Below are 72,089 nucleotides of genomic sequence, written 5' to 3' on the forward strand. Positions count from 1 at the left end.
CTGGTCACTCGCTCACTTGCCCAGTCCCTCTGTCCTTCTCTCCCTCCTCCTCCAGATGAAGTTCGCACTGGCACCTACCGCCAGCTCTTCCACCCTGAACAGCTCATCACAGGCAAGGAAGATGCTGCCAATAACTATGCCCGAGGGCACTACACCATCGGCAAGGAGATCATTGACCTTGTGTTGGACCGAATTCGTAAACTGGTATGTTTCTTTTCAAGAATAAAGTAAATTAATCTGCCTTAAAAGGACATTTGAAATAATGCTGGTTTTTTTTTTTTTTTTGAGACAGAGTTTTGCTCTTGTTACCCAAGCTGGAGTGCAATGGTGTGATCTCGGCTCACCGCAATCTCCGCCTCCTGGGTTCAGGCAATTCTCCTGCCTCAGCCTCCTGAGTAGCTGGGATTATAGGCACGCGCCACCGTGCCCAGATAATTTTTTGTATTTTTAGTAGAGACGGGGTTTCACCATGTTGACCAGGATGGTCTTGATCTCTTGACCTCGTGATCTACTCGCCTCGGCCTCACAAAGTGCTGGGATTACAGGCTTGAGCCACCCCGCCCGGCCGTAATGCTGCTTTTTTTTTTTTAAACACAGAATTGAACTGTTATTTTAGTAAAGAGGGGAATGAGTTATTCCTTTGGGGTTTTAAAAATTCAGTTAAAATGAACTATTTTGTGTCATTTTGTAAATATTAATGAGAATTTTCTAAAAAGCATTTGTTAAAATAAGATTTAAGTCCTGGGAGATATGTGAAAAATGAAAATATATTTACTATGACTGTACTACGAAGAACAAAAACTTAATCTTTCTCTGTTCCTCTCTTTTGTAATAGGCTGACCAGTGCACCGGTCTCCAGGGCTTCTTGGTTTTCCACAGCTTTGGTGGGGGAACTGGTTCTGGGTTCACCTCCCTGCTCATGGAACGGCTCTCAGTTGATTATGGCAAGAAGTCCAAGCTGGAGTTCTCCATCTACCCGGCGCCCCAGGTTTCCACAGCTGTAGTTGAGCCCTACAACTCCATCCTCACCACCCACACCACCCTGGAGCACTCTGATTGTGCCTTCATGGTAGACAATGAGGCCATCTATGACATCTGTCGTAGAAACCTCGATATTGAGCGCCCAACCTACACTAACCTGAATAGATTAATAGGTCAAATTGTGTCCTCCATCACTGCTTCCCTGAGATTTGATGGAGCCCTGAATGTTGACCTGACAGAATTCCAGACCAACCTGGTGCCCTATCCTCGCATCCACTTCCCTCTGGCCACATATGCCCCTGTCATCTCTGCTGAGAAAGCCTACCATGAACAGCTTTCTGTAGCAGAGATCACCAATGCTTGCTTTGAGCCAGCCAACCAGATGGTGAAATGTGACCCTCGCCATGGTAAATACATGGCTTGCTGCCTGTTGTACCGTGGTGATGTGGTTCCCAAAGATGTCAATGCTGCCATCGCCACCATCAAGACCAAGCGTACCATCCAGTTTGTGGATTGGTGCCCCACTGGCTTCAAGGTTGGCATCAACTACCAGCCTCCCACTGTGGTGCCTGGTGGAGACCTGGCCAAGGTACAGAGAGCTGTGTGCATGCTGAGCAACACCACAGCCATTGCTGAGGCCTGGGCTCGCCTGGACCACAAGTTTGACCTGATGTATGCCAAGCGTGCCTTTGTTCACTGGTACGTGGGTGAGGGGATGGAGGAAGGAGAGTTTTCAGAGGCCCGTGAGGATATGGCTGCCCTTGAGAAGGATTATGAGGAGGTTGGTGTGGATTCTGTTGAAGGAGAAGGCGAGGAAGAAGGTGAGGAATACTAAAATTAAAATGTCACAAAGGTGCTGCTTTTACAGGGAAGCTTATTCTGTTTTAAACATGAAAAGTTGTGGTCTGATCAGTTAATTTGTATGTAGCAGTGTATGCTCTTATATACAATTACTGACCTATGCTCTAAAACATGAATGCTTTGTTACAGACCCAAGCTGTCCATTTCTGTGATGGGTTTCGAATAAAGTATTCCCTGTCTTAAATGAATTCAGTCCTGTGTTTTCTATCTGGGTGTCTGAAATTTGTCATGTATTCCGTGCATTGAGAATAAAGAATAAGTATTGCCTGTGGTTTATATATATCCTATGAAGTGATGTTTCTATTTTAAAGTATCTTAGTAATTTAAAACTTTTATTTATAAAATATAAAATACATATCTAAAGATTACCATTATAGAGCATCACATACCTTTTTTTTGTGTGTGTGAGATGGTGTCTTGCTTTGTTGCCCAGGCTGGAGTGCTGTGGCGCCATCTTGGCTTACTGCCACCTCGGCCTCCTGGGTTCAAGAGATTCTCCTGCTTCAGCCTCTGGAGTAGTTGGGATTACAGCTACCCGCCACCTGACTAATTTGTGTATTTTTAGTAGAGATGAGATTTCACCATGTTGGCTGGGCTGGTGTCAAACTCTTGACTTCCCGTGATCTGCTGGCCTCAGCCTCCCAAAGTGCTGGGACAATAGGCATGAGCCACCTTGCCTCTTTAATACTATTCTTAAAGTTTTAACCTCATTATTATTATAAAGTTACTTAACTTGCCAGTACTTTTTAGAGTTGAAAGTTGGTAATGCACAGCCAGAATCTGGTTGGCTGCTGAATCTCATGTAACTAACATAAAATGGTGAAGGTTGCAAATGCATCACCTTTTCATGTACCTTCAGCTCCTTGGCATGTGTCTAATGCCATTATGCTTCCTTTGCCCAGGATTCCGAAAATAAATCTGCTCTCCATGCAAGTGGCCTTATGCTAGAGTTAGTTCTTTACCTTCTTCCCAAATCTATTTTAAGCTAAATGTCATGTTGGAAAAGCCTAGTACATTATTCACTTTAATGTGTTAATTACATACCTGAATGTTAACTCCAAGTTAATATGGGCCGATAACTTCAGAGGAAACCCTAATAGTGCAATTGTATGCATCAGCACCAACACAGAAAATGTTTTAGAATTAGGATTTGTCCAACAATAGAGTTGTGCCCCAGTCCAACTGACCAAAAGTCTGTTCCCAAGCACAGTAAATTGTCTTCCTACTCTCACATTTTCTGGTTCTGGGATACATATTAGTTCAGTGCTATGAAGAAGTAACCGAGACTGGGTAATTCATAATGGAAAGAAGTTTGACTCACAGTCCACATGGCTGGGGAGGCCTCAGGAACCTTACAATCATGGCGGAAAGGGAAGCAAATATCCTTCACATGGTGGCAGAAGAGAGAATAAGCGCTAAGCCAAGTAGAAAGTACCTTATGAAACCATCAGATCTATAAGAATTTACTATCATGAAGATAACTTGGTGGAAACTGCCCCCATGATTCAATTGCCTCCCACTGGGTTCCTCTTACCACACGTGGGGACTATGGGAACTACAAATCAAGATGAGATTTGAGTGGGGACACCGCTAAACATATCAGGGTAATACCCAATGGCAATGAAAGGCCTTTTTTGGTATTAATGACCTATTTAATCTGTTTTTCCCTTGACACTGGCAACTATGGGGTATAATAGTATTGTAATTACTGAAATCTGTGGTTCATGTAAGTTAATGGAAACAATGTTATATAAGAAATACATTGGGGCCAGGCGCCGTGGCTCACGCCTGTAATCCCAACACTTTGGGAAACTGAGGCAGGCGGCTCACGAGGTCAGCAGATTGAGACCATCCTGGCCAACATGGTGAAACTCCATCTCTACTAAAATACAAAAAAAATTAGCGGGGCGTAGTGGCAGGCACCTGTAGTCCCAGCTACTCAGGAGGCTGAGACAGGAGAATTGCTTGAACCTGGGAGGTGGCGGAGGTTGCAGTGAGCCGAGATTGTGCCACTGCACTCCAGCCTGGCGATAGGCTGAGACTCCATCTCAACAAAAAAAGGAAAGAAAAAGAAATACATCAAGATGGGCCTGGCACTGTGGCTCACGCCTGTAATCCCAGCACTTTGGTAGGTCGAGGTGGGCAGATCACTTGAGGTCAGGAGTTTGAGACCAGCCTGGCCAACATGGCGAAATCCCATCTCTAAAAAATACAAAATTAGCTAGGCGTGATGGCGGACACCTGTACTTCCAGCTACTCAAGAGGTTGAAGCGGGGAGAATTGCTTGAGCCTGGGAGGTGGAGGTTGCAGTGAGCTGAGATTTTGCCACTGCACTCCAGCTTGGGCAATAGAGTGAGACTCTGTCTCAAAAAAAAAAAAAAGAAAAAGAAAAAAAAAGAAATACATCAAGATAAACTAACCTCAAAGCCAAGCCAATCCAATATTATGCTCGTCGGCTTTAACTACAAGCCAACACAAAAAGTAAAAAGCCTCACTAATTCACATAAAAAACAATATGGAAACTAGATGAAATGTAAATTTTGATGTGCATTCCCAGCACCTAGCAAAGTATAAGGAATATGGTGGGTGTACAGTGATTGTTGGTTACATGAGCCAAATGTAGGATAAAAGAGATACAGGTATACAACCAAATAAGTTAAATAGAAGGCCTATGATCCTTTGATTCTAGGAAAAAAATGGGAAAAAAAAACAGATTTTCTAACTTTGTCCACTAAAAAGGCCTAGGACCAATGTAGTAATGAATACTCCCTAGCCCCCAGATAGTGGTGTCTCTATGCCAGTTCCCACTTAAAGGAACCGGAATATTTTAGAGAAATTAGTGGTTTCAAGCTTGATGCAGGAAATATACAAGTTCTGCCTCAAATATTTTGTCATTCCAGAAAGAAAGGAAGATATCAGACTATTACAGTCATATCAGAAGGATACAGGAGCCAACATGAAGGGGCTCTCACTAATGACACAACACGAGCACTGAAAACAATGATGACTGCAATGGATTGAAAACATAAAATACTCACCAGGCAAGGTGGCTCACACCTGTAATCCCAGCACTTTGGGAGGCTGAGGCAGGCAGATCCCTTGAGCTCAGGAGTTCAAGACCAGCCTGGGCAACATAGGGAAGCTCCACCTCAATTAAAAAATAAATTTTTTAAAAAAGAAAATGTAAAATATGCGAGTATGGTGGCATGTTGCTGTGGTCCTAGCTACTTATGTGGCTGAGGTGGGAGGATCAAGAGTTCAAAGCCCAGCCCGGGCAAAATATTGAGACTTTATCTTCCCCTTCAAAGAAAAGCACTGTGGCAGTTCCTCAAAAAATAAAACATAGAATGACCACGTGATCCAGCAATTCTCTATGTATGTATCCCAAAGAACTGAAAGCAGAGACTCAAACAGATATTTGTATGCCCATGTTCATAGTAGCATTATTCACAATAGCTAAAAAGTGGAAGGCCAGGCACGGTGGCTCACACCTGTAATCCCAGCATTTTGGAAGGTCGAGGCGGGTAGATCAGGAGGTCACGAGATCGAGACCATCCTGGCCAACATGGTGAAACCCCATCTCTAAAAAAAAAAGAAAGAAAGAAGAAAAAAAAGTGGAAACAGCCCTATCAATGGACAAATGAATAACCCAAATGTGGTGTATATATACAATGAAATGTTATTCAGCTTTAAAAAATAAATCCTGACACATGTACAACATAAATGAACCTTGAAAACATTACACTATGTGAAATGAGCCAGAAATGAAAGGATAAATATTGTGTGATTCCACTTATATGAGGTGCCTAGAGTCAAATTCATAGACAAAAAGTAGAATAATGATTACCAGAGGCTAGAAGGAAGGAGGTAATAGAGAGTTAGTTGTTGTTTGAGACGGAATCTCGCTTTGTCACCCAGGCTGGAGTGCCATAGCATGATCTCGGCTCACTGCAATCTCCACCTCTCGGGTTCAAGCAATTCTCCTGCCTCAGCCTCCCGAGTAGCTGGGACTACAGGCATGCATCACCAAGCCCAACTAATTTTTGTATTTTTAGTACAGACGGGGTTTCACCATGTTGGCCAGGATGGTCTCAATCTCCTGACCTCATGATCCGCCCACCTCAGCCTCCCAAAGTGCTGGGATTACAGGGGTGAGTCACCATGCCCGGCCTAATTTTTGTATTTTTCACTAGAGATGAGGTTTCACCATCTTGGACAGGCTGGTCTCAAACTCCTGACCTCAGGTGATCTGCCAACCTTGCCTTCCAAAGTGCTGGGATTACAGGCGTGAGCCACAATACCCAGCAGATAGCTATTGTTTAATGGATACAGAGTTTAAGTTTGGGATAATGAAAAAGTTCTGGAGATAGCTAATAGTGATGCTTGCACAATACAAATGTACTTAATATTACTACTGAATTGTACACTTATAAATTGCTGGCTGGGCATGGTGGCTCATGCTTGTAATTCCAGCACTTTGGGAGGCTGAGACGGGTGGATCGCCTGGTCAGGAGTTTGAGGCCAGCCTGACCAACATGGTGAAATCCCATCTCAAAAAAAAAAAATTGCTAAAATGGGACAGGCATGATGGTGCCAGACTGTAATATCAGCTACTCCAGCAGGAAGATTTCATGAGTCTCACTTAAGACTAGGATTTTTGCGGTTGTAATGTGCTTTAATTGTGCCTTAAATAGCCACTGCACTCCAGCCTGGGCAACATAGTGAGATTCTGACCACCGACTCTAAAAAAAACTTATGTAAGCCAGGCGAGGTGGCTCATGCCTGTAATCCCAACACTTTGGGAGGCTGAGGCGGGTGCAGAACACAAGGTCAGGAGTTCAAGACCAGCCTGGCTAATATAGTGAAACCCCCGTCTCTACTAAAAAAAAATACAAAAATTAGCTGGGCATGGTGGTGGGCACCTGTAGTCCCAGCTAGTCACGAGGCTGAGGCAGGAGAATCACTTGAACACAGGAGGCAGAGGTTGCAGAGAGCTGAGATCATGCCACCGCACTCCAGCCTGGGAAACAGAGTGAGACTCCTTCTCAAAGAAAAATTATGTTAAAATTGGAAATTTTATACACACACACACACACACACACACACACACATATATTTTGAGACAAGAGTCTCACTCTGTTATCCAGGTTGGAGTGCAGTGGTGAGATCGCAGCTCACTGCAACCTCAGGCTCAAGCAATCCACCTCAGCCTCCCAAGTAGCTGGGACTATGCCATCAGATACTAATTTTTTTGTATATTTTGTAGACGCAGGGCCTCACTATGTTGCCCAGGCTCATCTCCAACTCGTGGACTCAAGAGATTCTACTACCTTAACCTTAAAAGTGCTGGGATTATAGGTGTGAGCCACCACGCCCAGCCTGTTTTATGCATCTTACCACAATTTTAGAAACAAACAAACAATGGAAGAGTAAGTCAAGAACTACAAAAAAATGTTTGCCGATGGGGAGAGCACATGATCTAACTGCACTTCTGACCCATTTGTTGTGTCATTTGACTACAGAAACATGTAACCATGTTATTAAAGAGAGAATTAAGGTGAAAAAAATTCCTTAAAAATGGAAAACAAAATGAAAAAATCTAACCAAATATCATGTTGGTGTCTTAACTGCAGAAAGGGAATTCTTTCTTTTCCTTTTCTTTTTCCCTTCTCTTCCCTGCCATCTCCTCTCTTCCCCTCCCTTCCTTTCTTTTTGACAGGGCCTTACTCTGTTGTTGCCCAGGCTGGAGTGCAGTGGTATGGTCTGGCTCGTTGCAACTTCTACCTCCTAGATTCAAGCAATCCTCCTGCCTCAGCCTCCAGAGTAGCTGGGGACCACAGGTCTAAGAGCAATCATACCTGGCTAATTTTTGTATTTTTTTGTAGAGACAGAGTTTTGCCAGGTTGCCCAGGCTGGTCTCCATTTCGTGAGCTCAAGTGATTCTCTTGCCTCAGCCTCCCAAAATGCTGGATTACAGGGGTGAGCGACCGCACCAGCCATCTTAACCATTCTTGAAGTGTGCAGTTCAATATTGCTAAATATTTTCACTTCTTGTGCAACCAATCTCCAGAATTCTTCCACCTTACAAAACTTCTTTTTAAGAAATGAAGTCTTACTCTGTTACCCAGGCTGGAGTGCTGTGGTGGGATCATAGCTCACTGCAACATGTAACTCCAGGGCTCAAGTGATGCTCCTGCCTCAGCCTCTTTAGTAGCTAGGACTACAAGCATGCCACCATACCAGGCTAATTTTTGCATTTTTTGTAGTGACAGGTCTCACTATGTTCCCCAGGTTTACTTTCTGTTTTTTGTTTGTTTGTTTTAATAGAAGCCATTCTAATATGAAGTGGTTGTAGTTTTAATTTGCATTTCCCTGATGATTAGTAATGTTGAGCAGCTTTCATTTGCCTATTACCCATTAGTATATCTTCTTTAGAGAAATGCCTATTCAAGTCCTCTGCCCATTTTAAATTGGGTTGTTAATGTTAAAACACTTTATTTATTTATTTTGAGGCAGAGTTTTGCTTTTATCACCCAGTCTGGAGGGTAATGGTGGGATCTCGGTTCACTGCAACCTCCGCCTCCCGGGTTCAAGTGATTCTCCTGCCTCAGCCTCCTGAGTAGCTGAGATTACAGGTGCCCACTACCATGCCCATCTAAGTTTTGTATTTTTAGTAGAGACAGGTTTCGCCATGTTGGCCAGGCTGGTCTCGAACTCCTGACTTCAGGTAATCCATCCGCCTCAGCCTTCCAAAATTCTGGGATTACAGATGTGGGCTGCTGCACCGGGCCAAAACACTTTATTTTTATATATAGTTTTTGAAACAGAGTCTCATTCCGTTGCTTAGGCTAGAGGGCAGTGATGCTATCTCAGCTTACTGCAGACTTCCCAGGCTCAGGTGATCTTCCCACTTCAGCCTCCCAAGTAGCTGGAACTACAGGATCAAGCCACCATTCCCAGTTAATTTGTTGTTTTTGTTGTTTCTAGGGGAAACAGAGTCTTACCATGTTTACCAAGCTGTTCTCGAACTCCTGGGTTCAAACGATTTGCCCATCTTAGCCTCCAAAAGTGCTAGGATTACAGGTGTGAGCCACCATGACCTGGCAATGTTAGAACACTTTTAACCCACCATTTAATCCATGAGGATATAAGAATACTGGAAGGCCGGACACGGTAGCTCACGCAGGTAATCCCAGCACTTTGGGAGGCAGAGTCGGGTGGATCACTTCGGGTCAGAAGTTCGAGACTAGCCGGGCCAACACGGTGAAACCCTGTCTCTAAAAAAAGAAAAGAAAAAAGAATACTGGAATTGGCCAGGTGTGGTGGCTCACACCTGTAATCCCAACACTTTGGGAGGCCAAGGCGGGCAGATCACCGGAGGTCAGGAGTTTGAGATCAGCCTGGCGAATATCGTAAAACTCCATCTCTACTAAAAATACAGAAAAAAATAACCAGGCTTGGTGGCAGGGGCCTGTAATCTCAGCTACTTGAGCGGCTGAGGCAGGAGAATTGCTTGAACCTGGGAGGCGGAGGTTGCAGTGAGCCGAGATCACACTACTGCACTCCAGCCTGGGCAATAAGGGGGAAACTCCATCTCAAACAAACAAACAAAGAATTAACTAATAATTTCTGAAATAAACTCCAGAAATTCTGAAGTGGTGTCTCCCGTGCCTGTCATCCCAGCATTTTGGGAGGCCAAAGTGGGAGGATTACTTGAGCCCAGGAGTTTGAGACCAGCCTGGTCAATATATTGAGATCCACTATCTACAAAAATTTTAAAATTTAACTGAGAGTGGTGGCATGAGCCTGTAGTCCCAGCTACTCTGAAGGCTGAATGGGGGAATCTCTTGAGCCTGGGAGGACACTGAGCCGTGACTGCACCACTGCACTCCAGCCTGGGTGACAAAGTGAGACCCTGTCTCAAAAAGCATACTGCTAGATAGATTAAAAATATATATTGATATCTGGAGATAGCATCAAAAAAGAAAAATAGATATATATTGTTAGGACTTCGTCTCAAAGATAGATAGCTGGATACAAAAATATACAAAAGTAACTGCATTTTTATAAACCAAAGATGGTTAGAAAATTTAACTTTAAAATGGATATGCCGGGCACGGTGGCTCACTCCTGTAATCCCAGCACTTTGGGAGGCTGAGGCAGGCAGATCACCTGAGGTCAGGAGTTTGAGACCAGCCTGGCCAACATGGTGAAACCCTATCTCTACTAAAAATACAAAAAGTCGTCGGATGTCTTGGTGTACACCTCTAGTCCCAGCTACTCTGGAGGCTGAGGCAGGAGAATCACTTGAACCTGGGAGAAAGAGGTTGCAGTGAGCTGAGATTGCACCACTGCACTCCAGCCGGGCAACAGAGCAAGACTCTGTCTCAAAAATAAAGAAATAAATAAAATAAAATGGATATCATTCATAATAGTAAAAAAATAGGTATATAAAGTGCCTCAGGAAAAACCTAAAAATGTACAAGATATATTTTGATAATTCTTCATTATAAAAACATGAAAGCACACTAAAATAAATATTATGTACTTAGTCCATAGGTTGTAACAGTCACCTCATAAAAATGCATTTCTTCTCAAATTGATCTATAGATTCAATGCAATTCCAACCAAAGACTGTGTGTGTATGTATATATGTGTGTGCACATGCCATCTAATCATGTACTTGACACTGAGCATGTATCATACATGGCACCATACTAGAAGATCTTTTTTTCTTTTAGAGTCAGGATCTCACTGTGTCATCTAGGCTGGAGTGTAGTAGCATGATCATAGCTCACTACATTATCAAACTTCTGGGTTCAAGCCATCCTCCCACCTCAGCCTCTGAAGTAGCTGGGACTACAAGTGTGAGCCACCATGCCTAGCTCTTTTCTTTTCTTTAGAGGCAGGATCTGGCTATGTTGCTCAGGCTGGTCTCAAATTCCAGCCTTAAGCGATCCTCCCACCTCACCTCTGAAAATTCTGGGATTACAGGCCTTCACCCAGTATCGGGGATGTTTTTGGTTGGATTTGATTTGGTTTGATGTTTGTCTGTTTATTTTTGAGATGAAGTCTTGCTCTGTCGCCCAGGCTGGAGTGCAATGGAGTGATCTTGGCTCACTGAAACCTCTGCCTCAACCTCCTGAGTAGCTGAGATTATAGAAGCATACCACCATGCCTGGCTATGTTTTGTATTTTTAGTAGAGATGGAGTTTTTTTACCATGTTGGCTAGACTGGTCTCAAACTTCTGACCTTAGGTGATCTGCCTGCCTTGGCCTACCAAAGTGCTGGGATTACAGGCATAAGCCACTGTGCCTGGCTGGATGTTTTTTTACACACAGCAAACAAAAGTCCCTGTGGACCATTTTATTTATTTAGAGACAAGGTCTCACTCTGTTGCCCAGCCTGGAGTGCAGTGGTGCAATCACGGCTCACTGCAGCCTTGAGTGATCCTTCTGTGCTCAAGTGATCCTTCCCTTCAGCCTCCTGAGTAGCCTAGAGCACAGGTGTGCATCCGCATGCCTGGCTAATTTTTTTATTTTTTGTAGAGAAAGTCTCACTATGTTGTCCAGGCTGGTCTTGAACTTCTGGCCTCAAGCAACACACCCACCTCAGCCTCCCAAAATGCTGGGATTACATTATGTAAAGCACAACACCAGATAGGCCATTTTACACAACATAGGGAATAATGGCATCATGGAACAAGCAAAATGCTTGCATGTTTGCTCACCTACCTAAAGCAAGCCTCATTACTCTAAGACTTGAGTACATATCATATGTGTAAGCACTTTATTTATTTAGGCATTATGCTATAAATTGCCTTTCTCTGTCCTGCTAAGAAAGCTGAAAGATGAGAATATTTACAACCCAGGGAGCTAAATAAGGATTCTTTTTATCTGACTAATCAGGCTAAGGCAAAGGATTTAAGTAAGATTAAATTTGACTGTTATTCTCTCTATGACAAGTTTCAGGTCTTCTCCATTGTATTTTCTTAGCAGATCATGTAAAAATAAGGTTTGCATGGGTGTGTGAAACTATTTTACTACTCAGTCTGTCTTTAGTATTCTGGAATGTAGTCCCTTAACTCCAAGACTTGGGTTACCTACAAAGCATTTATAATATGATTTGGAGAGTTAAAGGGAGTAATACATATGTCTATTCAGGGATTTTTGTTAATTCGTAAATTGTACCTGCATTCCTCAAATTAGCTATTAAGATGAACTCACTAGCTTTGTATTAATTTAACCAATAATTGGCTAGCGCAGTGGCTCAGGCCGGTGATCCCAGCACTTTGGGAAGCCAAGGCAGGCAGATCACGAGGTCAGGAGTTCGAGACCAGCCTGGCCAACATGACAAAACCCTGTCTCTACTAAAAATACAAAAATTAACCAGACGCAGTGGTGCACATTTGTAATTCCAGCTACTTGGGAGGCTGAGGCAAGAGAATCTCTTGAACCTGGGAGGCAGAGGTTGCAGTGAGCCAAGACCCTGCCACTGCATTCTAGCCCAGGTGACAGAGCGAGACTCCATCTCAAATAATAATAATAATAATTTAACCAATACTTATATATGATAATATAGATTCTCTAATTCTTAGAAAAATCACAGATCCTGGATCTAGTTTTCTCTTGTCAAGCTTGCAAATTATAAATAAATAAAAGAAATACCTCTAAGAGATTCATAACCAAACATAATACCAAATCTTGTTTTTCTACAATATATAGTATAAATCTACTTACATAAAATTACATATGTGTATATGCCTGGAGAGATGTCTAATAGGATCTTTATCAAATGTTAATAGTATTGACCAGGTTTGGTGGCTCATGCCTGAATTCTAGCACTTTAGGATGCCAAAGCAGGTAGATCACTTGAGGCCAGAAGTTTGAGACCAGCAACATAGCAAAACTCTGTCACTATAAAAAATACAAAAATTAGCCAGGTGTAGTGGCATATGCCTGTAGTCCCAGCTACTAAGAAGGCTGAGGTGGGAGGATCTGTTGAGCCAGGAGGGAGAGGCTGCAGTGAGCTGTGATAGTGCCACTATACTCCAGCTTAGGCAACAGAGAAAGATTAAAAAAAAAAAAAATGGAGCTGATTGTTCAAGATGTTATTTTTCCCTGAAGTATTGGTACTTAAACAGGGAATTTTTAGAAACTAAAGATTTGACTTTTAAAGAAATCTCCAGGAAGAAAATTTCAAGCACCAAAGATGCGATTTTGGGTAGCTATTTTAAGTATCCTGAGCCATTAAAATCAGTGCACAGTGATAGGCTGATAGTCACTCTTCCTACCCAAATGCTAACTCAGTCCCTCACAATTTATCACTTGTTTTGTCTTTTCCTAACATGACAACTTTGTTGAAATATAATTCACATACTGTCCAAAAATTCACCCATTTAAAGTATACAATTCAATGGCTTTTAGTATATTTGGAGGTGTGTGATCATCACCACAATTTTAGAACATTTTCATCACCCCAAAAAGAAACTGTGTAACCTAGGCAACCACTATCTCTAGGCAACCACTAATCTAGTTTCTGTCTCTATATATTTCCCTATTCTGGACATTTCATATAGAAGGAAGCATAGAATATACAGGCATTCACAACTAGCTTCTTTCTTTTTTTTCTTATTTTCTTAATCCATTCAAGTAGATATATTTTGGAAATATTTCCATTTCAGTGATTCAAATTGTTATGAGAAACACCACCATGGCATGAAATTTTAGAATATAATGATCTGTTTGTATTATTAATTGATAGATAATATACACACCATAAAATTCACCCTTTAGTGTACAATTTTAAAGTTTTTAGCATATTCGCCATCTTGTGCAATATCTGTCCCTTTAAAATTTTATATTTGTCTTTCCATTATCTAATTCCAGAATTTAATTTTGTCATTCATCAAAAGCTCAAACTCTGCCCTCATTAGCAGTCACTCCCCATTGTCTCCTCACACTAGCTCATGGCAAACACAAATCTATTTTCTGTCCCTATGAATTTGCCTATTCTGGACATTTTATACAAATAGAATCATGTAATATAGGGCTTCTTTCTCTTAGCACAAAGGTGTTTTTTTTTTTTGAGACTGAGTCTCGCTCTTTCACCCAGGCTGGAGTGCAGTGTCGTGATCTCAGCTCACTGCAACCTCTGCCTCCTAGATTCAAGCCATTCTCCTGCCTCAGCCTCCTGAGTAGCTGAGATTACAGGCATGTGTCACCATGTACACCTAATTTTTGTATTTTTAGTAGAGATGGGGTTTCACCACATTGGCCAGGCTGGTCTTGAACTCCTGACTTCAGGTGATCTACCCCCCTTTTTAAATAGAAATGGGCTCTTGGCCGGGCATAGTGGCTTATGCCTGTAATCCCAGCACTTTGGGAGCCTGAGGTGGGCAGATCACCTGAGGTCAGGAGTTCAAGACCAGCCTGGCCAACATGATGAAACTCTGTCTCTACTAAAATACTCCTCGGCCTCCCAAAGTGCTGGGATTACAGGTGTGAGCCACTGCGCCAGGCCGAGCACAATGTTTTCAAGGTTTCTCTGTGTTGTAGCATATATCAGTACTTCATTTCTATTTATTGCCAAATAATATTCCATTATATGGATATTCATTTTCTTTATTCATTAATTGATGGGTTGTTTCCATTTTTTGTCTACTATGAATAATGCTGCTGTGAATTTTTGAGTACATGTTTTGGTGCAGGCCTATGTTTTCATTTCTCTTGAGTATATACCTAGAACTGGAATTGCTGGGTCTTACTATAGCTCTGTTTAATATGTCATGGAACTACCGAGTTATTTTCCCAAGCGATTATATCATTTACATTCCTACTAGTAATGTAAGAAGGTCCAATATTTCCACATCCTCACTAAGACTTGTTATTTTCTGTCTTTTTAAAATTATAGCCATTCTAGTGGGTGTGAAATGGTATCTCATTGGGGTTTTGATTTTCATTTTCTGATGGCTAAAGACTTGAGTAACTTCTCATGTGCTTATCGGCCATTTTTGTATTTTTTTTTTTAGACAGAGTTTCACTCTTGTTGCCCAGGCTGGAGTACAGTGGCATGATCTTGGCTCACTGCAATCTCTGCCTCCCAGATTCAAGTGATTCTCCTCCCTCAGCCTCCCGAGTAGCTGAGATTACATGCATGCACCACCACACCCAGCTAATTTTGTATTTTTAGTAGAGACAGGGTTTCACCATGTTGGTCAGGCTGGTCTCGAACTCCCAACCTCAGGTGATCTGCCCACCTTGGCCTCCCAAAGTGCTGGGATTATAGGCGTGAGCCACCGTGCCTGGCCCTCATTTGTGTATCTTTTCTGAAGTCTATATTTAGATCCTTTGCCCATTTGAAATTTTTATTTTACTTTTTAAATAGAAATGGGCTCTTGGCCGGGTATAGTAGCTTATGCCTGTAATCCCAGAACTTTGGGAGCCTGAGGCGGACAGATCATCTGAGGTCAGGAGTTCAAGACCAGCCTGGCCAACATGATGAAACTCCATCTCTACTAAAATACAAAAATTAGCTGGGCGTAGCAGTGTGCACCCGTAATCTCAGCTACTTGGGAGGCTGAGGCATGAGAATTACTTGAGCCCAGGATGTGCAGTGAGCTGAGATCATTGCCACTGCACTCCAGCCTGGGCGACAGGCTTTTTCTTTCTTTTTTTTTTTTTTTTGCAGCCTCTGTCTGCAAAAAAAAAAAAAAAGAGAGAGAGATAAGGTCTCTCTATGCTGTCCAGGCTGGTCTCAAACTCCTGGGCTCAAGTGATCCTCCCATTGCAGCCTCCCAAATGCTAGAATTACAGACATGAACTACTACACCCAGCTTAAATTTAAAAAACAAACTAACAGGGTTTCACCATGTTGGCCAGGCTGGTCTTGAACTCCTGACTTCAGGTGATCCACCTGCCTTGGCCTCCCAAAGTGCTGAGATTACAGGTGTAAGCCACCACTCCTGGCCTTAAAATTTTATTATTTGTTTTTTATTATTGTTTGTGAGAGTTTTTATATATTCTAGATACAAGTATCTTATATGCGTATAGAGAAAAATTCTCTTCAAACTGTGTTTTTCCTCTACTCTCCAACCACAACAATCATCAAACAGAAGACTTCTGTGACCAAATGTGTGGAGGGTTTCCCCCACACCAAGTAGCAGATATCAGCCAGGTGTCCTCTAATTCAGTTCCTACACTATCTACTCAGAGATAGCGTCAGATCCCACAGGTTGAGGGCTCAGTCCCCGACTGCCCCCCCGCAACACTCCAACCCCACACACACCAGTCACAATTTCAGTCTCTGGAACTTCTAGTTGAGGAACTTCCAGCTAGCTTCAAGTTGAGGTTCCTATGACCCCTTCTTTGGGTTTAATTAGGTTCCTGGAGCAGCTCACAACACTCAGGGAAACACATTTACCAGTTTATTATAAAGAATATTGCAAAGGATACAGATGAAGAAGGTAGGTAGGGTAAGGTATAGAGCAAGGGTTGTGGAGATTCCATGCCCTCCCTGGGCGCACCACTCTCTAGGAACTTCCACATGTTCCTTTGTCTGGAAGTTCACTGAGCCCTGTCCTCTTGGGTTTTTACAGAAGCCTAAAGACATCAGCATTCCTTCTCCCAGGTTATAGGGTGGGACCCTGTCATGGGAGGGTATTAAGACCCACAATCAGAAATGTCAGGGAAAATTAGGCTGGACCCTGTGGCTCACACCTGCAATCCCAGCACTCTGGGAGGCTAAGGTGGGCAGATCTCCTGAGTTCAGGAGTTCGAGACCAGCCTGGCCAACATAGTGAAATCCCATCTCTACTAAAAACACATACAAAAAATTAGCCGGGTGTGATGGTGCACACCTGTAATCCCAGCCCCAAGGCTGAGGCAGGAGAATTGCTTAAATCCAGGAGGCAGAGGTTGCAGTGAGCCAAGATCACACCACTGCACTCCAGCCTGGATGACAGTGAGCCCCTGTCTTTAAAGAAAAAAAATAAAGGTCAGGGTGGGGCCACAAAAATTTAAAAAAAAAAGAAAAGAAAAGAAAAAAAATTTAAAAGAAAAAAAAAAAAGGTTGGGGAAGATTAGAGTGAACAGAGGCCAGAAGGAGGTCAGAGTCTTGCCCCTGAGGTCCAACACACCCAACATTCTAACAAAAGACTGTAACGAGGGATATGGAAGTTATGAGCCAGGAATCATGGACAAAACCAATGTATATCATAACATCACAGATAGATGATTTGCAAAAATTTCTACCATTCTGTGGGTTGTCTTTTTACTTTCTTTATAGTGTGTCCTTTGAAGCAAAGAAGTTTTTAATTGTTTTTGTTTCTTTGTTTTTTGAGATGGAGTTTCACTCTTGTTGCCCAGGCTGGAGTGCAGTGGCGCCATCTTTGCTCACTGCAAACTCTACCTCCTGGGCACAAGTGATTCTTGTGTTTCAGCCTCCCGAGTAGCTGGGATTACAGGCACCTGCCACCATGCCTGGCTAATTTTTGTATTTTTAGTAAAGATGGGGTTTTACCATGTTGGCCAGGCTGGTTTCAAACTCCTCAAAAAAAAAAAAAAAAAAAAAAGATTTACTTCTATATTATCTTCTAAGAATTTTATAATTTTAACTATTACATTAAATCTATGGCCAATTTTGAGTTAATTTTTGTGTATGTGTGAGGAAAGAATCTGTATTAGCAAGCATTCTCCAGGGAGACAGAAACATGATAGATGATAGATAGATAGATAGATAGATAGATAGATAGATAGATGATAGGCAGGCAGGCAGGCAGACAGACAGATAGATAGATAGATGATAGATAGATAGATAGATAGATAGATAATAGATAGATAGATAGGTATATATGAGAGGGGATTTTTATAAGAATTGGCTCACACAGTTGGAGGCTAAGAAATCCCATGATAGGCTGTGTGCAGGCTGGAAAAACAGGGATGTCAGTAGCATGGCACAGTCCGAGTCCAAAGGCCTGAGGACCTGGGAAACCGATGGTGTAATTCTCAGTTTGAGGCCAAAGGCTTGAGAACCCGGGTGTACTGCTGGCGTGAATCCTGCAGTTCAAAGGCTAGAGAACCTGAAGTTCCAACGTCCAAGGGCAGGAGAAGAAGAGCATCCCAACTCCAAAAGAGACAGCAAGAGAGAAAAAGGTCTCTGCCTTTTTGTTCTATCTGGGTCCTCAGATGATTGAATGGTTACACTGGGTGAAGGTAGATCTTTCTTACTCAGCCCACTGATTCAAATGCCAATCTCTTCTGGAAATACCCTCACAGACATACTCAGAAATCATGCTTTACTAGCGATCTGGGTACTCCTTAATCCAGTCAAGTTGACACCTAAAATTTACTATCACAGGACCAACTTCATTCTTTTGCATATGTATATCCAGTTGTATATCCAAAATATATCCAATATATATGCAACACTATATATCATATTTCTACATATATATGTATAAATATATATATATATATATATATATATATATATATCTCCAACACTATATATTGAAAAGACTAGGGTAGGTGCAGTAGCTCATGCCTCAGAGTGGCTCACTTTGGGAGGCAGAGGCGGGTGGATCACGAGGTCAGGAGTTCAAGACCAGCTTGGCCAACATGGTGAAACCCCATCTCTACTAAAAATACAAAAAATTAGCTGGGTGTGGTGGCGAACACTTGTAATCCCAGCTACTTGGGAAGCTGAGGCAGGAGAATCACTTGAACCCGGGAGGCGGAGGTTGCAGTGAGCCAAGATCAGGCCACTGCACTCCAGCTTGGGTGACCGAGTGAGACTCTGTCTCAAAAAAAAAAAAAAAAGAAAGGAAGAAAGAGAGAGAGAGAGAAATAAAGAAAGAAGGTATTCTTTTCTCATCGTTCTGTCTCAGTACTCTTGTAAAAAAATTAATTGACCATAAATGTGAAGTTTATTTCTGGACTCCAAATTCTATTTCATCTACTCAAATTCTGTTTCATTCTATTATATCTACCCTTATGCCAGCACCACACAGTCTTGATTACTGCAGCTTTGTAGAAAGTTTTGAAAGCAGGAAGTGTGAACCTTCTTTGTTGTCTTTCCAGACTGTGTTGGTCATTCTAGGTCCTTTCAATTTTCTTTTTTTTTTTTAAAGATGGAGTTTCACCATGTTAGCCAGGCTGGTCTTGAACTCCAGACCTCAGGTGATCCACCCACCTCAACCGCTCCCAAAGTACGGGGATTACAGGTGTGAGCTACCGTGCCCGGCTTGTCCTTTGAATTTTCATATGAATTTTAGGATCAGCTTGGTAACTTTTGCAAGGAAGTCAGCTGGGGACTTTGTAGCATCTATATATCAATTTAGGAAGTATTGCCAACTGGAGAATATTAAGTCTCTGAATCCTTAAACATGAAATGTCTCCATTTATTTTGGTCACCTTTCTTTTTTTGAGAAGGAGTCTTGCTCTGTCGCCCAGGCTAGAGTGGCGCAGTCTCAGCTCACTGAAACCCCTGCCTCCCGGGTTCAAGCAATCCTCCTGCCTCAGTCTCCTAAGTAGCTGGGAATACAGGCGCCTGCCACTACACCTGGTTGATTTTTCATATTTTTAGTATAGGCGGGGTTTCACCGTGTTAGCCAGGATGGTCTCCATCTCCTGACCTTGTGATCTGCCCGCCTCAGCCTCCCAAAGTGCTGGGATTACAGGTGTGAGCCACCAAGCCCAGCTGCCTTTAATTTCTTTCAACAATGTTTTGTAGCTATTCCATTACTTTAACTGCATATTATCTATTGTTAAAAAAAAAAAGTGTAGTGATTACAAATGAAGTATTTCAGTTCTTTTTCAAAGTTTTCAAGAGATATTCGTCATAAAGGCAACCAAAAAACTTTAATCTGTGATGGTTCCTCAATTTAAATTTTCGATGTCACTCCCATATTTTTTCTATATATCAATTTATGAAGTATTGCCAACTAAATCTCTATACTATGATGATAGGCCACATTTCTTAGTTATGTTTGGTCTTCATTTCCCTGAAGAAACACTATTGTACTGCAAAACATATTCTCTGGATTCACCAGGAATCCAATATGTTTGTTCCACTGGAATGCCTATTTATTTATTTAGATGGAGTCTCGCTCTGTTGCCAGGCTGGAGTGCACTGGTGCGATCTCAGCTCACTGCAACTTCAGCTTACCAGGTTCAAACAATTCTCTTGCCCAGCCTCCTAAAGTTCTAGGATTACAGGTGTGAGCCACCACACCTAGTCTTTTTTTTTTTTTTTTTTGAGACAGAATTTTGCTTTCGTTGCCCAGGCTGCAGTGCAATGGCGTGATCTCAGCTCACGGAAACCTCTGCCTCCCAGGTTCAAGCAATTCTCCTGCCTCAGCCTCCTGAGTAGCTGGGATTACATGCATGCGCCACCATGCCCAGTTAATTTTGTATTTTTAGTAGAGATGGGGTTTCTCCATGTTGGTCAGGCTGGTCTCAAACTCCTGACCTCAGGTGATCCGCCTATCACGGCATCCCAAAGTACTGGGATTACAGGTGTGAGCCATTGTGCTCCACCCCACATCTAGCCTTTTAAAAAATTTATTTATCTTAAGAAAAGTTTTTGGCCTGTAATCCCAGCAATTTGGGAGGCCAAGGTATGCAGATCACTTGAGGTCAGGAGTTTGAGACCAGCCTGGCCAATATGGTGAAACCTCGTCTCTACTAAAAATATGAAAATAAACCCAGCATGGTAGCAGACGCCTGTAATTCCAGCTACACAGAAAACTAAGGCAGGAGAATCACTTGAACCCAGGAAGTGGAGGTTGCAGTGAGCTGAGATTGTGCCACTGCACTCCAGCCTGGGTGACAGAAGGACTCTGTCTCAAGAAAAAAAAAATTATTACTATTATTTTTTTGTGTTTTTCTTTGAAAGAGAAATTTGAATGGAGTAAGGGAGTATTTGGGGGAGAGGAAAGGAAGAAGGAAATTACAAGTGGAGAGCCTTGAGACAAACTAGCATGCATGCTTTATGTGTTGAGAGTACTGTAAGAAGGCCAGGGCAGCTGAAGGAGAATGTGTGAAGGGTAAATGGTATCAGACAGCGCTGGAGAAATAGCCAGGAGCCAGGCAGTGTAGAAAATTCTACAACAATGTAAGAATTGCAAATTACTCTAAGAACGAAAGAAAGTCTCTGGAATAAACATGATCAAACTTTTTTTTTTTGAGACAGACTTTTGCTCTTATTGCCCAGGTTGGAGTGCAATGGTGCGATCTCGGCTCATTGCAACCTCCGCCTCCCGGGTTCAAGCGACTCTCCTGCCTCAGCCTCCCAAGTAGCTGGGATTACAGGCATGTGCCACCATGCCCGGCTAATTTTTGTATTTTTAGTAGAGATGGGGTTTCTCCATGTTGGTCAGGCTGGTCTTGAATTCTCGACCTCAGGTAATTCACCTGCCTTGGCCTCCCAAAGTGCTAGAATTACAGGTGTGAACTACCGCACCTGGCCTGATCAAACATATTTTAAAAGGATCACTTTTTAAAAGAGACAGCAATAATAGAAACAGGGAGAGGAGTAAGAAGTAGATTATTTTAGTGTCTGGGAGAAAGATGGCAAACATTCAGGTTATGTTTTGTTAAGTAGAGCTGACAGGATTTGCTGATGTGTTACATGATAAATATTAGAGCAGGAGAGAGAGAGAGAGAGAGAGAGAGAGAGAGAGAGAGAGACAGAGAAAGAGAAAGTCAGGGATAACCCAGAGGTCTTTGGGCTAAGCAACTGTGTGAATAAAGGTAACATTTACTCAGATGGAGAATCCAGGGAGAAGAAAGGTGCAGTTGTGTGTATGTGAGTGGGTAGAGTGGAGTGGAGTTCAAGAGTTCTGTTTTGGACATGATAAATTTAGGATGTCTATTAGGCATCCAATCAGAGATGTGGAGTAGGCAGCTGGATATGTGTTTCAGAAAATAGGCCTGGGTAGAAGATACAGATTTGGGAGATACCAGTATATAGATGATATTTAAAGCCATCAGACTAGATGAGTGTACGTATTTTCTTATGTAATTGGATTGTGTGACCATTTCTCTGTATCAGTGGTCTTCACATTTTTGCTTACCACCTAAAAAAAAAAATTTTAACTATGTAACTCTAGTTGTTTTTAAGTTGATATCTAAAATTCTTCAAATTAAGTTTAAACAGGGTAAAAGCTGAGGCAGGGGGATCACTTGAGGCCAGGAGTTGAAGATCTACTGGGCAACACAGTAAGACCACATCTCTACAAAAAAATAAGAAAAGAGTAGCTTTTCCTGTAGTCCCAGCTACTCAGGAGGCTGAGGTGGGAGGACCTCTTGAGATATCTAAATATCTATATAAATACATAGAGATGTAGTGTAAAATAATGTAATTTTAAGCATATTGTGGCAGGCATGGTGGCTCCCACCTACAATTCCAGCACTTTGGGAGGCCAAGGTGGTAGGATTGCTTGAGCCCAGGAGTTTGAGACCAGCCTGGACGACATAGCAAGATCCCATATCTACAAAAAAATTTTAAATTAGCTGGGCATGGTGGCTTGAATCTTGCATCTACTCAGGAGACTGAGGTGGGAGGATTGCTTACACCCAGAAGGTCAAGGCTGCAGTGAACCATAATCGAATTACTGCACTCAAGCCTAGAGCAAGACCCTATCTGTTGACCTCGTGATCTGCCTGCCTTGGCCTCCCAAAGTGCTGGGATTATAGGAATGAGCCTCTATTTTCTATTTAATAGAACACTTTGCCAACAAGAATAAGATGCTTTGCTTAATAAACAAAGGGCTGGGCGTGGTGGCTCACATTTATAATCCCAGCACTTTGGGAGGCCGAGGCAGGCAGATCACTTGAGGCCAGGAGTTCGACAACAGCCTGGCCAACATGGCAAAACCCTGTCTCTACCTAAAATACAAAATAAATTAGCTATGGCGGGTGCCTGTAATCCCAGCTACTGGGGAGGATGAGGCAGGAGAATCACTTGAACCCAAGAGGTAGAGGTTGCAGTGAGCAGAGATCATGCCATTGCCCTCCAGCCTGGGTGACAAGAGTGAAACTCCATCTCAAAAAAATAAAAAATAAACAAATTTTTACAAAAGATGTGTCCAACCAGATAAGGATACAAACAAGCACACTCTTCCACTATCAGTTCTCACTAGAGGACTCTGTGACTATAAAAGATCAGGCCTTCAGCAGCTCAAAATGACCATTTTAACTGACACCATCTAGCAGTCCGTCACTTGTGATAAGAACTTGGCATCTGCCTCTGAAGGCTTGGCAATATCAAACTCCCTTCCTTGCAAGACTGACAGACAACTGGCCCAAAGCAGAACTCTTTTTCTTCTTTGTTCCCCTGGACTGGTTCTTTAACCCTTTCTCCTATCTCTTTCTCCTCTTGATGTTAAATGTTACTTTGTATATCTATTAATTATATACTATTATGTATGGTTTGCAATACTGATTGACTTGCGGAGTGGCTTGAGCCTGTGTGCCCACAGCTCTGACTACTGAGTGAACAAAAAGTACTGTTAGTCGTGGAAGGTATCCAGATTATTGGCAGCAAATCCATACAGGCCTGAAGCAACCTCAATTCTTGCATCCTCAGAATAAAGAATTCCACTGAAGGGCATGGGCAGAAGGAGAAACTGAGGCAAGTTTTAGCGCAGGAGTAAAAGTTTATTAAAGAGCTTTACAGCAGGAATGAAAGGAAGAAAAGAGCAGTTGGAAGAGGAGCCCAAGCAGGCAACTTGAAGGACGTGTCCCATTTGACCTTGGACCTAGGATTTTATTTATTTATTTATATTTTTTTGAGACAGAGTCTCACTCTGTTGCCCAGACAGGAGTGCAATGGAGCAATCTCAACTCACTGCAACCTCTGCCTCCCAGGCTAAAGTGATTCTCCTGCCTCAACCTCAAGAGTAGCTGGGATCACAGGTGCATGCCAGTAGCACCCAGCTAATTTTTGTATTTTTAGTAGAGACAGGGTTCCACCATATTGGCCAGGCTGGTCTTGAACTCCTTACCTCAAATGATCCACGCTCCTCGGCCTCTCAAAGTGCTGGAATTACAGGCATGAGACACTGTGCTTGTCCCAGACCTAGGATTTTATAAGCTGGCCTGCTTCTAGTGTTTTGTGCCCCTTTACTCTCATCCTTCCCTTAGGGTGAGCTGCCTGCATGCCCGGTGGCCTACTAGTGCCTGGGAGGTGGGCATGCACATTGTGTTTACTGGAGTTGTACACATGCTCACCTGAAGTTTTCTTCCTTTTTCTGGAAGAAAACTTTTCAGGAATGCCCTGGAAGGTCATACTCCTCCACTTAATGTGCATGCTTGAGCCTATTCACCAAGTTCCTTAGATCTAATGGAAGCTGCTGATTACCAATTTCAGGTGTTTTTATCTGGGAAACTGCCTTTCCCTGGCACTGGCTGTGACTGATTATTTTAGATAGGTATTGTGACAACTGCCTGACCAACACCTGATGGTCACCTGACATTCCTGGTGGGTGTGGGGAGCCCTCTCCTGCCCTGCTTATGTCTGACAAGCTACCTCCTGTAACAGTACTAAGGAGATTGCCTCCTTGGGAACTCCATGTAGCTCCTGGCTTATGTGATTTCAATAGCATCAGTAAAAGCCTGACACTGTGGAAAAACGCCAACATGCAACAATCTGCTATCTCTAACCTTGCACCACTAACTGTGGCAGGAGAAGAGGGCCTGGAGGCAGGGAACTAAGGGCTTCCTAGAACTAAATTAAATGGAAACACTTCAGCTACAACAGAAACTATCCTCTTCATTTACCTAGGGCATACACTAAGTAACCAGTGGAAACCTCTAGAGGGTATTTAAACCCCAGAAATTTTCTTTTTTTTTTTTTTTTTTTGAGACAGTCTTGCTCTGACTCCCAGGCTGGAGTGCAGTGGTACAATCTTGGTTAACTGCAATCTCTGCCTCCTGGGTTCAAGCGATTCTCCTGCCTCAGCCACCTGAGTAGCTGAGATTATAAGGGCCCACCACCACACCTGGCTAATTTTTGTTTTTTTAGTAGAGATCGGGTTTCTCTGTGTTGGCCTGGCTGGTCTTCAACTCCTGATCTCAGGTGATCTGCCTGCCGTGGCCTCCCAAAGTGCTGGGATTACAGGCATGAGCCACGATGCCTTAAACCCCAGAAAATTCTGTAACTGAGCTCTTGAGCCCCTGTTTGGCCTGCTCCCACCCTGTGGAAATTTAATTTCATTTTCAATAAATATCTGCCTTTGTTGCTTGATTCTTTCCTTTGTGCATTTTATCCAATTCTTTGTTCAAAATGCCAAGGACCTGGACACCCTCCACTGGTAACATCATGACATGCATGCAAAAATTGTCTGCAAAATTTACATATAAACTATTATAATTTAAGAGCTTAGCAAGGTTGTTGCTAGGTACTAAATCAATATGTAAAAAGAAACTATATGTCTGTACATACAAAACAGAAAATAAAGTTTTCAAAGACATCATTTACAACATCCAAAAATGTATTCAAATACCTATGATTAAATCAAATGTAAACCAAAACCCTCAATCAATACAGGTTTATTTAGCCAAGTTGAAAACATAACCAGGAAAAAATATTAGTCGTAGGAGCATCTGTGACCTGTGCTTTTTCTTTTTTTTTTTTTTTTTTTTTTGAGACTAAGTCTCACTGCTAGGCTGGAGTGCAGTGGTGTGATCTTGGCTCACTACAACCTCTGCCCCCCAGGTTCAAGCGATTCTCCTGCCTCAGCCTCCAAGTAGCTGGGACTAGGGGCATGCCACCACTTCCAGCTAATTTTAGAATTTTTAGTAGAGATAGGGTTTCATCATGTTGGCCAGGCTGGTCTCGAACTCCTGACCTCAGGAGGTCCACCCACCTTGGCCTCCCAAAGTGCTGGGATTACAGGTGTGAGCCACCACACCCACCAGGGAACTTCATTATTTAAAGGGGAAAGAGCAAGCAGAAGGGGGAAAAAGGGAGATAGGGTAGGCAGTGAGGCAAATGGTTACATTCTTGTGAGGCTCTGATTAGCCTCGGTAAATTGACATTTTACATGTGAAAAGGAGTAGAGAAAATGAGGCTATATGACACAGGATTGTGAAATCACAGCTATCTGGGAACAAAAGGAATGCAGTAATTCAGCTCCCAAGCTTAACTTCCTTTTGGCATAGTGAGTTTGGGGTCCCAAGATTCTATTTTCTTTCACACAACAACAACAAAAGAACAAGACACCTACAAGAAAGTATCTTTATTGAGAGATATTATGAAGATATTATGATTAATATACTGAGATATATCACATTCATTATTTGGAAGTACCAGATTACAAAGATGTTAATTCTACTTAAATTGCCTTATAAATTCAGTGCACTAGGAAGGTGGAGCAGACATACTTCCCAAATTCCTCCCACTAAATACAACTAAAAACCCTGGACATTATATATAAAACAAACATAAGAAGACTGAAAGAAAGGCCAGGCATGATGGCTTATGCCTGTAATCCCAGCACTTTGAAAGACTGAGACAGGTGGATATCTTGAGGTCAGGAGTTCACGACCAGCCTGGCCAATATGGTGAAGCCCCATCTCTACTAAAATACAAAAATTAGCTGGACGTGGTGGCACAGGCCTGTAATCACAGCTACTCAGGATGATAAGGCAGAAGAATTGCTTGAATACAGGAGGTGGAGGTTGCAATGAGCCAAGATTGAACCACTGAACTCCAGCTTGGGCAACAGAGTGAGACTAAGTCTCAAAAGAAAAAAGAAGAAGAAGAAGACTGAAAGATGGAGAGAAGACAGCAGATGAGCTAGGGATCTTGGGAACAAGAACAACATGGTGATGAATTCCCTGGGTTTTCTTTTTACCTTACATCTCAAAGCCTTGGAACTGAAGAAGCTGACAATCCAAAAATGCCAAAGGGTGAGACCAAAAAAAAGAAAAAGAGTCTGCTCTTCCTAGCCAAAGAACCAAGAAAGGGATGATCTAGCAAGACAGCAAACTTTTAAATAGTAACTCCTCTACTCCAGCCAAATGCCACAGAAAAAAACACGGCCCCACCTCTACCTATACTGGCAAGACAGTGGTGAGCCTAGACTTTCACCCATGCTAGGCTGTAACAAGGTGCTCCAAAGAAGTCTTTTCTACAAATGATGCTGGGACAACTGGATATTCACATGCAAAGGAATGTAGTTAGACTGCTGTGTGAAGTGTCCCCCTACCCGACATTCAGTGTCCACCTACAACCTCAGAATGTGGCCCTCCTTAGAAATAGGATCTTTGCAAATGTAGTTAGTTAAGATGAGGAATTACTGGATTAGAGTGGGCGCTAAATCTAATGACTGTCCTTAAAAGAAGGCCATGTGAAGACACAGATACATGGGGAAAATACCCGGTAGCAACAGATAGAGAAATTGTAGTGATGTCTGCAAGGTAAGGAATTCCAAGGATTGTCAGCAACCAGCAGAAGCTAGGAGAGAGACATGGAATGGATTCTCCCTCAGAGCCTCCAAAAGGAGCCAAATTTGCCAACACGTTGATTTCAAACTTCCAGCCTATAGAACTATAAGGTCATACATTTCTGTTCTTTTAAGCCACTCAGGTTGTGGCTTAAAAGCAGCTCTGTGAAACTAATACAGACTCCTATCTCAGACCATACACAAAAATTAACTCAAAATGGATCAAAGACCTAAATATAAGAGCTAAAGCCATAAAACTCAGAAGAAAACAGAGATAAATCTTAATTACTTTTGATTAGGCAATGCTTTCTTAGATATGACACCAAAAGCACAAACAACAAAAGAAAAACAAAATGGTAAGACGGACTTTGTTTTTAGATGGAGCTTTGCTCTTGTTGCCCAGGCTGGAGTGCAGTGGCATGATCTTGGGTTTAAGCGATTCTCCTGTCTCAGCCTCCTGAGTAGCTGGGATTACAGGTTCGTGCTACCACGCCCAGCTAATTTTTTATTTTTAGTAGAGACAGGGTTTCTTCATATTGGTCAGGCTGGTCTCAAACTCCCGACTTCAGGTGACCCAACCACCTCAGCCTCCCAAAGTGCTGGGATTACAGGTGTGAGCCACTGTACCTGGTCTTAATTTTTTTTTTTTTAGGTGTCGAACCAGGCATGGTGGCATGCTCCTGCAATCTCAGCTACTCTGTGAGGCTGAGGCAGGAGGATCACTTACACCCAGGATTTCAAGATCAACCTGGGAAACATAGCAACACCCCAACTCAAAAAAAAAATCAGCTCTTTATCAAAAGGGGGGGGAATAAAAGTGTAAGACAACCCACATGATGGAAGAAATAAATATTTGCAAACCATATATCAGATAAGAGACTTATGTCCAGAATATATAAAGAACTCACACAACTCAACACTAAAAATTTTTAATAGGCAAATCATATGAATATACATTTATCCAAAGAAGAAATGCAAATGACCAATAAACATATGAAAAAATGCCCAAAACCATTGGTCATCAGAGAAATGCTAATCAAAACACGGTGAGGACAGGGCATGGTGGCTCACACCTGGAATCCCAGCACTTTGGGAGGCCAAGGCGGGTGGATCACCTGAGGTCGGGAGTTCAAGACCAGCCTGGTCAACATGGTGAAACCCCATCACTACTAAAGATACAAAAATTAGCCTGCCATGGTAGCAGGTGCCTGTAATCCCAGCTACTTGGGGAGCTGAGGTTGCAGTGAGCTGAGATTATACAACTGCACTCCAGCCTGGGCAACAGAGCAAAACTGTCTCAAAAACAAACAAACAAAAAACTCAATGAGATACCACCTCATATCCAATAGGAGGACCATCATAAAAAAGACAAGTGTCGGCTGGGTGCGGTGGCTCAAGCCTGTAATCCCAGCACTTTGGGAGGCGGAGGCGGGTGGATCATGAGGTCAAGAGATTGAGACCATCCTGGCCAACATGATGAAACCCCGTCTCTACTAAAAATACAAAAACAATTAGCTGGGTGTGGTGGCATGTGCCACCTGAGGTCACCTGAGGTCGGGAATTCGAGATCAGCCTGACCAACACAGAGAAACTCTGTTTTACTAAAAATACAAAATTAGCCGGGCGAAGTGATGCATGCCTGTAATCCCAGCTACTCGGGAGGCTGAGGCAGAAGAAATCACTTGAACCCAGGAGGCGGAGGTTTTGGTAAGCAGAGGTAGCCATTGCACTCCAGCCTGGGCAAAAGAAAACTCTGTCTCAAAGAAAGAAAGAAAAAGAAAATGTGGGTTGGGTGCAGTCGCACAGTGGGTGCAGTTGGGATTATGCTTGTAATCCCAGCACTCTGGGAGGCTGAGGCGGGCAGATTGCCTGAGGTCAGGAGTTCAAAACCAGACCGACCAACATGGTGAAACCCCGTCTTTACTAAAAACACAAAAATTAGCTGGGTGTTGTGGCATCCACCTGTAATCCCAGCTACTAGGGAGACTGAGGCAGGAGAATTGCTTGAACCCAGGAGGCAGAGATTGCAGTGAGCCAAGATCGTGCCAATGCACCCCAGCCTGGGCAACAAGAGTGGAACTCTCTCAAAAAATAAATACATAAATAAAAAGAAAATGTGGTAGGTGGGTGCAGTGGCTCACACCTATAATCTCAGCACTTTGGGAGGCCTAGGTGGGCAGATCACCTGAGGCCAAAAGTTCCAGAGCCGCCTGACCAACATGGTGAAACCCTGTCTCTACTAAAAATTCAAAAATTGGCCAGGCATGGTGGCCCACACCTGTAATTCCAGCTACTTAGGCAGCTGAGGCAGGAGAATTGCTTGAGCCCGGGAAGTGGAGGTTGCAGTGAGCCGAGATCACGCCACTGCACTTCAGCATGGGTGACAGAGCAAGGCTCCATCTCAAAGAAAAAAGGAAGGAAGGAAGGAAGGAAGGAAGGAAGGAAGGAAGGAAGGAAGGAAGGAAGGAAGGAAGGAAGGAAGGAAGGAAGGAAAATGTGGTATATCCATCCAATGGAATATTGTTTAGCAATACAAAGAAATGAAGTACTGATACATGCCACAACATGAATCAACCTTGAAAAGATCAGCTAAGTGAGAGAAGTCAGCCATAATAAGCCGCATATTTTGTATGATTCCATTTATATGAAAGGTCTGGAATAGGGAAATGGAAGGAAACAAAGTAGACTAGTGGTTGCCCAGGCTGGGTGGAGGGCAGCAATGGGAGTAACTGTTAATGGACACTGAGTTTCTTTTGAGAAGACAAAAAATGTTCTGGGGCCGGACATGGTGGCTCACACCTGTAATCCAAGCACTTTGGAGGCCAAGGTGGGTGGATCACCTGAGGTTGGGAGTTCAAGACCAGCCTGACCGACATGGTGAAACCCCGTTTGTACCAATACAAAAAATTAGTTGAGCATGGTGGTGTGGTAACCAAGCGAGTTGTAAGGAAAGTGCCATGCTCTGAGCTTCAATTGAGAGTCCTTTATTGCCAGCGACCGAGACGGCTAATGTTCAAAATTCTCTCAGCCCTGAAGAAGGGGTCTGATTCCTTTTTATACCTTGCTTAGAGAAGAGGGGGTGGCAAAGTGGAATTTTACTGAAGCAGAACAAGTAAGTTAGGAGTAAGCTGATAACCAGAAGGCAGGAGGTTCCCATAGTTGCTGGTTACCAAGGGTATTTCCATACAATCACCAATGGGGGTAGCAGGGGGTCTTTCTATATAATCAACCACCGAGGGGGTTTTTCACAATAGCAGGTGGGCTTGCCAAGCAGGATGTGGTTACATCAGTTGGAGGTTCTGAGAACAGTGTGACCCAAACCTCAATGGTTCAAGGTTCTGAGTACAGCATGAACCAGTAATGCCCCTGAGGGGGCCATAGCAGGGAGGGAAAGCTAAGATGGAGCTTGTCAGGCTCACAGCTAAGATGGAGTCAGTTAGGCTAGCACAAGTTAGGCTAACACAGTGGCATGCACCTGTAATCCCAGCTACTCAGTAAAAAAAAAGCCTTGCTCTGTTGTTCAGGCTGGCCTCAAGCAATGCTCTCACCTCAACCTCACGAAGTGCTGGGATTAGATGTGAGGCACTGTGCCTGGCCAAAAATGTTTAATATAGCCACCTTCATCAATGATCTTAGCTAGATCTTCTGGATCACTTGCTGCAGCTTCTACATCAGCACCTGTTGCTTTGCTTTGCACTTTTATGTTACGGAGATGGCTTCTTTCCTTAAACCTCACAAGCCAACCTCTGCTAGCTTCAAACTTTTCTTCTGCAGCTTCTTCACCTCTCTCAGCCTTCATAGAATTAAACAGAACTGAGGCTTTTCTCTGGATTAGGCTTTAGTTTAAGGGAATGTTGTGGCTGGTTTGATCTTCTATCCAGACTACTAAAACTTTCTCCCTCTCAGCAGCAATAAGACTGGTTTTGTTGTTGTTGCTGTTGTTGTTTTTTGAGAGAGTTTTCCTCTGTTAACAAGGCTGGAGTTCAGCAGCACAATCTCAGCTCACTGCAACCTCCACCTCCTGGTTCTTTTTTCCTTTTTTTTTTTTCAGTGGGCCTTCCCCTTCCCCATTCCTGGTTCAAGCGACTCTCTTGCCTCAGCCTCCCAAGTGGCTGGGATTACAGGTATGCCCCACCATACCCAGATAATTTTTGTATTTTTAGTGAAGACAAGAGTTTCACCATGTTGGCCAGGCTGGTCCTGAACTCCTGACCTCAGGTGATCCTCCCACCTCAACCTCCCAAAGTGCTGGGATTACAGGCATGAGTCACCACGCCTGGCCTATTTCACTTTCTTATCATTCATGTGTTCACTGGAGTAGCACTTTTAATTTCCTTTAAGAACTTTTCCTTTGCACTCACAATTTGGGTGTTTAGCACCAGAGGCTTAACTTTTAGCCTCTCTCAGAGACTACTGTAGGGTTAATTGGTCTGATTTCAATGTTGTGTCTAATTGAACAGGGAAGCCTAAGGAGAGGAGATGGGAAATGGCTGGTCAGTGGCACAATCACAATACACACATTTATAGATTAAGATCAATGGCATATGGGATCTTATGTTTGTGGCACTCCAAAACCATCACAATAATAACATCAAAGATTACTAATCACAGATCACCATAACAAATACAATAACAATAAAAAAGCTGTTTTTTCCTTTTTTTTTTTTTTTGAGACAGAATCTTGCTTTGTCTCCCAGGCTGGAGTGCAATGGTGCAATCTCGGCTCATAGCAACCTCCACCTTCTGAGTTCAAAGGATTCTCCTGCCTCAGCCTCCCAAGTAGCTGGGATCATAGGTGTGTGCCACCACACCTGGCTAATTTTGTATTTTTAGTAGGGACGGGGTCTTGCCATGTTGGCCAGGCTTGTCTTGAACTTCTGACCTCAGGAGATCCACCTGCTTTGGCCTCCCTAAATGCTAGGAATATAGGCGTAAGCCACTGCATGTGGCCTGTAATGAAAAAGTTATATTATAAGAATTACCAAAATGTGATACAGAGACATGAAGTGAGCAAACGCTGTTGGGAAAATGGTGCCAACCTTGCTTGATGTAGAGTTGCCATAAACCTTCAATATGTCTATAAAAAAATGAAAGAGAAAAACCCTAATTCTTCATGAAGTTCAGTAAAGTGGGCTGGGCATGGTGGCTCATGCCTATAATCCCAGCACTTTGGGAGGCCAAGGTGGGAGGATCATGAGGTCAGGTGCTCAAGACCATCCTGGCTAACATGGTGAAGCCCTGTCTCTACTAAAAAAAATACAAAAAATTAGCTGGGCGTGCTGGCACACACCTGTAGTCCCACCTCTTTGGGAGGCTGAGGCAGGAGAATCACTTGAACCTGGGAGGTGGAGGTTGCAGTGAGCTCATATCGCACCACTGCACTCCAGCCTGGGCTACAGAGCAAGACTTCATCTCAAAAAAAAAAAAAAATTAGGCAGGCGGAGCCAGGATGTGCTATTACACTCTAGCCTGGGCAACAAGAGCAAAATTCCGTCTTTAAAAAAAAAAAAAAGTGCTGGGCAAGGTGGCTCAAGCCTGCAATCCCAGTGCTTTGGGAGGCCGAGGCAGGCGAATCACTTGGGGTCAGGAGTTCGACACCAGCCGTGCCGATGTGGTGAAACCCCATCTCTACCAAAAATACAAAGATTAGCTGGGCATGGTGGTGCATGCCTGTAATCCCAGCTACTCGGGAGCTGAGGCAGGAGAATCGCTTGAACCCAGGAGGAAGAGGTTGTGGTGGGACTGCCCATGTATGCCAGTATGGGCAACAAGAGCAAAACTGTCTCAAGAAAGAAAAAGAAAAGTTCAATAAAGTGAAGTGCAATAAACTAAGGTGTGCCTGTGTATCTTTTTACCTCTTTAATGTTTGAACCATGGGAATTTTACCCATTCAAAAAATATGTGTAAGTTGTACTTTCAAGTCTACTGCTTTTATTAATTACATGTTTTGTTTTGTTTTTGTTTTTTGAGATGAGTCTCGTTCTGTCACCCAGGCTGGAGTGCAGTGGAACAATCTCAGCTCACTGCAACCTCCACTTCCTCGGTTCAAGCAATTCTTCAGCCTCGGCCTCCCAAGTAGCTTAAAGACACATGCCACCACCCCCAGCTAATTTTTTGTATTTCAGTAGAGACGGGTTTCACCGTGTTGCCCAGGCTGGTCTTGAACTCCTGAGCTCAGGAAATCCTCTATCTCGGTCTCTCAAAGCGCTAGGATTACAGGCATGAGCCACCGTGCCCGGCCAGCAGTCACCTGTTTTTTATAAGTCCATTCAGTCAACTGTCTTCTCAGTGATCGTACAGTATCTTTTTCTATTTCATAAATGGTGACACAATAGCTTTAGCAAATTATAAATCCTGGTTAAGTCCAATCACTATCAAGTTTATACCTTCTCCTGAGCAGGTAAACCTGACTAGAGAAAAACAGAATCCAGATGACTGATCTCATTTTATATTTACAACCACAGATATCTGAATGACCTACTGTATCTCCCTACTTAATTTACTCTACCATTCAGAGATAACTATTTCACGCATCTTCTCTCCACAAGCCTCCCACACTCCTTCCCCAATCCTTACATTTAGCTAATGATCACCCTCTCCGTTTCAGTGAAGAAAAAAGAAAAAGAAAAGCATCAGAAGACAAAACTTGTACAGTCCCACTACCACATCAGTTATGAATTACAATCAGCTGTAAATAACAGACACAAACACACACTCAACAAAAGAAAAATAAAAATAGGAAGAAAGATCAATGTGGCTTAAAAGAATTGTTTCATTTTCTCCCATAATGAGAAGTCCAAGGGTAGGCAATCCAGGGCTTGTGTGACAGCTCCATGTTGTCATCAGGCACCTAGACTTGATCTTCCTTCATCCTTTGCATATTATATGGCTTAAGGACTCCATAGGACTCCCACCATCTTGTCCATGTTCTCAGCAAAAAAGAAAAGAAAGGGCCAAAGACAAATATTAGCTCAATCAATCCTAGCAATCATGTTTTAGAAACTTTCACAGAAACCCCACCAAACAACTTCCACTAACATTTCACTAGAATTTAGTCACATGGACACCACTAGTGAAGTTGGAACAGAAGCTGGGCATCCTGTTTCCAATGAAATCAGGGTTCTGTTACTAAGAAAATATGGGAGAATTAGGAGAGATTACCTATTTTGTTCTTCTTCTTTTTTATTATTTTTTTATTTTGAGACGGAGTTTCGCTCTTATTACCCAGACTGGAGTGCAATGGCGCGATCTGGGCTCACTGCAACCTCCACCTCCTGAGTTCAAGCAATTCTCCTGCCTCAGCCTCCTGAGTAGCTGGGACCACTGGCATGCACCACCATGCCCAGCTAATTTTTGTACGTTTAGTAGAGATGGGGTTTCACCATATTGACCAGGACGGTCTTGATCTCTTGACCTCATGATCCACCCACCTCGGCCTCCCAAAGTGCTGGGATTATAGGTGTGAGCTGCCGCACCCAGCCTTTTCTTCTTTTTTAAAGATGAGGTTTTGCTATGTTGCCCAGGCTGGACTCAAACTCCTGGGCCCAAAGGATCCACCTGCCTCAGCCTCCCAAGCAGCTGAAAGGTGCCACTGTATGCCACCCTCCCTCGCTGAAATTACCTATTTTTGTTTTGCTGGAGTGGAAGAGATGAAAAGAAATAATCGGAAGAGAAATTCCACAGGTTCCACCACTAGATCTAACTGCCAACTGATAATCCCTCCTGGAATTCTGGTTTCCTCCTGTGTGTCAGTGGATGCATATTATAATATTGTGCTCCTTTCCAAGGTGAACCCCTCCATGGTGCACTGGGTGCCTTCTCATTTCACTACTCTAAAGCTTTGCTCCTTTTCTTACAACATGGGTTTTACCTTTTGTTTTTTTCTCATTAGCTAATAAACACGCTAAAAAATCTCCCATTGTAGAAACAAAAACAAAACCCCTCCTTTTATTGAACAACCCTATCCAGCCCTACCAATTATTACTCTTCTCTCTAATCCCTTAAAGCAAAAATCCTCAGAAAGGTTTTAAATTCTCCTTCCTCCACATCCTTGTCATGAATTCTCTCTTGAACTTACCCTCATCAGGCCTTAATTCATCCCTATTGCTCCACTGAAGCCACTCTTGCCCAGGTCTCTACTGAAATCTAACAGCTGATTCTCAGATCCCATCTTACCCAGCCTCCCAGAAAGCACAGTTCAGAAAGCATAGTTATCACCTGGTCCTGCTTGAAACACTTTCTTCATTTGGTCTTCAGAATACCAAACTCTTCATTATTTTCTTTTTTCTGTTTTTTTTTTTGAAACACAGTCTTGCTCTGTCATCCAGGCTGGAATGCAGTGGTGCAGTGGTGAAATCATGCACCTTACTTATTGCAGCTTTCACCTCGTGGGCTCCTATGTCAGCCTCTGAAGTAACTGGTACGACAGGTGCACACGGCCACACCTGGCTAATTTTTGTATTTGTTGTAGAGAAGGGATCTCCCTATGTTGCCAGAGATGGTCTCCAACTCTTGGGCTCAAGCAATCCTCCCACCTTGGCCTCCCCAAGTGCTGGTATTATAGGTGTGAACCACTGCATCCAGGCCATTATTTTCTTCCAACACCACTGTCTGCTCCTTTTCACCTTACACTAGATCCTCTTCCTAACTTTTTTTTTTTTTGAGACAGAGTCTTACTCTGTCGCCCAGGCTGGAATGCAGTGGTGAGATCTTGGCTCACCACAACCTCCACCTCTTGGGCTCAAGTGATTCTCCTGCCTCAACCTACTGAGTAGCTGGCATTACAGGCATGCGCCACAACACCTGGCTAATTTTTGTATTTTTAGTAGAGACAAGGTTTCTCCGTGTTGGTCAGGCTAGTCTCGAACTCCTGACCTCGTGATCCAAGCACCTCAGCCTCCCAAAGTGCTGGGATTACATACAGGCGTGAGGCACCATGCCCAGCCATCTCTTCCTAATTTTTATAAACTGGAATGCTCTGGGGTTCAGTCCTTAGATGACTTCTTCTTTTTTTTTTTAGATGGAGTCTCGCTCTATTGCCCAGGCTAGAGTGCAGTGGCATGATCTCAGCTCACCACAACCTCCACGTCCCAGGTTCAAGTGATTTCCTGCCTCAGCCTCCCAAGTCGCTGGGATTATAGGCATGTGCTACCATGCCTGGCTAATTTTTGTATTTTTAGTAGAGATGGGGTTTCACTATGTTGGCCAGGCTGGTCTTGAACTCCTGACCTCATGATCCGCCCACCTCAGCTTCCCAAAGTGCTGGGATTACAGGCATGAGCCACTGTACCCAACCCTCTCTGCACTTTTTAACCAACTATTGCTGCCTAATCAACATCTCTACTTAGATCTAACCCACTGCATCTCCAAATTAATGTATCCAAAACTGAACTTCTGATTCTTTCAATTTCTCTATACCTGTTCCTCCTTTTAGTATTCCGCAGTGTTGCTCATGCCAAAAATCTAGCGGTCATGATTGACTCCTCTCGTTCACACAGCCAGTTCATTAATAAATCCTGTCAGTTCTGTCTTCAAACTATACTCAGAAATCTACCACTTCTTACCACCTCCATAATACCACCCTGATACAAGCCACTATCATCTCCTGCCTGCATTACTGCCCATTCCCTTCTAATTCATCTTCTTTCTTCCACTCTTAAACTCCTGTGGTTTACTCTCACAAAAGCCAGAGCAATGCCCTTACAATCTAAAATAGAACGTCACACCTTTGCTCAAAACTATCTAATAGCTTCTCATCATTTTTAGAATAAAACACAAAATCTTTCCATGCCTAATAACACTATCACATGAACTAGACCCTGGCTACCTCTCCAATCTCATTTCATAACACTCTCCCCTTTACTTACTCTGCTCTGGCCTCACTGACTATTTTTTTTCGAAACAGAGTTTTGCTCTTGTTGCCCAGGCTGGAGTGCAATGATGCCATCTCAGCTCACTGCAACCTCTGCCTCCTGGGTTAAAGTGATTTTCCTGCCTCAGCCTCCCGAGTAGCTAGGATTACAGGTATGCACCACCACACCCAGCTAATTTTGTATTTTTAGTAGAGACAGAGTTACTCCATGTTGGTCAGGCTGGTCTCAAACTCCCAACCTCAGGTGATCTGCCCGCCTTGGCCTCCCAAACTGCTGAGATTACAGGCATAAGCCACTGCATGCGGCCTCAGTGACCTTCTTGTTACTGCTTTAAAAAAATATAGACATCCAGTTTCCAGTAAAGCATAAAAGAATCCTGGAAGTCAGCCGAGCGTAGTGGCTCACGCCTATAATCCCAGCACTTTGGGAGGCCGAGGCGGGTGGATCACGAGGTCAAGAGATCAAGACCATCCTGGTCAACAAGGTGAAACCCGTCTCTACTAAAAATACAAAAATTAGCTGGGCATCGTGGTGCATCCCTGTAGTCCCAGCTACTCAGGAGGCTGAGGCAGGAGAATTGCTTGAACTCAGAAGGTGGAAGTTGCGGTGAGCCGAGATCGTACCATTGCACTCCAGTCTGGGTAACAACAGCGAAACTCCGTCTCAAACAAAAAAAAAAAAAGAATCCTGGAAGTCACCAATCCATGATAACAAGTAAAAGATGAACAAACTGAAAAAAATCAACAGCTCCTTTTTTTTTTTTAACTGCTCCATGCAGAGCAGGGCTAAGTCATAGGCAGTGCATCCACAGCTGCCAACAACTCTTTATAGATCTGTAGAAGTTAGGTCAAAAAAGTAAAGGAGGCTGAGCACAGTAGTTCATGTCTGTAGTGGGAGGATCACTAGAGGCAAGGATTTCAAGGCAAGGAGTTCAGTCTGGCAATATGGCACGACCTCATCCCTACAAAATTAAACTTTTTTTTAAAGTGAAGGAGCTGGGCAAGGTGGCACACCTATAGTTCCAGCTACTTTAGAAGCTGAGGCAGAAGGATCACTTGAGCCCAGGAGTTCAAGGCTGTAGTATATGATTATCACATCTGTGAATAGCCATTGCACTCCAATCTGGGCAACATAGTGAGACTCCATCTCTACAAAAAAGAAATAAAAGACTGGGTGTGGTGGCTCACGCCTATGATCCCAGCACTTTGGGAGGCTGAGGCAGATGGATCACTTTAAGCCAGGAGTTCGGGACCAGCCTGGCCAACATGGTAAAACCCCATCTCTGCCAAAAGAAAATACAAAAATTAGCTTGGCGTGGTGGTGCATGCCTTTAGCGCCAGCTACTCGGGAGGCTGAGCAGGAGCATTACTTGAACCTGTGAGGAGGTTGCAGTGAGCCAAGATGGCACCACTGCACACCAGCCTAGGTGACAGAGCAAGACTCTATCTCAAAAAAACAGAAAAAAGAAACAAAAGAGGGGATATCATTACAAATTCCATGAACATTAAAAGGAAAATAAAACTGTATGCACACAGATTTGATAACCTAGGTGAAATGGACCAATTCCTTAAAAGACACAATCTGCCAAATTCACCTAAGAGGAAAGACAATTTGAACTGCTCTGTATCTATTAAAGGACTGAATCAGCCAGGCACAGTGGCTCATGCCTTAATCTCAGCATTTTGGGAGGCCAAGGCAGGCAGATCATGAGGTTAGGAGATGGAGACCATTCTGGCTAAGATGGTGAAACCCCGTCTCTACTAAAAATAAAAAATTGCCCAGGCATGGTCCCAGCTACTTGGGAGACTGAGGCAGTAGAATTGCTTGAACCTGGGAGGCAAGGGTTGCAGTGAGCCAAGATCACGCCATTGCACTCCAGCCTGGGTGACAGAGTGAGACTCTGTCTCAAAAAAAAAAAAATTGAATCAATAATTAACAACCTTGCCAAACAGAAAGCACCAGACCCAGATCAGTTAACTGATGAATTCTACCAAACGTTTACTTATTTATCTATCTATTTATTTATTTATTTATTTGGAGATAGAGTCTCTCTCTGCTGCCGAGCCTGAAGTGCAGTAGTGTGATCTTGGCTCACTGCAACCTCTACCTCCTGGGTTTAGGTGATTCTCCTGCTTCAACCTCCCAAGTAGCTGGGAGTACAGGTGTATGCCACCCTGCCTAGCTAATTTGAATTCTACCAAACTTTTAGGGGAAAAATTATACCAATTCTATACCATCTCTTTAGGAAGACAGAAGCAGAAGGATTATTCTCTAACTCATTCTATGAGATCAATATCACCCTAATACCAAAACCAGAGAGATATTACCAAAAAAAAAAACCTACAGACCAATATTTGCATAGATATAGATGCAAAAATCCTCAATTGAATATCAGAAAATGAAATCTAATATTGTATAAAAAGAATTATATACCAAGACCAACTGGAATTTATTCCAGGTATATAAGGCTGCTTCAATATTTGAAAATGACTAAGGCCAGGAGCAGTGGCACACACCTGTAGCCCAAGCGCTCTGGGAGGCGGAAGTGGCACAATCACTTCAGCTCAGGAGCTCAAGACAAGCCTGGGCAACATGGCAAGACCCCATGTCTACAAAAATTTTAGAAATTAGCAGGGTATGGTGGCATATACTTACAGTCCTAGCTACTCAGGAGGCTGAGGTGAGAGGATTGCTGGAGCCGAGGAGATCAATACTGGAGTGAGCTATGTTCATGCCACTGCACTCCAGCCTAGGTGACAGGGTGAGATCCATCTCAATAAAAAATAAAATAATCAATTAATATAATCCATCAGATCAGCAGTCTAAAGAAGAAAAAGGCTGGGCGAGGTGCCTCACGCCTGTAATCCCAGGACTTTGGGAGGCCAAGGCAGGTGGATGGCTTAAGGTTAGAGGTCAAGACCAACCTGGCCAACATGGCAAAACCCTGTTTCTACTAATACAGAAATAACCAGGTTCTGTGACGTGCACCTGTAATCCCAGCTACTCCAGTGGCGGAGGCACGAGAATCACTTGAACCCAGGCGGTGGAGGTTGCAGTGAGCCAAGATAGTGCCACTGCACTCCAGTCTGGGCGATAAAGCAAGACTCCTTGAAAGAAAAAAATCACATAATCATATCAACAGATGCAGAAGAAGCATCTGACAAAATCCAACACTCATTCATAATAAACTCTCTTGGTAAACTAGGATAGAGGGGAACTTTCTCGATTTGATCAAAAATATCTACAAAATCCCTACAACTAACATTATACTTAAAAGTGAGAAATTAGAAGCTTTCCCACTAAGATTAGGAAGAGGCAAGCATGTCCCTTCTCATCACTCCAGTGAGACTTATTTTATTCACTGTTACATCTATCCAACACTTATAAAGAGTACCTGGCATGCTACCCTCTCAATATTGTCCAATAAGTAAATAAAAATAGACACCATATTGTTTTCTACATATTTAATACAATGGACCCTTTCTAATATTTACCCTATTTAACCTCTCTGCAGCATCGGACACTGTACTCTCTGAAAACTCTTTACTTGGATTGTAAAACTCCCAGTTCTTCCTCTTTGATCATTCTTTATCAGACTCCTTTTATTTTTATATGTATTTATTTATTTATTTGTGAGATGGAGTCTCACTCAGCTGCCCAGGCTGGAGTGCAGCGGTGTGATCTTGACTCTGCAACTACCTTCTCCCAGGTTCAAGTGATTCTCCTGTCTCAGCCCAAGTAACTGGGATTACAGGCACCTGCCATCATGCCTAGCTAATTTTTTTTTTTTTTTTTTTTTTTTAAGAGACTGAGTCTCACTGCGCAGTGGCACAGTCTCAGTTCACTGCAACCTCCACCTCCGGGGTTCAAGCGATTCTTCTGCCTCAGCCTCCAGAGTAGCTGGGACTACAGGCACCTGCCACCACACCCAGCTAATTTTTTATTTTTAGTAGAGATGGGGTTTTACCATGTTGGTCAGGCTAGTCTCAAACTCCTTACCTCAGTTGATCCACCCACCTTGGCCTCCCAAAGTGCTAGGACTATAGGCCTGAGACACTGTGCCTGGCCATGCCTGGCTAATTTTTGTATTTTAGTAGACACAGGGTTTCACCATCTTGGCCAGGCTGGTCTTGAACTCCTGACCTCAGGTGACTTGCCCATCTCATCCTCCCAAAGTGCTAGGACTACAGGCATGAGTCACTGTGCCTGGCCTAGACTCCTTTCATAAGCTTATTTTCTCTACTTTAAATATGATCTCTCTCTCTCTCTCTCTCTTCCTTTCTTCATTTCTCCCAGACTCCTTTTATAAGCTCATTTTCTCTACTTTAAATATGATCGTTCCTTCCATCCCTCCTTTCCTCCCTCCCTCCCTCCTTCCTTTCTTCCGCTCTTGTTGCCCACACTGGAGTGCAATGGTACCAACTGGGCTCACTGAAACCTCTGCCTCCCAGGTTCCAGCGATTCTCCTGCCTCAGCCTCCTGGGTAGCTGAGATTACAGGCATGTGCTAACACGTCCTAATTTTGTATTTTTCGTAGAGATGGGGTTTCTCCGTGTTGGTCAGGCTGATCTCAAACTCCCGACCTCAGGTGATCCGCCCACCTCGGCCTTCCAAAGCATATATGCAACCGTGCCTGGCCCATTCTTTCAATTCCTCACTAAGGCCAGGTTCTCTATACTTCAGGGTTCTCTATAAAGAGCACCACTTTCAGCTCATGCCTGTAATACCAGCACTTTGGGAGGCCAAGGTGGGCGGATCACGAGGTCAAGTAATCGAGATCATCCTGGCCAACCCAGGAAACCCCGTCTCTACTAAAAATAGAAAAATTAGCTGGGCTGCTGGTGCCTGCCTGTATTCCCAGCTACTTGGGAGGCTGAAGCAGGAGAATCGCTTGAACCCGGGAGGCAGAGGTTGCAGTGACCTGAGATAATGCCACCGCACTCCAGCCTGATGAAACAGTGAAACAGCAAGACTCTGTCTCAAAAAAAAAAAAAAAAAAAAAGGCACCACTTTCACCCAGGCGCTGTGGCTAACACCTATAATCCCAGCACTTTGGGAGGCAGATGGATCACAAGTTCGGGAGTTCAAGAGCAGCCTGGCCAACATGGTGAAACCCTGTCTCTACTGAAAATACAGGAATTAGCTGGGCACAATGGCAGGGGCCTGTAATCCCAGTTACTCGGGAAGCTAAGGCAGGAGAATCGCTTGAAACCGGGCAGCACAGGTTGCAGTGAGCAGAGATTGCTCCATTGCACTCCAGCCTGGGTGACAGAGTGAGACTCTGTCTCAAAAATAAATAAATAATTAATTAAAAAAGAGAAACCTACAAAATAACCTCCATTCCTCACTTTACCTCACACCCCACATCCAATCAATCACAAAGTTCAAAAATTCAACAAAAATTATATATTAAGCACCTACTATGTGCCAGGTATTGTTCTTGGCACTAGAGATAAAGCCTGCTTGCATTAGCTTACATTATAAGGACATTTACTGTTTCCTTTATTGGTTAATATTTAGTTTCCTTAATTTATTATTTAATTAATAAATGTGGAGATAGGTTGGTTTAAGGTTGGGCCTATAGTTTCACAATATCAGACCACTGCACTGAACTGGTATCTTTATGATTCTCTTTGTATTAGACCCTCAAGGTTTTAAATTGGCTCTAGGCATCATATCTTCAAAGGACATTTCCAAAGGCAGAAAGCAAAGGGAGGGGGTGAAACAAAAGGGATTTCCTCAAGGGGGTAATCTCTTTTTATCAGAGAGGAAATCCATTACCAGAAACTCCTTAGCTGACTTGCCTCTTTATGTCCCATTGGCCAGAATCAGGTCCAATCGTGAAGGAAACTGAGAAAGCAAGTATCTGGCAAAAGGGAAAAAAGGTTGCATTGATTTGTCCCCTGGGACTGAGCACACGAATATCCTTTAAACAGTGGCAGGTAAAGGAGGTTCTTTTAGCAATGAAGAATGGAAGAAGGTAGCTTCTCCAAGGGCAACCAAGATTGACTTCCACAAAAAGAGATATGGAGTTTACTTAAAGGAAGAAACTTTCAACAAGTAAATAAATGTGCAAACAAGGTAATTTCAGATTCTGTAAGAGCTGTGAAATAATAGAGTGGTGTGATAAAATGTAGTGGGCATATTTTGAAGGTAAATGACAACATTTAATTAATGGGACTGAATGTATGAGAAAAAGATGATTCCAAGTTAATAATGAGTGCCATTCATAAATGAGGCTCAGGAAAAATAAAGGGTCTAAGGTCATACCACTATTAACTGACAAAACTAGAATTGAATCTAGTCCTATCTGACACCACCAAAGTCAATTTTCTATTCCCCCCTCCTTTTTTTTTTTTTTTTTTTTTTTTTTTTGAGACAGAGTCTTATTCTGTCACCCAGGCTGGAGTACAGTGGCATGATATCTGCTCACTGCAACCTCCACCTCCTGGGCTCAAGTGATTCTCGTGCCTCGGCTTCCCAAGTAGCTGGGATTACAGATGCGTGCCACCAGGCCCAACTAATTTTTGTATTTTTAGTAGACAGAATTTCGCCACGTTGGTCAGGCTGATCTCTAACTACTGGCCTCAAGTGATCTTCGGGCCTTGGCCTCCCAAAGTGCTGGGATTATAGGCCTGAGCCATCCCACCAAAGTTAATTTTCTTTCCCTAATACCATCTATCTGTGGTAAAGCAGAACCCAAAATGTCTTATGTAAATTTGTAACATTGGGATAAATAAGAATGGAGGTCAAATATTTATAAATAGTTAACACTTGGTAAATTGTTGCCATTTGGTAGTTTGTTTTTACTTGTAGAGTTAGTGAAATGAACAAAATATTTTGTGAACTTCTGTGTCTAAACCACAATATGGAAACTGTCAAAAAAAAAAAACAGTAGCAAATGGTGATGATATTATGTAGGAAAGATAAGAGGGGTTTCCCACTACACCAAAGACTCAAAGCAAACAGTTACAGGCCTGAAAGAGTACAACAAAAGAAAGACCTATATAATCAATTAAAATGTGCAGACAGACTACTCACAGTGGCCTATACTGCAATCTCAGCACTTTGGGAGGCCAAGGTGGGATCGACTAAACCCAGGAGTTCAAGATTAGCATGGGTAACATAATGAGACCCCACCTCTACAAAAAATTAACCAGGCACATTGGTGCTTGCCTGTAGTTCCAGCTACTGAAGAGGCTGAGGTGAGAGCATCGTTTGAGCCTGAGAAATGGAGGCTGCAGTGAGCCATGATCATGCCACTGTAGTCCAGCCTAGGCAACAGAGTGAGACCCTGTCTTGGGGGAGGAAAAAAAATGTCAAGACAGTAAATACTACTGTGTTTATGTTCCAGACATAGATAAATACTATTCAATTGTGTGTGCGTGTGTGTACATACCTACACACACACACATACACACGCACACACACACAAATATCAAAACAAATAGAGGCCTGGCGTGGTGGCTCATGCCTGTAATCCCAGAACTTTGGGAGGCTAAAGTGGGCGGATCACTTGAGGTCAGAAGTTCGAGACCAGCCTAGCCAACATTGTGAAACCCAGTCTCTACTAACTTACAAAAATTAACCCGGCTTAGTGGTGCATGTCTGTAATTCCGGCTGCTCAGGAGGCTAAGGTAGGAGAATCACTTGAACCTGGGAGGCAGAGGCTGCAGTAAGCCAAGATCACACAATTGCACTCCAGCCTGGGCAACAGAGTGAGACTCCATTTCTAAAGATAAACAAAGGCCAGGAGTGGTGGCTCACACCTGTAATCCCAGGACTTTGGGAAACCAAGGCAGGTGGATCATGAGGTGAATAGTTTGAGACCAACCTGGCCAATATGGTGACAGCCATCTGTACTAAAAACATAAAAAATTAACTGGGTGCAGTGGAGTGCACCTGTCGTCCCAGTTACTCAGGAGGCTGAGGCAGGAGAATCACTTCAACCCAGGAGGCAGAGGTTGCAGTGAGTTGAGATTGCTCCACTGCACTCCAGCCTAGGTGACAGAACAAGACTCTGCCTCAAAAAAAAAAGACCTATGTAGGTTAACCACAGATTTTTTTTTTTTTGAGACAGAGTCTCACTCTATCACCCAGGGTGGAGTGCAGTGGTGCAATCTCGGCTCACTGCAACCTCCGCCTCCTGGATTCAAGCAATTCTCTTGCCTCAGCCTCCTGAGTAGCTGGAATTACAGGCACGTGCCACCGCGCCCAGCTAATTTTGTATTTTTAGTAGAGACGGGGTTTCAACATCTTGGCCAGGCTGGTCTTGAACTCCTGACCTCGTGATCCACCTGCTTCGGCCTCCCAAAGTGCTGGGATTACAGGCATGAGCCACCATGCCCAGCCAACCACAGATTTTTTTTAAAAGTCATACTTTCCTTTCAGGTACTAAAGAGGAGGCAGGCCAGGCATGGTGGCTTACGCCTGTAATCTTAGCACTTTGGGAGACCAAGGCAGGCAAATCACTTGAGGCAGGAGTTCAAGACCAGCCTGGGCAACATGGCAAAACCCCATTTCTACTAAAGATATAAAAATTAGCCAGGTGTTGTGGCACATCCCAGCTACTTGGGAGGCTGAGGCACAAGAACTGTTTGAACTTAGGAGGCAGAGGTTTCAGTGAACTGAAATTGTGCCACTGTACTCCAGCTTGGGCAACACAGCAAGACTGTCTGAGAAAAAAAAAAAAAGAAAAGAGGCAAAATAAAGTTATTCAATATTTCTGGCATTAAAATGTGTTACAGTTGGGTGTGGTGGCTCACACCTATAATCCCAGCACTTTGAGAGGCCAAGGCAGGTGGATTGCTTGAGTCCAGGAGTTTGAGTCCATGGGCAATATGGAGAAACCCCATCACTACAAAAAAAATAAATAAACTAGCGGGGTGTGGTGGCAATGCCTATTGTCCCAGCTACTTGGGAGGCTGAGATGGGAAGATCCCTTAAGTTGGGGAGGTAGAGCTATAGTGAGTTGAGATCCCACTGCCACACTCACTCCAGCCTGGGCAACAGAGTGAGACCCTGTTTCAGAAAAAAAAAAAAAAAGAGAGAGAAACAGAAGTATAGGGGAGCCAGGATGACATAATTTTAAAATCAATTCCATCTTAAAACTAGCAAGGTACATTGCTTGCCAGCCATCATCCATGGTCAAAAGATGTCTACAGCTAAGGAGGTAGCTTTTTTTTTTTTTTGAGACAGAGTTTTGCTCTTGTCACCCAGGCTGGAATACAGTGGTGCAATCTCGGCTCACTGCAACCTCTGCCTCCCCGGCTCAAGTGATTCTCCTGTCTCAGCCTCCTGAATAGCTGGGAGTATAAGTGCCTGCCACCACACCTGTTTAATTTCTGTATTTTCAGTAGAGATGGAGTTTCACCATGTTGGCCAGGCTGGTCTTGAACTCCTGATCTCAGGTGATCCATCCGCCTTGGCCTCCGAAAGTGCTGGGATTACAAGTGTGAGCCACTGTGCCCCACAGGAAGCAGCTTAATAATGCCTGCAAGGAGAGTTCGAGACCAGCCTGGGAAACATGGCTGTCCTCTATAAAAATACAAAAATTAGCTGGGCACCTGTAGTCCAAGCTACTTGGGAGGCTGAGGTAGGAGGATAGCTTCAGCCAGGAGGTCAAGGCTGCAGTGAGCCATGATCACACCACTGCTCTCCATCTCTAGCATAGGCCACAGAGCAAGACACTGTCTCCAAAAAAAAAAAAAAAAAAAAAAAAAACCTCCTATAAAAGTAGAGATTTAGAGGTTAGACAAGGCTCAGTAGCTCAGGCCTGTAATCTCAGCACTTTGGGAGGCCAAGGCAGGAGAATCACTTGAGGCCAGGAGTTCAATCAAGCCTGGGCAACATAGCAAGACCCTACCTGGGGGAAAAGAAAAACAGAAAAAGGAAAAAAAAGCACCCTCCTGAGTCTCAACTGGTTTTTCCTCTTCCTAGGACCTTTGATCGCTATCTTGTTATTACTAGTCTTTGGCCCTTGCTTGTTTAACACTTTGGTGAAGTTTGTGTCTACTAGATTACAACAATCCCACATAAAGATTATGTTGGCAGAAGGCTTCCAACCCATACCATCTTCTAACCTGAGAAATACAGACATCCTGCCTTTAGGTACCACAGATCAGACATCCAGAGATTTTTACTTCTCCAATACTGGGCAGGGCTATGCCCACAGAATCATCAGAACATCACCAGGTGTGGTGGCTCACACCTGTAATCCTAGCACTTTGGGAGGCTAAGGCGGGTGGATCACGAGGTCAAGAGATCAAGACCATCCCAGCCAACATGGTGAAACCCTGTCTCTACTAAAAATACAAAAATTAGGCTGGGTGCGGTGGCTCACGCCTGTAATCCCAGCACTTTGGGAGGCTGAGGTGGGCGGATCACGAGGTCAAGAGATCGAGACCATCCCGGCCAACATGGTGAAACCCGTCTCTACTAAAAATCCAAAAATTAGCTGGGCATGGTGACACGTGTCTGTGGTCCCAGCTACTTGGGAGGCTGACGCAGAAGAATCACTTGAACCCAGGAAGCAGAGGTTGCAGTGAACCGAGATTGCGCCACTGTACTTCAGCCTGGTGACAGAGCAAGACTCTGTGTCAAAAAAAAAAAAAAAAGCAGCTGGGCATGGCGGTGTGTACCTGTACTCTCAGCTGCTCAGAAAGGTGAGGCAGGAAAATCCCTTGAACCTGGGAGGTGGAGGTTGCAGTGAGCTGAGACCATGCCACTGCACTCTAGCCTGGCAACAGAGCAAAACTTTGTCCAAAAAAAAAAAAAAAAGAACAAAGAAAAGAACCATCAGAACATCGTGAAGCTGACTGCAAATCCTTATGAGAGAATCCTATCCCAAAGATCAATGTCCACTCTCAGCAGGAAGAAGTTACAAAAAATGACCTTCATCTCCCCTTAATATTAGGAGTTCTCTCATAAGTAGAGGAGGTATTATGTTAGGGAAACAGGAACATAAGAGCTAGGGTAACTTGGCCAGGCACGGTGGCTCGTGCCTGTAACCCCAGCACTTTGGGAGGCCGAGGTGGGAGGATCACCTGAGCTCAAGACTAGCCTGGCCAACATGGTAAAACCCCCTCTCTGCTAAAAATATCAAAATTTGCTGGGCATGGTAGCAGGTGCTTGTAATCCCTGTTACTTGGGAGGCTGAGGCAGGAGAATCGCTTGAACCTAGGAGGTGGAGGTTACAGTGAGCCGAGATCACTCCACTGCACTCCAACCTTGGCAACAAGAGTGAAACTCTGTCTCAAAGAAAAAAAAAAGCCAGGCACCACAGCTCATAATTCCAGCACTTTGGGAGGCCAAGATGGGCAGATCACAAAGTCAAGAGCTCGAGACCATCCTGGCAACCATGGTGAAACCCTGTCTCTACTAAAAATACAAAAATTAGCTGGGCATGGTGGTACATGCCTATAGTCCCAGCTACTCGGGATGCTGAGGCAGGAGAATCGCTTGAACCCAAGAGGCGGAGGTTGCAGTGAGCTGAGATCGCACGACTGCACTCCAGCCTGGCGACAGAGTGAGAATCCTTATCAAAAAAAAAAAAAGAGCTTGGGTAACACAATTTCAAAATCAATTCCATATTAAAACTAGATGAGGAAACTGAGGCAAGTATAAGAAAATGAGAAGCTAATTAAAAAAAAAACAAAAACAACTAGCAAATCATATTCCTTTCCAGACACAACCCACAGTCATACAGTGTTCACAGCTAAGGAAGCAGTTTAATAATGCCGGCAAGAACAAACTCCTTAGACAACAAAATGTTCAGATGTTCAAATACTGAATAACAACATATGGTTTTTTGTTTTTTTTTTTTTTTTTGGATACAGAGTTTCGGTCAAAAAATAAAGTTCTCTTTTACTTTGATTATTCTGTGAAATCTGACGTATTATTAAGGACAAAACAAAAACAAAAACAAAATACTTCCTTATTCACTACAGGGGAATACAGAGATAACAAAGCTAATAATTTTAGAAAGGTATCTAGGGAGACATATAGGCCCACAGGAGCAAATCCCTGCAGTAGTGACTCTGATAATCTGCAGAGAGCTACAAGGGAGGTTCTCCCTTCCCCCAGAAAAATCTATTCCAAGAGCATAAACTACATCACTAATCCTTGGAAATACGTAAGGTGGTTAGGGTAGAAGGGTGGCTTCAGAATGTCTAGAAACCTATTTTGGTTCCTAAACTATTCAAAATTTCTGCACAGAGATAGCTTTTCTGGATAAAATAGCTTTTATCCAGAGCTGACAGCAAAATGGAGTTCAGCAGGGTGGTTCCCTAACATTCGTTCTTCCAGTTAAAGCAAACTAATTATTTTCAGACTCCTTTTAAGAAAAAGTAACAATGGGGGTGGTCCAATGGGAGTGGGTTATCAGAACTTATTAACATTAGTGTCACTAAAATTGGTATACAACCCCCCACTTCTAAATTTAACTGGCTTAATTTTTTTTTTAAAGAATAAGAGGAAAAAATAAGTGAGAACTGAATATTGAATTGAATATTCAATATTCAAACATTCCAGCCTTCTCTACTCAGCTGGAAAAATGTGTGCAAATTTGGATTTTTGAATTAAATGCCTTTAATAAGACTATCAAAAATATTTACCAGAAATAAACAAGAACCTCCTGGTTTGCAGGTCAAGTTCAGATGGGTGGACACACACACACACACATACACACACATAACTCATTACAAAATACACACTTATTAACCACATAAATTTATTTGTCTGAAATGAAGGATGAAGGCTTTACCAAATCTTAATAGGCTAATAACTGAAGATGAACTATGAATTTCTAGTGTTTTAGGTTTTACCTTTTTGTTTCCTATATACTGGGCAGATATTTTGAATAGTAACATCAATAGGTTTCTGCTAGGACCATTTTAAAGCCACATTTTAAACCTAACCACCTTCTTCTGCATTTCCAAGGATTAGCAATGTGGTTTATGGTCTTGAAATAGATTTTCAAGGGGCGGGGCGGAGGGAGAACTAGTCTACTATAACGTAGGCCTCCAAGCGCTAAGCTATAACCAACTGATGTATCTTGACATAAGGCCAAGCAGTCTTATTTACAAAACTCTAAGTTGCACAAGGAATCCCTACTTCCTAACATCCTTCAGTGTCCATTTATTTCCTCCCTATCCAAGTTTTTTCTCACTTCCTTAACTCGGCTATCACCTCTGAAATGTGTTTTTAAATCTCCTTTTCAAAAAGCCCCTAGGACTGTTCCATAAAGTTGATGGCTTCGATCCAAAATTCGGGCCTACTCTGCCCTTTTAACAGCTTCAATGTTAAATGCTCGGGCACTGTTCTTCGAATGACTGAAATATTATTTGCCTCCAGCGTTTGGTACCCTAACTTTCGAGAACAAGTCATTACAGTAAACCAAGTACACCTACTCGGTTTTCTAAAGCTCGTGTTTTTCACATTATCAGGTAAGCACAGAACGAACTGAGAAAATAAAAAGGCAAAACTCACAAACAGTGGCAACATGAAATTAATCAGCTGAGCTATCCGAACCACAAGTTTCTGCATTTCACGGTGCCTCATCTTTCAAATTGTATGGCTCTCCCAAGTCCTAGGCTTCCTGCGAATTAAGGCAAGCCTCCTCGCCCATTCCGCGATCGGTGTCTTTCCGACTCGCGCCCGCCCCCCCGCCAGGCCCTCGCAGCCATGCGCCGCACACTGCAGCACTGGCGCGCGCGGCCCGCAGGCGCGGCGGACCCCGCCCCGCGGCCACGCGAGGGGAGGGGGCTCGGGGCTGGAGCCCGCCTTTGCGGCGGCCAGGCCTGGCGCCGAGTGGGCGCGCCGGGCCGGAGGAGGGGCTCCCGGCCGCGGCACCGCCTGTGCCCGCCCGCCCCTCCGCAGCCACTACTTAAGAGGCTCCAGCGCTCGCCCCGCCCCAGTGCGTTACTTACCTCGACTCTTAGCTTGTCGGGGACGGTAACCGGGACCCGGTGTCTCCTCCTGTCGCCTTCGCCTCCTAATCCCTAGCCACTATGGTGAGTGGGCCGCGCGGCTGCCGGCCGCTTTCAGGGCAGCAGGGATACGCGAGTCGGCGGGGTGTGGGGGAGCCTGTATACAGCGGGGGAAGGCTGGCCCCAGAGCCGTCCGTTTGAAGGGCGGCAAGCGGGACGAGATGCCAGATCCGGAGTCGTGAGACCTCGGTCTTTGTAAATGGCGGGGGCCCGGAAAGGTTGAGGGGCGCCAGGATTTCTTCTCAGACTCTGGAAGGGATGGGAGGGCTCAGCCCTCCGCCTTATCCGGAGCTCTCTTTTAGCGCGTAACTCTGTCCTGGGCGCGGCACCTCGAGTCCCAGCAGTCCTTTACAGCGCATGCCCTTCCCCCGCCTTGGGTGGACGCGCGCGCCGACTCTTCTAGCCCTCACTTCCTCTTGATCGCGAAAAGCGGGGGTGGGAAGGCGCTGGAGACAAAAGCGCGCACGCGCGACCGTTACCTTCCCGCCGCTGCAGGGCGGGAAACCACCACTGCGGTCTGCGCATGCGCGCTGGTGGCGGCGCGACTACGGCTTCAGGGCGTGTCTCTTGTTGACCTGAGGGTTTTTTTTTTAAATGGAAGCAGTAAGAGGGGCCGGGCGGGGTGGATCACCTGAGGTCAGGAGTTTGAGATCAGCTTGGCCAACATGGTGAAGCCCTGTCTCCACTAAAAATGCAAAAATTGGCCGGACTTGGTAGTGCACGCCTTGTAGTCCCAGCTACTCGGAAGGCTGAGGCAGGCGAATCGCTTGAACCTGGGAGGTGGAAGTTGCAGTGAGCAGAGGTCGTGCCACTGCAATCCAGCCTGGGCGACAGAGCCAGACTCCATCTCAAAAAATAAAAATTAAAAAATGCAATAAGAGGAATGTGAGGAAGTGTACCGCACTACACCAGTGTATTAGGACACTTAGTTCACAACAGCCTTTAGAGGCCACCTGTCTCTCCCTGCTGCGTTGGGAATTCTGGGGAGCAGGTGGTGCCAGTGAGGGATTTTGAGGGAACGGAAATCGGATCTTGGTTCAGATCTGGGCCGCCGATAATCCCCTACTGCGCTCAGACTGCTGTGGAGGTGTTAGGCTGAGCTCGATGCCGGCAGGCAAGGGAGGATGGGCAGCCTGGGCAGCGCCTTTGCAGACGTGGCCATTTCGTGCCTCTGCAGCGCCCCCGGGGGGCGCGGGAGCGCGCGCCCTGAATTGCTCATTCATCCTGTGCCGCATAGCCCCACCCCTTGTCCCTGCGGACAGACATTTCTGCGCTGGTCTGGCCACGTGCTTTTCCTGTGCTAGGAGCTGCCCGGAAATGTGGCCACTCAATCTAAAGTGGGATTCTGGGGCCGGAGCGCTGGATGGATGCCCACCCTCCTGTCTTGGTCCTCCAAAGGAGGAAGCTGTGACTAAGCTGTCGTGATCTGGAAGAAGGCCTTCCCCGTTTATTAATGGGAAGGTAACATGCGTTAAAAGCGATATAGACCCTATAATGTAGCTGTTCTCAAAAGAGTAATACATCTTATGTCGCTTTAAAAAAGAAAAAAAAATTTTTTTAAGATTATGTGATAGCCTGGGTAACATAACCAGACTCATCTCCTCCAAAAAAGAAAAAATAAGCCAGCCGTGGTGGCCTGTGCCTGTGGTCCCAGCTGCCCTGGAGGCTGGAGTAGGGGGATGACTTGAGCTCAGGAGGTTGAGGCTGCGATGAACCTGGACGGCACCACTGCACTCAAACCTAAGCAACAGAACTTATCACTAAAAATAAAGATTGCATGGGGGATGACTTGAGCTCAGGAGGTTGAGGCTGCGATGAACCGGCACCACTGCACTCAAACCTAAGCAACAGAACTTATCACTAAAAATAAAGATTGCATGAGTATTTTGTTTCACTTGACAGTCACCAACAGATTAAGTTGTGATGTATTTTTTTCTCCCACAGCGTGAGTGCATCTCCATCCACGTTGGCCAGGCTGGTGTCCAGATTGGCAATGCCTGCTGGGAGCTCTACTGCCTGGAACATGGCATCCAGCCCGATGGCCAGATGCCAAGTGACAAGACCATTGGGGGAGGAGATGACTCCTTCAACACCTTCTTCAGTGAGACGGGTGCTGGCAAGCACGTGCCCCGGGCAGTGTTTGTAGACCTGGAACCCACGGTCATTGGTGAGTTGGCCTCGGTAACCCAAGTGAGATCCCAGGGTGCTGGGACAGGAGGTCTGTCCTGGGGGATCTGCTGGTTACTCGCTCACTCACCCAGTCCTTCTGTCCTCCTGTCCCTCCTCCAGATGAAGTTCGCACTGGCACCTACCGCCAGCTCTTCCACCCTGAACAGCTCATCACAGGCAAGGAAGATGCTGCCAATAACTATGCCCGAGGGCACTACACCATCGGCAAGGAGATCATTGACCTCGTGTTGGACCGAATTCGTAAACTGGTATGTTTCAAGAATAAAGTAAATTAATCTGCCTTAAAAGGACATTTGAAATAATGCTGTTTTGTTGGGGATTTTTTTTGTTTTTTGAGACTGAGTTTCGCTCTTGTTACCCAGGCCAGAGTGCAATGGGGCGATCTCGGCTCACTGCAACCTCCGCCTCCTGGGTTCAGGCAATTCTCCTGCCTCAGCCTCCTGAGTAGCTGGGATTACAGGCACGTGCCACCGTGCCCAGATAATTTTTTGTATTTTTAGTAGAGACAGGGTTTCACCATGTTGACCAGGATGGTCTTGATCTCTTGACCTCGTGATCTACCCGCCTCGGCCTCCCAAAGTGCTGGGATTACAGGCATGAGCCACCCCGCCCGGCCATAATGCTGTTTGTTCTTTTTTTTAAACACAGAATTGAACTGTTATTTTAGTAAAGAGTGGAATGAGTTATTCCTTTGGGGTTTTAAAAATTCAGTTAAAATGAACTATTTTGTGTCATTTTGTAAATGTTAATGAGAATTTTCTAAAAAGCATTTGTTAAAATAAGATTTAAGTCCTGGGAGATATGTGAAAAATGAAAATATATTTACTATGACTGTACTACGAAGAACAAAAACTTAATCTTTCCTCTGTTCCTCTCTTTTGTAATAGGCTGACCAGTGCACCGGTCTCCAGGGCTTCTTGGTTTTCCACAGCTTTGGTGGGGGAACTGGTTCTGGGTTCACCTCCCTGCTCATGGAACGGCTCTCAGTTGATTATGGCAAGAAGTCCAAGCTGGAGTTCTCCATCTACCCGGCGCCCCAGGTTTCCACGGCTGTAGTTGAGCCCTACAACTCCATCCTCACCACCCACACCACCCTGGAGCACTCTGATTGTGCCTTCATGGTAGACAATGAGGCCATCTATGACATCTGTCGTAGAAACCTCGATATTGAGCGCCCAACCTACACTAATCTTAACCGCCTTATTAGCCAAATTGTGTCCTCCATCACTGCTTCCCTGAGATTTGATGGAGCCCTGAATGTTGACCTGACAGAATTCCAGACCAACCTGGTGCCCTATCCCCGCATCCACTTCCCTCTGGCCACATATGCCCCTGTCATCTCTGCTGAGAAAGCCTACCATGAACAGCTTTCTGTAGCAGAGATCACCAATGCTTGCTTTGAGCCAGCCAACCAGATGGTGAAATGTGACCCTCGCCATGGTAAATACATGGCTTGCTGCCTGTTGTACCGTGGTGACGTGGTTCCCAAAGATGTCAATGCTGCCATCGCCACCATCAAGACCAAGCGCAGCATCCAGTTTGTGGATTGGTGCCCCACTGGCTTCAAGGTTGGCATCAACTACCAGCCTCCCACTGTGGTGCCTGGTGGAGACCTGGCCAAGGTACAGAGAGCTGTGTGCATGCTGAGCAACACCACAGCCATTGCTGAGGCCTGGGCTCGCCTGGACCACAAGTTTGACCTGATGTATGCCAAGCGTGCCTTTGTTCACTGGTACGTGGGTGAGGGGATGGAGGAAGGAGAGTTTTCAGAGGCCCGTGAGGACATGGCTGCCCTTGAGAAGGATTATGAGGAGGTTGGTGTGGATTCTGTTGAAGGAGAGGGTGAAGAAGAAGGCGAAGAATACTAATTATCCATTCCTTTTGGCCCTGCAGCATGTCATGCTCCCAGAATTTCAGCTTCAACTTAGCTGACAGGCATTAAAGCTTTCTGGTTAGATTGTTTTCACTCAGTTACCATGTCTTCCATGTGTACCTGTAGTTTTTCCATCATGTCTCAAAGTAAAGTCATTAACTTCAAAAGCTTTGTCTCCTGTGTTTTTTCTAAAAGTGCCTTAGTTTTTGGGATTCATCTACACTTGGAGTAAAGAGTCTGCAATATTCTGGTAATGTCAAGGGTCCTACTTCTGTGCAGGCACCACTGTAGGGAAAAGGGAGCTCAGGGAACTGGAAAGGCAGGAGCCCTAGATTCTGTTTACCACCTCAAACCTTGCTTAGGGGGTGGGGAAACACATGAAAGTTATAGAGCTCATTTAGCTTTTCAAAGTATGGGTAGTTGCTAATGGGTTTTGCATAGGAAGTATAAGTAATTTTTGAGTATCATGTAAATTGCTGTTTAAAGTGGCTGGCTAACCTTGTTAATGTAATTAGGAAATTTAAGAGTGATCCTTGGCAGGACATGATGGCTAACGCCTGTAATCCTAGCACAAGGACAAGGCAGGTAGTTGAGCCCAGGCGTTCCAGACCAGCCTGGGCAACATGATGAAACCCTGTCTACAAAAATGTACAAAAATTTGGGCATGGTGGTAAGCACCTATAATCCCAGCTATTTGAGACGCTGAGGAGGTTGAGGCTGCAGTGAGCTGTGACTGCAACACTGCACTCTAGCCTTGTTGACAAATGTCCTGGGAAAACGGCTGTAGGAGTATTTGCAGCCCTATTGTGATAGGAAAAAGTTGTAGGACCAGAATTCACGGTGGTCAACGAGCAGACAAGAAGCTGTATGCATTGGTGGCAGAAGTCTGCAGTACATGAAGATAAAGTGGCAACATTTGTAAAAGGATACAAGTTTATAGCATTTGGCATGGTTTATATTCAAGTATTGTGGATACACGTAATGGACTTGTAGGCACAGAGAATGTAAATAGAGGATTTAACCTATGAGAAAATGTAGATTTCAAATCCAGAAAGCACAAGAACAATTATGGCTGCTGAAGACCTTGATATCTTCTTGGTTTAAGACTGAAAGAATATGATTTAAAAAAAAAAAAGCCAGGCATGGTGGCTCACGCCTGTAATCTCAGCACTTCGGGAGGCCAAGGCGGGTGGATCACGAGGTCAAGAGATCAAGACCATCCTGTTCAACATGGTGAAACCCTGTCTCTACTAAAAATATAAAAAAAATTAGCTGGGCATGGTGGCGTGTGCCTGTAATCCTGGCTACTCAGGAGGCTGAGGCAGGAGAATTGCCTGAACCCAGGAGGCGGAGGTTGCGGTGAGCCGAGATTGCGCCATTGCACTCCAGCCTGGGTAACGAGAGAAACTCCGTCTCAAAAAAAAAGGAAGACTACAATTTTCCCAGTTGTTTGTTTTGCTCATAAATCCTATAAATTCACAAAATGTAGTCGGCCTTCCCTATCTGTGGGTTCCATATCTAGATTTGACTAACTGGATTGAAAATATTTTGAAGCAACTGGCCATGGTGGTTCACGCCTGTAACATCAGCACTTCGGCCAAAGCAGGAGGTTCACTTGAGCCCAGGAGTTTGAGACTAGCCTAGGCAACCTAGGTAAACCCTGTCACTACAAAACAAAATAATTAGCCAGTGTGATCATGCTACTGCATTCCTCATTCCTGCCTGGGTGCCAGAGAGAGACCCTATCTAAAATATATATTTGGAAAAATGGATAATTGTGTCTGAACTGCACATGTACTTTTCCCCTTTATTCTCTAAACAATACAGTATAACAATTATTTACATAGCATTCACATTGTATTAGGTATAAGTAATCTAGAAATGACTTAAGTATACAGGAAGATGTGTGTAGGTTACATGCAAACATTAGAGCTCTCTATATAAGGAATTTGAGCATTCATGGATTTTAGTATCCCCCAGGGATACTAAGGGATGACTGTAGCTCTCAGCGCCTAAGAGAATCTGATTTGGCATGAGCATTTTAGAGAAAGAGCTTTGGTCGGGGGCCTGTAGGGCTAGCATAGCAACACATATGTAGCCATCACAGGCTCCAAGGGAAAGCATACACCTTTAAAGAACTGAGAGGGCCGGGCACAGCACCTCATGCCTGTAATCCTATCACTTTGAGAGCCCGAGGTGGGCAGATTCCTGAGGTCAGGAGTTCAAGACCAGTCAGGCCAATTAGGTGAAACCACATCTCTACTAAAAATATAAAAATCCTCCCTCCTTTGCCTCCCAAACTGCTGGGATTACAAGTGTGAACCACCACACCAGGCCAAGATGAATACTAATAATTATAAGTTAAGGCTTTGAATGAAATAATGTGTGTGGGCCATGATGAAGCGGGTGGCTAGAATGAAATGCTCAGGCAGACAGGACATGTCATCAAGCCTTCCTTTAAGGAGGCACTGGAGCCGTCTTATCTATACATTTGCCCAGCAGCAAGCACAGCGCCTGGTAATGCCCATCCAACGTTTCTAGGGAACCAGAAATAAACAATGGTAACTTCTCTCTTAAGCCAGATTCTTTATTGTTCTACTCAATGTAAACTTTAAGCCCTAAGGTTTTGTAATATTCACTTTCTTTATCAGGTCTCAGGGGAGAGGCCTAGGGAACAGAGATACTTGGTTAGCCCCTTAGTTCTGTCACTAATCAGGACCTCTTGACTTTGTGGGACTATTTTTCCTTTTATACTATAGATTTCCATTCTGCCTGTCTCAGAGTGGGTAGCAATTAGGGCTTTGGAGTCTGGAATGATCTGTAAACTTGGAGATGTGCATCCAAGCTTGAGAGATGAGAGGCAGTGCATCCCAGGTCTTGAAATATCGGCTTAACCATACTCCAGAGCCACTACGGAAGAATAAGCCATTTATTCAGAAAATAAATCAACATGTTTTTTTTGTTTTTTATTTTTTTAGGTGGAGTTTGGCTCTTGCTGCCCAGGCTGGACAGGTTCAAATGATTCTTCTGCCTCAGCCTCCCGAGTAGCTGGGATTACAGGCAGGCACCACCATGCCCAGCTAATTTTGTATTTTTAGTAGAGGCGGTGTTTCTCCATATTGGTCAGGCTGGTCTCGAACTCCCGATCTCAGGTGATCCGTCTGCCTTGGCCTTCCAGAGTGCTGGGATTACAGGCATGAGCCACCGCGCCTGGCCAATTTTATTTCTTTATTTATTTTTTCGGAGACAGAATCTCACTCTCGCCCAGGCTGGAGTGCAGTGACACAATCTCAGCTCACTACAACCTCCAACTCCTGGGTTCAAGTGATTCTCCTGCCTCAGCCTCCAGAGTAGCTGGGGTTACAGGCACCCAGCACCATGCCCAGCTAATTCTTTTTTTGTTTGTTTGTTTGTATTTTTAGTAGAGATAGGGTTTCATCACGTTGGCCAGGCTGGTCTTGAACTCCTGACCTCAGGTGATCTGCCTGCCTCGGCCTTCCGGAGTGCTGGGATTACAGGCATGAGCCACCAAACCCGGCCAATAAATATGAATTTTTAAAAGCCCAAGGAGGGTTTACTTAGAGATGAAAAGGATGATGATAATAATCATGATAACTAATCTTAACTACATAAATATCTTCTTTTTTTTTTTAACACCAGAATGCTTAAATGCCTTCACAACCTAGTGTTCATCCCCTCCTTGAGTTCACTGTTAAAATGGGAAGAACCCAGTGCCTCATTTTAAGATGACAGATTTAATTGGTAGAAAAGGAGGGGAGCAATACCACAGCCTTGTAGGACTAGAAGACTTAAATACTGCCTGCCACAAGATGAGAAGGACATGGGTCTTTCAGCTCTACCAAGGACCCAGGCTGGGATTTAGGGATGTGCTTAGACTAAGAGGCTTGAGCTAGGGAAGAGGGAAGAGCATTTTGTCTGGAAATGCCATTTTCTCCTCCCAATCCCATCAAACTTCTGGCAAATTCCTTAATGCCCTGCAGATGGCACCACTGACAAGGAGTTCTCCAGGCAGGCGAGCCAAGCTCAGATTTGTGAACTCTGCCCTTGTTGTCACCTTGGACCTGCACTGAGAAGATGACTAACATACCGGAAGTGACTGATCTGCCATCCCTAGCATTTACAGACTTGCCACTTTTTCTTCCGTCCATCACTGGAGGAGGCTGGGCCTCATGCTAGGCCAATGTGAATCAGGAGGCTATACAAAACACCACAACCGAGGAGTTTCTTGACCTCAGCCCCTTCCTCTAGGGTGCTTCCCTGAGGTAGGATTTGTATAAAAACATGCGTATAAAAAAACGTGACTCACACCTGTAATCCCTGAGCTTTGGGAGGCTGAAGTGGGTGGATCACCTGAGGTCAGGAGTTCAAGACCAGCCTGGCCAACATGGCGAAACTCCACATCTACTAAAAACACAAAAAAAATTAGCCAGGTATAGTGGCAGGTGCCTATAATCGCAGCTGTTCAAGAGGCTGAGGCAGGGACAATCACTTGAACCTGGGAGGCAGAGGGTGCAGTGAGCCAAGATCACCGCCATTGCACTCCAGCCTAGGTGACAGAGCAAGACTGTCTCAAAAACAAAACAAAACAACAACAACAAAACAATATGAAACAAAAAAAAAAAACATGGCCTTGGGCTAGGGGTGGTGGCTCACGGCTGTAATCCCAGCACTTTGGGAAGCCAAGGAGGATGGATCACTTGAGGTCAGAAGTTTGAGACCAGCCTGGCCAACATGGTGAAACTTCGTCTCTACTAAAAATACAAAAATTAGCTGGGCGTGGTGGGAGGCACCTGTAATCCCAGCTACTCAGGAGGCTGAGGCAGGAGAATGGCTTGAATCTGGGAAGTGGAGGTTGCAGTGAGCCGAGATCACATCACTACACTCCAGCCTGGCAACAGAATGAGACTCCATCTCAAAAAAAAAAAAAAAAAAAAAAATCACCTTGGGAGCAACAGTAGTAAGGGAGGAGCATGTTGTTGCATTAATCTAAACTCAATATTGAGGCCGGGAGAGGTGGCTTGTGCCTGTAATCTCAGTATTTTGGGAGGCTGAGGTAGGCAGATTACAAGGTCAGGAGTTCAAGACCAGCCTGGCCAACATGGTGAAACCCCGACTCTTCTAAAAATACTGAACTCCAGCCTGGGCAACAGAGCAAGGCTCCATCTCAAAAAAAAAAAATTAATTATTGATACAAAGTCAATAACCACCTGACAATGTGTGCAGTGTGCATTATCATGTAGACACTGATGTCATTGTATTGCTAAGCTAGCTTCCACCTCTCTGCTAACTGGTTGATAAGCCAAAATAACTACCCAAATGCTCTACCCTACCCACTCCCAGCTGACAGCCTGCTGTATGTTATCCTGCCCAGATAGACGGAATCAAGCTCATCACCTCACTCATACCTGAGCCTTCAAACCGTACTCTTTCCTCTGTCTGTGGTAGCTTCTATAGCTGTAAGAGCCCCAACACCCTTGTCCAGTTAACTCATACTCTCCCTTCAATGAAAAAAGCTCAAATGATATTTCTTCAAGGACTTGGAGACTAGGTCAGAATAGGCCATATTTTCTACTGTATATTTTCATAGAACCTCTACTTTTCTCACATTTATCATATTTTGTAAATATATATTTATGTGATTATTTAATTCATATATTTCTTCTCTACCAGATTTCTTTCTTTCTTTCTTTTTTTTTTTTTTTTTTTGATACAGGGTCTAGCTCTTGTGTCCAGACTAAAGTGTAGTGGTTTGATCTCTCGGCTCACTGCAGCCTTGACCTCCTGGGCTCAAGTGATCCTCCCAGCTCAGCCTCTCGGGTAGCTAGGACTATAGGCACTCACCTTCACCCCCCAGCTAATTTTTAAATTTTTTGTAGAGATGGGGTCTCACTAGACCAGGCGTGGTCGCTCTCGCCTATAATCCTAGCACTTTGGGAGGCCGAGGTGGGTGGATTACCTGAGGTCAGGAGTTCAAGATCAGCCTGGCCATAATGGTGAAACTCCATCTTTAAAAAAATTTTTTTTAATAAAAAAATGATAAATAATTTTTAAAAAGGAGATGGGGTCTCATTATATTGTCCAGGCTGGTATCAAAATTATGAGCTTAAGTAATTCTCCTGCTTTGGTCTCTCAAAGTGCTGAGATTACAGGCATGAGACACTGTGCCCAGCCTCTAGGATTTAAAAAAAAAAAATCCATTAGATAAATGCTCCACAGTTTTCATTTGTCTGTTTTCTAAGACTAGTCAAATGGGCCAGGTACAATGGCTCAGACCTGTAGTACCAGCACTTTGAGAGGCCAAGGAAGGAAGATCACTTGAGGACAGGAGTTCGCGACCAGTCTGAGCAACAGAGTGAGATCCTGTCTCTAAAAATAATTTAAAAATTAGTCTGCTGTGGTGGTACATGCTTTTGGTCCCAGCTGTCTGGGAGATTGAGGTGGGAGGATCACTTGAGCCTGGGAAGTCAAGGCTACAGTGAGCTGAGATTGCTTCACTGCATTCCAGCCTAGGTGCCAGACCAAGATCCTGTCTCAAAAAAAAAAAAAAAAAGAGAGAAAAAACCAAAAAACATGTTTACCTCTGAAAGCTAGAGATGAGTATCCATCTACTTCCTCCCCACTTTTAGACTAAACCCAGGCCCAAAGCTTAAGAAGCCTCAGGCAGAGAGTGAAAGGTGGATAGAGACATCAAATCAAGGGGGATAGGAAGGTTTCTTCTCTGTTCTTTTTTTTAATTGCATTTTAGGTTTTGGGGTACATGTAAAAATCATGCAAGATGGTTGCATAGGTACGCACATGGCAGTGTAATTTGCTGCCTTCCTCCCCATCACCTATATGTGGCATTTTTCTCCATGCTCTCTCTCCCCAACTCCCCACCCCCAGCTGTTCCTCCTCTATTTCCCCCCAACAGACCCCAGTATGTGATGCTCCCCTCCCTATGTCCATGTGTTCTCATTGTTCAACACCCACCTATGAGTGAGAACATGCGGTGTTTGATTTTTCTGTTCTGTGTCAGTTTGCTGAGAATGATAGTTTCCAGGTTCATCCCTGTCCCTACAAAGGACATTAACTTATCGTTTTTTATGGCTGCATAGTATTCCATGGTGTATATGTGCCACATTTTCCCTGTCCAGTCTATCATCGATGGGCATTTAAGTGTTTCTTCTCTGTTCTAAAGATTCTTCATCTAAGTGGTTTACACCTACAATCCCAGCGTTTTGGAAGGCTGATACTTGAGGTCAGGAGCTCAAGACCAGCCTGGCCAATATGGTGAAACGCTGTTTCTACTAAAAATACAAAAATTAGCCTGATGTACTGGGGAATGCCTGTAGTCCCAACTATATGGGAGGCTGACACAGAAGAATCACTTGAACCCTGGAGGTGGAGGCTGCAGTGAGCTGAGATCGTGCCACTGCCCTCCAGCCCATGTGTGAAGTGAGACTCCATTTCAAAAATTAATAATAAAATAATAAAATAAAATAATAAAGCTTCTTCATCAAGAAGATCTCTCAAAATAAAAACAAAAACAAAAAACAAAAAGAGAGAGAGAGAGAAGATCCCTCAGCCTCTCTCTGGACCTAGCATCTCATGATACTGGCATGTAGAAACTTCTGCTGCCTCACTATGACCAAATCATTGTGTGCCACAAGCTGGGGTGTGACCCAGCTGCCAGAATAGGCTGATATCATCCTAGATATTCTTTCTGTATAACAGTGCTCAAAGCTGGGCAGGTGAGTAATCTCACCATCCTCTTCACTGGCCACCCCGTGTAATCTCTTTGTTGTTGTTGCTGATTTTTTTATTGTCATTTTTTTTTTTTTTTTTGTTATCCTTGGTTCCTGTTATGTGCCAGTTGTGTCATGGGACAACCTAACATTTGCAATACATTTCTAAATAAAGTTGGTTTTATTTATTTATTTGTTTGTTTGTTTTTACATGCTCCCACCTCTCAAGCCAAGGAGCAGATGGGGGATAGGAGGAACGGTGTGTGTTGTTTTATTTTATTTTATTTTATTTATTTATTTTTGCTGATCATTTGTTTACTTATTTATTTAAAGAAAAAAAAGGAGAGAAGGAGAGGAAGAAAGAGAGGGAGAGAGAACAGGAATATTGCTTTATTCTAAAGATGGGTATTAATAATGGCCGATCAATATTTTGTGTACTTAAAGTGGAGAATGTGGAGAGCTCTATAAATATTTATTAAGTTTACTTGTTCCGGATCTGTGTTCAAGTCCTGGATATCTTTATTAATTTTCTGTCTCGTTGAGTCTAAATCTCTTTATGGGTCTTATGTATCTGGGTGTTAGGATCGTTAGCTCTTATTGTTGCATTGATCCTTTTACCACTGTATCTTTGTTGCTTTGAAATCTGTTTTATCAAATGCAAGAATTGCAACTCCTGCTTTTTGTTTATTGATTTATTTTTGCTCTCCATTTGGTTGGCAAATTTTTCTCCAACCCTTTGTTTTGAGTCTTTGTGTATCTTTGCATATAAAATGGGTCTGGATACAGCATACCGTTAGGTTTTGGCTGTATCTTTTGATTGGGGGATTTAGTCGATTTAAATTTAGGATTACTCCATTCGTTGATGTAAATTGTCTTTTTTTTTTTTTTTGAGACAGAGTCTTGCACTGTTGCCCAGGCTGGAGTGCAGTGGCACAATCTCAGCTCACTGCAGCCTCCACCTCCTGGGTTTGATTGATCCTCCCACCTCAGCCTCCCAAGTAGCTGGGACTACAGGCATGCCACAATATCTAGCTAATTCTTATATTTTTTGTAGAGACAGGGCTTTGCCATGTTGCCCAGACTGATCTCCAACTCCTGAGCTCAGGCTATCCACCCACCTTGGCCTCCCAAAGTCCTGAGATTTTGGGTGTGAGCCACCACACCTGGCCTGTGTAATCTCTCCCTCTCTTTTTTTAAGACAGACTCTGTCTCCCAGGCTGGAGTGCAGTGGCACAATCTCAGCTCACTGCAACCTCTGTCTCCTGGTTTCATGCGATTTTCCTGCCTCAGCCTCCCAAACAGCTGGGACTGTAGGCACATGCCACCATGCCCAGTTATTTTTTTATATTTTTAGTAGAGACAAGGTTTCACTGTGTTAGCCAGAAGGGTCTCGATATCTTGACCTCGTGATCAGCCCATCTCAGCCTCCCAAAGTGCTGGGATTACAGGCATGAGCCACCGCCCCTAGCTAGCTGGTGTAATCTCCCCCTTCCCCTCCTCTCCCCTCCCTCCTTCTGCCTGCCCCTTCCCCCTCCCCTCCTCTCCTCTTCCCCCTTCCCCTTTCCTTTCTTTCTTTGCTTTTTTTTTTTTTTTTTGAGATGGAGTCTCACTGTATCACCCAGATTAGAGTGCGATGGTGCGATCTCGGCTCACTGCAACCTCTGCCTCCTGGGTTCAAGCAATTCTCCTGCCTCAGCCTCCTGAATAGCTGGGATTACAGCTACTCAGCTGTATTCTGGCTAATTTTTGTATTTTTAATAGAGATGGGGTTTCACTATATGGTCAGGGTGGTCAGCTGTATTTTTGTATTTTTAATAGAGATGGGGTTTCACCATATGGTCAGGGTGTTCTTGAACTCCTCACCTCATGATCCACCTCCCTCGGCCTCCCAAAGTGATAGGATTACAGGCGTGAGCTACAATGCCGGTCCTGTGTAATCTCTTACCCAGTTTGGGCACCTTGATTCAAGAGGAACATAGACAATGGAGTTTTTGCTAAGGGGTGAGGGAAGTGGTAAGGAGTACTAGGCAGAGTATCTCAGAGAACTGATGATATTTAGCTGAACAAGAGGCCAAGCACAGTGGCTCACGCCTGTAATCCCAGCACTTTGGGAGGCCAAGGCAGGCGGATCATGAGGTCAGGAGTTTGAGACCAACCTGGCCAACATGGTGAATGTAAGGGTAGCAGAGAGAAAGGAGAATAGACCCAAAGTCAGGCAAGCAAGTTTTATTAACCTTCTGGGCTGCCCCATAACAATTAGAGGAGGCAGCCCTGAGCTTACAAAACGAGCGGTTTGTATAGGGTGAGAGGGGCATAAGGGGGTTTTAGGACTGAAGTAATTTATCTGCTGGTAACAGGCACAGAGATAGTTTGTTAACTGACCTACAATACATTATCCTGTGATTTTTGTGGCAGCAGTCTTTTTTAAATAAGAAAGAAACCAGGAGGTTTGTTTTGTTTTGTTTTGTTTTTTTTACAGATATGTGTCAGACAGGAATTTACAAGTATAGTTAACCAACATATGTTTTCCCTGTCTTTCAAGCTGCCCGTGCTGCCCAGATGGCTATAATCAGGCTTTGCTTAATGGTAGCACATCTGGCAGCCTTTATGTGGCACCTAGGTAGGGGTTCAGGAATGCAGCTGCAGAGCAATTGGAAGGGGAACGGGGTCAGCCTGCGCGGAAGGTGTTTTCTTGTCCTTAACAGTGAAACCTCATCTCTATTAAAAATTCAAAAATTAGCTGGGCATGGTGGTGCATGCTTATAGTCCCAGCTACTTGGGAGGCTGAGACAGGAGAATTGCTTGAACCAGGACCGGGGAGGTGGAGGCTGCAGTGAGCTGAGATCATGCCACTACACTCCAGCCTAGGTGACAGAGGGGGGAAAAATGTTAGCTAAAAAAAGTTCTTTCCAAAGACCCAGAAAGTCCTGGAAACAAAATCACCCTGAAAGTAGTCTTAGAGTAGGCAGGAAGTTTTCTTTTTTATCTACCTCTATTTTTTTTTTTTTTTTTTGAGACAGAGTCTAGCTCTGTCACCCACACTAGAGTGTAGTGGTGCGATCTCGGCTCACTGCAACCTCCACCTCCCAGGTTCAAGTGATTCTCTTGTCTCAGCCTCCAGAGTAGCTGGGATCACAGGCGCCTGCTACCATACCCAGCTAATTTTTGTATTTTTAGTAGAGACAGGGTTTCAGTGTGTTGGCCAGGCTGGTCTTGAACTCCTGACCTCGTGATCTGCCCACCTTGACTTCCCAAAGTGTTGGGGTCTGGCACGTCTGCCGGGGGGCTACCAACCTGCGGGAGTCCCCGGCAGATGTGCCGGATCCCAACATCTGGCGCCTGAACAGGAACCTGAGTATGAGAGGTACAGTGATGCACTCCAAATCAGAGGAGACAAGGCAAAGCCGCGGTTCTTGTAGTTCTGGACTCAAAATTAATCTGAAGTAAAGATGGAGTAATGTGAGTCCAGAAATCAGTCTATGTTTTTAATGTTGATGCATCAAATGTTAAGAAATAGAGGTGCTGATGTAAAAATGAAACGTGTTTCTAGGTTTTTAGAGATTGTCTATGTATTGTGTCCGTGGGTCCCTGAGGGGGGATCCTTAGATGAATCTACCTGGAGTAAAATAGGAACTAAGATTGAGGAATACGCCGCCACTCATCAATGTTCCCCGTAGGCAGAACTGTTACTTTTGGTTTGGCCGCAGTTGTGCCACGCTGTCTGCCTGCCTGCTGCTTCTCTTGCTTCTAATCCCTCTTCTTTCTTTTACAAATCTAACCCTGATGATGGAGGGGGCGGCTGTAATTTACCACCTTGTGATCCTCCAAACGAGCCCGATTCCACCCTCGGAGTCGGACCTGGAGCCGGAAATGGAGGAGCTCAGGACAAAGGGATCGGAACCGAAGTAAAAAAACAGTGCTTTGGAGAACACACAGTGTTAGTTTGGGGCAGAGGTTACGTTTGTGTCTTTCCTAGATCTGCCCCCTCACCTATCTGGGTTCCTGAACACCTGGTCAAGCATGAATTCCCCACCAGGCAGTGCAAACGACCTGCTACCCCGTCTTCGTCATCTCCGGCTGATGCCACCTCCGCCTCGCCGACGCTGCTGGACTCACCGAGCAGCTCGATCAGTGAACTCCCAGACTCTGCAACGGGACAGCCCCCTGCCAACGTGGGCCCAGATGCAGGTGGTCTGACTGCTGAAGCATCTGCCCTGGTCGCATCTTCCGGACAATCCCGTTCTCCTACTATTATGTTTATTGCTATAATGGCTCGTTATGAAACACCTGGTGGTTGGGGCACTCCTATTTACACTCAAAGCTTATCCCTCTCTCACAGTGTCCAAACTGCTACTTATGTTAATCATCTTGCAAAAAAATATTTCTGTTACGATGGGAACTCAAATGGATATTGATAAGAAAATTGATGAAAAACTTAATGCTTTGGAACAAACTGTTACTATTCTTGGTGATAAACTTTATAATATTCAAAACCGCCTGGCCCTTCATTGCCATGCTGATTATAAATATATTTGTGTTACTAATACTCCTTATAATGACACTAAATGGCAGTGGCCTCTTGTTAAGGCCCATTTACAAGGAATTTGGACTCATGACAATTTATCTTTAGATGTTTTCAAGCTTCAGCAGGAAATTCATGCCACTGATTTTTCTCGTCAAAACCTGCCTGAGGATGACACACTCGCCCGTGATATTGTGGACACCTTGTCTTCCTGGGTACGTGGAGTTCATCTCCTGTCCTTTTCCTCTCTAATTGGTATTGGAGTGGTTTTACTCCTTCTTATAGTCCTTCTCCTGGTACTCTTTCGCCTTGTGTTCTCCTCCCTTCAACAATTGTGGCTCAAGCTTTTTGAGTTGCATCTAAAAACAAAAGGGGGAACTGAGGGATCTGTGGGGATCGCTCCCGTGTGAGGCCCCTAGGAAATGGGCCTCGCCATACGGTGAGCTTGAGCCCGGACACAGATCCCCGGTTGGGGGAGTCTAGCTGAGGGAAAGCAGGAACCGAGAGAGGGACTATGCTATTCAAAATAATTAACAGACATTACTTTATGGATATGAGGACTTGGAAGGCATTGTGTCCACTTTCGGCTCCTTATGGTTTATTGCTTGATTGTGTTCATTTTGGACCCTTGTTACCTTCATTGTAAAATATTAACTTAAATATTTACACTTGGTAACTTACCGTAACTTACTGGGTGTAACTGTAACTTACTTACCATAACTTACTGGGCATAACCGTAACTTACCGTAACTTACTTACTGGGCGTAATGTAGTGGGCGTAACCTGCTTACTGTAACTTAAGTATGTTGATCTGGCATAAACAACATTAACTTCAGAAAAGTATATAATGGAACATATTGCAAAAATAAAATTGCTGCTTGGATATAGCCTAAGCCAGCCCTCCAGACTCCGCTTTACTATTTTCTTTCACTTCTGCACACTCTCTCCCTCAGGTTGAATGAGACATCTACGTTGGTGGTCTCGGGGACTCCCGCAGGTCGGTAGCCCCCCGGCAGACGTGCCGGACCCCAACACCAAAGTGCTGTAGTTACAAGTGTGAGAAACTGTGCCTGGCTTCCCCCTCCCTCCCTCCCTCCCTCCCTCCCTCCCTTCCTTCCTTCCTTCCCTTCTCTCTCTTTTTTTCTCTTTTTTTTTTTAAATGAGGTTTCACCATGATGGCCAGGCCGGTTTTGAACACTTGACCTCATATGATCCACCCACCTCTGCCTCCCAAAGAGCTAGGATTCCAGGCGTGAGCCACCATGCCCGGTCTCTTTCTTCTTTCTTTCTATAAAAACTGTGTTACCCAGGCTAGAATGCAGTGGTGCCCATGACAGCTCACTGCAGCCTCCATCTCTCAGGCTCAAGTAATTCTCCTGCTTCGGCCTCCTGAGTAGCCAGGACTACAGGGGTACGTTACCATGCCTGGCTAATTTTATAAGTTTATTTTTGAGATAGGGTCATGTGTTACCCAGGCTGGTCTTTAACTCCTGGCCTCAAACCTAGCTTGCTGCCACCCAAAATATTGGAATTACAGGCAGGAGTCACTGCTCTTGGCCTCACAAACATTGTTTAAGTGTTTGTTTGTTTATTTGAGATGGAGTCTTGCTCTGTTGCCCAGGCTGGAGTGCAATGGTGTGATCTTGGCTCGCTGCAACCTCCACCTCCTGGGTTCAAGCGATTCTCCTGCCTCAGCCTCCTGAGTAGCTGGGATTGATTACAGGTGCCCGCCACCACACCCAGCTAATTTTTTATGTATGTATGTATGTATGTGTGTATATATATATATATATTTTGAGATGGAGTTTTGCTGTTGTTACCCAGACTGGAGTGCAATGGCACAATCTCGGCTCACCGCAACCTCTGCCTCTGGGTTCAAGCAATTCTCCTGCCTCAGCCTCCTGAGTAGCTGGGACTACAGGTGCACACCACCATGCCCAGCTAATTTTTGTATTTTTAGTAGAGACAGGGTTTCACCTTGTTGACCAGGATGGTCTCGATCTCTTGACCTCGTGATCCATCCACCTCGGCCTCCCGAAGTGCTGTGATTATAGGTGTGATCCACCGTGCCCAGCCAATTTTTTATATTTTTTTTAGTAGAGACAGGGTTTCACCATGTTGGTCAGGTTGGTCTCCAACTCCTGACCTCAGGTGATCCACCCACCTCGGCCTCCCAAAGTGCTGCGATTACAGAACCACCACACACGGCCCTGTTTAAGAGTTTATTATGAGAACTGCACTGGGTTAAGTATTGGGGAAGAAAAAAGGAGCATAAATTAGAAGCCAAATATGTGTTTCTAACCCTTGAAGAGAAAAGGAAAGGAGGAAAAGAGAAAAGACATAAATGAAGGTAAAGTTAAACAATACAAAATATTTAAATAGCAGCTCATGAGAACAAATATCATGAAACAATGCATATATGGCCAATTTTTTTTTGAGACGTAATTTTGCTCTTGTCGTCCAGGGTGGAGTGAAATGGCTCGATCTAGGCTCACTGTAACCTCCCTCCCGGGTTCAAGTGATTCTCCTGCCTCAGCCTCCTAAGTAGCTGGGATTACAGGCATGCGCCACCATGCCTGACTAACGTGGTGAAACCCAGTCTCTACTAAAAGTACAAAAATTAGCTGGGCATGGTAGCAAATGCTTATAATCCAAGTTACTCGAGAGGCTGAGGTAGGAGAATCCCTTTAACCCGGGAGGCAGAGGTTGCAGTGACCGACGTGCCATTACACTCCAGCCTGGGCTACAGAGGGAGACTCTGTCTCAAAAAAAAAATTTAGAGGATTAGGCTGGGCATGGTGGCTCACGCCTGTAATCCCAGCACTTTGGGAGGTCGAGGCGGGTGGATCATGAGGTCAGAAGAACGAGGCCATTCTGGCTAGCATGGTGAAACCCCATGTCTACTAAAAATACAAAAAATTAGCCAGGCGTGGTGGTAGGCACCTGTATTCCCAGCTACTTGGGACGCTGAGGCAGGTGAATCGCTTGAACCCAAGAGGCAGAGTTTGGAGTGAGCCAAGATCATGCCATTGCACTCCAGCCTGGGTGACAGAGCAAGACTCTGCCTCAAAATAAAATAAAAAAAAAAAAAGAAGAAGAATTTAGAGGAGGTCAGGGCCAGGCATAGTGGGTCACACCTTTAATTTAGCACTTTGGGAGGCCGAGGCGGGTGGATCACAAGGTCAAGAAATCGAGACCATCCTGGTCAACATGGTGAAACCCCATCTCTACTAAAGATACAAAAAATTAGCTGGGCACGGTGGCACATGCCTGTAATCCCAGCTACTCAGGAGGCTGAGGCAGGAGAATTGCCTGAACCCAGGAGGTGGAGGTTGCAGTGAGCCGAGATCGCGCCATTGCATCATTGCACTCCAGCCTGGGTAACAAGAGCGAAATTCTGTCTAAAAAAAAAAAAAAAAAGAGGGTGAGATGGGAGAATCCCTTGAGCCTGGGAGTTGGAGGCTGCAGTGAGCCATGATCACACTACTGCAAGCTAGCCTGGGTGACAGAGTAAGACCTTGTCTCAAAAATAAATAAAGTTGGCTGGGCACAGTCACTCATGCCAGTAATCACAGCACTTCGGGAGGCTGAGGTGGTCCAGTCACAAGGTTAGGAGTTCAAGACCAGCCTGACCAACATGGTGAAACCCTGTCTCTACTAAAAATATAAAAATTAGCTGGGCATGTTAGCAAGTGCCTATAATCCCAGCTAATTGGGAGGCTGAGGCAGGAGAATTGCTTGAACCCAGGGAGGCAGAGTTTGCAGTGAGCCAATATCGTGCCACCGCATTCCAGCCTGGGCAAAGGGTGAGACCCTGTCTCAAAAAAAAGAAAGAAAGATAAATAAATAAATTAATAACTTAAAGCAAAAAAACAAAAACAAATCTCCCATCGTCTAAATCACGTCTGCTTCCAAGACTCAACCACACAAAAAAATAAAGAAAAATATTTTCTCCAATCCTGAAGGAATTTCCCCCTCCTCTAAATTCTTTTTTTAAATTATTTATTGGCTGGGCAAGGTGGCTCATGCCTGTAATTCCAGCACTTTGGGAGGCTGAGGCAAGCAGATCACCTGAGGTCAGGAGTTTGAGATAAGACCAGCCTGACCAACATGGAGAAACCCTGTCTCTACTAAAAATACAAAATTAGCCAGGTGTGGTGGTGCATGTCTGTAATCCCAGCTACTCGGGAGGCTGAGGCAGGAGAATCACTTGAATCTGGGAGGTGGAGGTTGCGGTGAACCAAGATTGTGCCACTGCATTCCAGCCAGGGCAACAAGAGCGAAACTCCGTCTCAAAAAATAAAAAGTTATTTATGGCCGGGCATGGTGGCTTACGCTTGTAATCCCAGCACTTTGGGAGGCCAAGGCTGGTGGATCATCTGAGGTTAGAAGTTCAAGACCAGCCTGGCCAACATGGTGAAACCCTGTCTTTTTTTAATTAAAAAAAAAAAAGTTATTTATTTTTGAGACAGGATCCAGAGATGGGAAAGAACTTGGCAGGGTCTACCAGGCACTGACAAAAGGCCAGAGTGAAGGTGATACTAAGTTGCAGTAGAGAGGGACTTGGTCACAGACCACAAACTCAAACACATAGCTAGGCTGACAA

At 44.3% G+C, this 72,089-nt stretch overlaps 2 protein-coding genes and 1 long non-coding RNA gene across 3 annotated transcripts in view; 2 read left to right on the forward strand and 1 right to left on the reverse strand.

Moving 5' to 3' along the window:
• Nucleotides 1-2,026, forward strand: part of LOC100392817 (tubulin alpha-1A chain) — a 4,488-nt gene extending 2,462 nt beyond the window's left edge. The window contains exons 3-4 of the mRNA XM_002752432.6: nt 56-204; nt 836-2,026. Coding sequence (XP_002752478.2) covers nt 56-204; nt 836-1,816 — 1,130 coding nt within the window. The 3' untranslated portion in view covers nt 1,817-2,026. The remainder of the gene's footprint in view (nt 1-55; nt 205-835) is intronic.
• A 24,043-nt stretch (nt 2,027-26,069) lies between these two features.
• LOC118144253 (uncharacterized) lies at nt 26,070-51,584 on the reverse strand. The gene is made up of 2 exons (XR_004728881.3): nt 39,821-51,584; nt 26,070-34,222 (listed from the first exon to the last, which is right to left on the reverse strand). It is a non-coding gene; the product is annotated as an uncharacterized LOC118144253 (long non-coding RNA).
• Nucleotides 51,080-55,383, forward strand: LOC100392213 (tubulin alpha-1B chain). Its single transcript, XM_009003724.5, has 4 exons — nt 51,080-51,177; nt 53,098-53,320; nt 53,443-53,591; nt 54,231-55,383. Exons 1-4 carry the CDS (start codon nt 51,175-51,177, stop codon nt 55,209-55,211), a joined length of 1,356 nt encoding a protein of 451 aa, XP_009001972.1. The 5' UTR covers nt 51,080-51,174; the 3' UTR covers nt 55,212-55,383.
• Nucleotides 55,384-72,089: the final 16,706 nt, after the last annotated feature.

This window comes from Callithrix jacchus, chromosome 9 (genome assembly GCF_049354715.1).
Source record: "Callithrix jacchus isolate 240 chromosome 9, calJac240_pri, whole genome shotgun sequence".
Taxonomy (NCBI): Eukaryota; Metazoa; Chordata; class Mammalia; order Primates; family Cebidae; genus Callithrix; species Callithrix jacchus.

Excerpts from the sequence above, each read along its gene's own strand:
- LOC100392213 (XM_009003724.5), top strand. Across the intron at positions 53,321-53,442 it reads CCTGGAACCCACGGTCATTG|ATGAAGTTCGCACTGGCACC; the intron begins GTGAGTTGGCCT and ends TCCCTCCTCCAG. Across the intron at positions 53,592-54,230 it reads TGGACCGAATTCGTAAACTG|GCTGACCAGTGCACCGGTCT; the intron begins GTATGTTTCAAG and ends CTTTTGTAATAG.